Genomic DNA, 72,089 nt, shown 5'->3' on the forward strand with positions numbered 1-72,089 from the left:
TGCAAATAAATTTGCATTAAATCCAATTTTAAAAGTGAAAGCAATTCAATACAATTTCATAGTTAATTACGCGGACAACCCGATATACCATAAATCACATATAGATAATAATCAAACAACACATAGCGGTCAAAACCAATACACATATTTTATTTATTTAATAATTTCCATAATTACACATTTAAGTAATACAAAAATACGCGAGTCGTTATACTCAGGATATTTAAGGTTAAGGTATGAAGACAAGAACACGACACTACTTTTATTACATTCTCAAATTCAAAGTCTTACAAAACTCTCTTTATTATAAACCAACTAAACATGTTTTAGAACTAAGTTCATTTTATTCAAACACACACAACATTTGTCCACACTTAACCTGTTCTGGTAGCTCAAAGCTCTCTTCCTGAATTGGAATTAGCACTCTTGGTGCCAGAGGGTCCCGCCTTTTCACTCGCTTCTTTACTACCCTGGTATGGATAGGCTTCATTCTTAGCTTTTACTAAAAGACAAAGTGAGTAACAAGAAAAAGGTGCGCCATAATTACTCAGCAAATACACAATATGTATATAGTATTATAAGAAAGTCAAGTGAATCCGATATGAATAGATAATCAGATTTTATATGTATCTATGTATTTCTGTAAACGATAAAGAAGGCCGGTATCGGCGATTATCAATAATCTAGACTGGACACAAACTATCACAGTACTGTAATCAGCTAATCAGTCAGTTACAGTACGGATCTATGTCATTCACATAGACCTACATCATAACAAGGTACCCAGACTCATTTCTAGCTTACATAACTAATTAAAGGGTCCAGTTCATCCCTGGCCCTAATCGTAACCATCCAGTCCATTGGATAAGCATCCAGAACAATTGGTAAGCTGCGATGTTATCCCAACATCAAGATATACATCAGGATATAGATATTGTATAATCTATTAGAATATAAATAGAGGATTCAACGTGTCAAGGATAATCGAAAGTAAGATAAAATTATGATTTTAAAAGAACAGTAATTATGTTTCAGTGACTGTGAACAAAAGTTATTAATATTCAGTGTATCAAGAAGTTGAATTAGATTTAGAACTAAGCACAGTAATTCACTATTCTGAATTTAGAATAGGGAAGTAACTTGCCTGGTATGTTATCTATCCCAAATCTACCACTGTTATCTATGCCTGGCTTGTACTACCTTGCTAGATTCGTATCTATCAAGAAAAAATACCAATTCAATTGACTTATACCTCAATCGTATAGCAATCTGAATCCACGTAGCCTTTATTGTCTATCAGTACGATTATAACTAACTCGTATAATAATTAATTAATTAACAATTACGATTATGAATCACACAGCACATAAGTTAGATAGTTACTTTAGGCTTCACAATATTTTTAGAATTGAAATCGAATCATTACTCGCATTATTGAACAATATCTGACTCGTTTCCAATTTTTAGAATTTATTAGACTCGTATTCGTGATTAATCGGGTCTCTAAATAAATAAATATCAAAAGCCGACTCGTCTTCGAAAAAAATTATTAGTTTTCGAAGAAAACGAACTTTGAAAAATAACCGTATTTACGAACCATAGAGGATTACGGGAATCACAATATAATTAGGAATTAAAACCCTACGGATATATATCCAAGAATGACACTTCAAAACATAAAGAATAAATACGAAAGGATTTACACCGCGAACCGTTTACGAGAAATTATTACGAAAACGATTAAGTGACCGAACAAACGTGTAAACGAATAAATAAACGTATCACGCTAACCAACCATGGTAGAAAAGTAAACATGGTTACTTTATCAAATAGTAAGCTAAGCTTATAGGAATGATCATCTAAAGCTAGGAAATGGTGAGCTAAAGTCTAAACCAACTAGCTTAGCTTGTAACTTAGGAAATCTTGTAAGATTTGTCCAAGATATGCCAACATAACACTAGATTAGGTTATATACTAAAAGATATACAAACATATAGCATAAATTCTTATTCAAGAAGCAAGCAAGAAGCTCACAAAATCTCTCTTTCTCTCTCTCTCTCCCAAAACTTCTTCCATTCGGCCCTAACAAAAAAAGAACAAGATATCATTTTTAAAACTCCAAGCTCTAGTCATGGAAAAAATCCCCCATTAATTCTCAAGCTTCATACATCCTAAATTAAGGTAAGATAAAATTGTAAGCTCATTTTATCAAGGTTTGATGGGTGAAATAAATTCAAGAAATATGATAGTGAATAGTATGAATAGTAACTCTTCTTTATTGGTTTCTTGATTTTAATGGTTGATTTAGGTACCAAAAACCCTACCAAGCACTCCCAAGACTTCACCATCATCAAGAACACATATCAAGCTTTCAAGAAAGGTATAAATCTTTGACACATCTTTATTTAAGATTAAAGTTCAACAATCTTTTGGAACATAGTTGTAAACCTAGTTTTGGTGAATGTATTGTTGTAATCTTGATGTTTAATTAAGTAGATTTAAGGTTGATGATTTTTTCCTCAAGAACATGATATTATTGAGAGGAGTTAGTGTGGTGGTGATTATTTGATGATTGTTGGCGGTAGTATAGAGATTAAGGCATAAACGGAACTCGGATCATAATCGTAATCTCGCTAAAACGAACAAACATAATATTAAGTTTCTGCAGAAAGTACTGATTAAATAAACTGTATTTTATTGAAAAGTAAACTTTAGTATGATAGAAAATTTTATAAGGGTCGTTTAGGCACTTGAATCGCTTGGTTCCGATTTACGGATCAAAAGTTATGACCGTTTTACTAAAAGTGATTTACGCGACAAAAACTGCTACGAATTACGAACTTTGGAAATAAAAATGACCGACTTAAAAATATTCATAAATCATGAAATTTTTACAGAGAGTAGTAAATATAGTTCCTTAACTTCTATAAAAATTTCAAGTGAAAATAATGATATTTTGATTTTATAAAAATATCGGAACCAAGACCGCGTGATTAGAAAGCCGTTAGAACTCATAAGCGGAACCGACGATGAATATGTAAAAAGGACGTAAGGAACTTCGAAAAGGAAGCGACCATGACATGAATAAGTACATAAAGGAATAATAAGGGTAAATTAAGTGAGAAAATGAATAGTAAATAGCATACGAGTATGAGTTGCCGTGAATTAGAACGGGACCTAACGAAACGGTTTGTGTTTATGGTTATAGATTTTCGAGCGGAGCCTAGAGCATCCTCCACCTCGAGATACCCAGGAAAGTCTACGAACCTAACTCCATATAATGATGTGTTGTGAAAGGATTGTTTTATTATCACTTGCATAGATTCCATGCTTGCCATGATGCTAAGTAATTGAGTTTTCGCATAATGTAGTAATGTTATACAATGCGTATATGTCGCAAAATGTTTAATGCCGCTACGAGCGTGACGTATAATTATAAGACCGAGAGTCGGTCGGGATTTTAAAATAAAAACCCGAGAATTATTTCGGTGATTTTTAGGACGATTAAAGTCCATAGTAGTTACTTTTCAGGGCACTCGACGTCCACTTACGAAACATTAAATACCTCGAACTTTTATTAAAACGATTTCGAAAGATCGTATTCCCTCAACTATATTTTATTATTCGAATAATGAGTATTATTTAACTATTCATTTATTATAGGAGAAGTATTCTCCAACGATTATTTATTTCAAACCCGATTAAATATTAAAGATTACTTTAAATTACTTAAACATAAATTAGTTGAGGAATATTATTTCAAATATTCTTTTAAAGTTTAATCATTCGAGGTTTAATTATTTAACGATTAATATTTAATTACTAATTATTTATCTAATGATTTATTATGATTTAAAAATCATAAAGCCTAATTTATAATACTTTCTGATTTTCGGAAAATCATTCGAATAATTTCAGATCGTCGGAGAATATTATCTCGACTTATTTTAAATATTTTGAATATAGTTTCAAAAGAAACCCCCTATTTAATTATATGTTGACAACGGTCAACTCACATCCTTAGTATTTCCTCCGAAAATTCTCAGAAGTACATATATATACATACAAATCAAAGTGTACCTATCAACAAGCAATATGCTTGGGGAACAATATAAGTTCTAGATATATGATGGGATTCTTACAAGGATAAGGAGGGGTAGACTCTAGTATTTCGTGGACTGGGGAGACTACCAATTTACTACCATATGAGAAGGTATTTTATATATCGACGAACATGTAGAGTATGCGTACCTGAGAGGGATGGACGCAAAACCGTGTCTTGAGAGGGATAAACACGAAGTGTGTACCTGAGAGGGATGGACACAGAAAAGGCCCGAATGCGGCCAGGGTAATAACCGATAATAAAAAGGGAATCGTCTTTTTACTAGTATAAAATATTACTATTTCCGTAGTACGACTGATCATCGTATGCGGTGGCTCCAGTGAATATCCTATTCTTCCAATTGGAATTGTGATGCAATACCGTAACCCAAGCCTAGGTGCTGGGTTTACCATTAAGGTATTCGTAGGATAATAAATCCACTAAAGAATTGTTTTCAAAAGAAGGTGTGTATCACCAAGGAAAACTATTTTTGAATAAAACATATTTATCATATGTGACGTTTTACTTGAATTTATCATACAGTCATTTCATACTGCACATTATTATGCTGGGCATTATAGCTCACCCTTGTTTTCTTAAATTGACACGACACAACAGTGAATCAAGATACCTATCATGAAACTCACAGCCAGGAAACGGGTAGGAAACAGCCAGCTGTTCTGTAGGATGTTTGATGTTGTACCACAGGTAGACCAAATAAGCTGAATTGGTTTTCAGTAGTTTTTAGTCCGGCTTATTTACATGTTTGACTTAAGTAAGATAATGAATAAGAAGCAAATATTTGGCCGACGGACTAACCTTACTTAAAGATTATTTCCCCGATAAGACTTAATTACTTTTGGGTTGTAATGATTATCACTTTGTGGATTGATTTACTCTAGTAATGAATGGTTCGTTTCCAAGATAATAACCTATAAGTGTGTGTGTGTGTGTGATAAGTATGGGGTCGTAAAAGTTTGAGTATTTATATATCATGATGCGAGATAAGTATTATATAGTATTCAAGATGGCGGGGCCTCCTAGATCCTTGACCCCGGTTTTGGGACGCCACAGGTTTCGATTCAAATCAATCTCCTTAACACTAATCAAGCATCAATTGGGTCTAATAACACCTGTATCAACTTCTCCGATCAAATCAAAATAAAATCCGGCCAACTATCAATGTTTCTTATTCTTACATGAAATTACACGTTTTATATGCCAAATTAAAGCTAAAAACTAATACAGTCAATCCCCTATATCCAAACATACCTCAGATTCATCTATAATAAAAAACGATTAATTAAAAATTCACATAAACCCTAGAACATGAACTATCAATTCAATCTATCGTTTGATGAATTAATTGATAAAATCGATTGTAAATCATCAAATAAAGCTATTCAAACAATCAATTTCATCAAATAACCTAGGATCAAAAACCCCTAATTCAGTCATGAACCCTAGAATTTAAAATTTAAAATCTATGCATCAAATCATGAAATTGATGGCTTAAATATGTAGAACAGATTAAGAGGGCCAGTTTGGATACTCACATGATATGATTTGGATATCAGAAACTCTCAAAATCATTGTTTGATTCTTCAAACCTCAAGAACCCTAATTCCCAATTCGGCAGAGGATTTTTGCTATTTTTCAGATTTTTATTGATTTTTTTATAATTAATTAATAAAAATTAGGCTATTTATAATTATAAAATAATACCTCTAATTAAAATTTAGGCCCTAATTATATTTCTTAATAAAAATAATTGGCCCTTAATTAATAATTTACGGGGAATAAGTTTTAATTTTTAGTTTTCAAATAAATACAATATATGCCAAAAATTTCCAAAAATTGTGAATAATCCAGAAATGCAAAGAAATGAAATATCTGAAAGTCCCATGATTTTATAAAAATAAAAATAAGATTTTTGTGGGGTTTTTATCACCCGTAGGGGCCCAGAAAAGTCATTTTTCCTGTAACGAGAAATCTTCTAAATTAACTGGATGTTTAGAATATCGATATGGTATACGCCTTATTAGGCAAAATAAGGCCAATTATTTTATATGAAATATCAGCTATTAAAACAAAGTCCGGGCCGTATAACTTTTGATATAAAAGCATTTAACTCGCAATAAAATACTCGAAAAATACCCCCAACTATATGGAACACATACAACACATAACAACTAATATTTTACGACTAATCACACCTAATGATATAATAAAACACATAATACACAATTATTATGGTATTAAACAATCATAATTTCTCAATCTTTACAACTCAAACCCAACATGAATATAAAATAAATTCAATATTAGTTTGAATTAGCAAATATCCGAATCCATCCCGGAAATAAATTTTAAAACCAAATCAAAATAGAAAACGGACAAAACCAAATTCAGATAGGAGAATAAAATCCCAAGGGCTTAAAATAAGAAAAACTCTTTCTAGTGAAAGGTAAAAACTTGCAATCAAAATTCTATATAATAATCAAATAACAATTAGCTACTTGTCCAACTTCCTGCATCGATCCTTTATTCCATATTATCCAAGTAAGCTTCATAACTGTTAGGAACTGTCTATGTCAGGAATCAGGATTTATCAAGGCGTCATCATCTGACAGAGGAATCAGGATATGTTAAGCCAATTAGGATCTGTTTGACAGTCACGATATGTCAGTACGTTAGATAAGAAGACTGTCAGGATCTGAGTAGATAAGTCAGAATTGTGAGATAAATCAGGATGTGCTAATTTATAGGACCGTAGTTGATTTAGATTTGTATAGAAAGTGGTAGAATTATATTGTAACATATCTTGTGATTGATAGTGATTGATTGTAGCTGTGTAGTATATAAACACAGAATAGGTTAACACTTTATGTGTGGTGCTTAACTCGAGTATTCATATAACCTAGCATCTCTTAAGAATATTATTCTTAAGAGAGTTTTGTAACTGTTTATCAAAGATCAATAGAAACTGTTATTTGATTCATCTATTCTTACTTTACTTTCATAATACATCAATTTGTTTAATAATTATATCCAAACTCCCTGAAACAATTACTTTACTGGGAAACAAGTGGTATCAGAGCGGTCAAATTAACTGTTAATTTGTAAAGGTCAAGATGTCTGGAAGGAAGTATGAAAGCATGAAAATTCCCATCCTGAAGAAAGCTGATTACTCTACATGGAGAGTAAAAATGTTGATGTTCTTGGAAGCTATTAATGATTCATATGTTGATATCATCAAAATAGGACCTCCATACCCTATGGAAACTGTGGCTATGACCTAGATGTTCCTGAACACTATGTCAGGAAAGAAAGATCAAAGTGGTCAGATCTCGAAAAGGCTTCAATGCTGAAAGATGCAAAAGTCATGAATATTCTGCACAATACTTTGGACAATATGATGTCAAACAGAGTGATTGCTTGAAAGACTGCAAAGGAGATATGAGATGCCTTGGAGATAAAGTGTCAAGGTACAATGGCAATCAAAAAGAATAGAAGAGTTGTTCTTGTGCAAAAATATGAGCAATTTGATGCAAGGATGATGAGTCAATTACTGACATCTATGATAGATTTTTAATACTGTTGAATGACTATCATTAGTTGGAAAAGAATATGAAAGAGAAGACTCAAACACCAAGTTTTTGAGAGCTTTTCCAGAAGATTGGGATACTCAAGCCTCAATAATCAGGCATCAATATGATCTTGATTCACTGACTCTTGATGAAGTGTATGGGATGCTGAAAACTCATGATTTGGAGATCCAGCAAAGGAAGAATAGAAATGGTCAGAGGATAAAAGTTGTGGCTCTCAATGCTGAGACTCATAAAGGAAAGGAAAAGATGAGTGAAAGGTCAAGTAGAAGGAACATGGTGGAAGAGATAGATACTAATAATTCATCAGATCCTGACATATATACTGATGAGGATTCTAAGATTGATCTAGATGATCCTCAATTTGTTGAAATGACATAAATGCTGGTTATAGGCTTTAGAAGGATGAGGTTTACAAAACCATAAAGAAGAGGTGGTTTCAATATAAGATTCTCTGGTGATGGCAAAGGCAAGTTCAGAAAGACTGATGGACTGTACACCAAGGAAAGGAAGTTTGACATGACCAAGGTGACTTGTTATAATTACAATAAAAGGGGACATCTGGCTTCTGAGTGCCCCAAGACAACTGGAAAGGCTTTGGTCACAATAAACTCCAATAAATACTGGATGGACTCATCAAGAAATGACAATGATGATGAATGCTATGCACTCATGACAACTCATAGAGAGGATTCTTCAGGAACTGATAAGGTACCTTCTGTTATATTCCCTGTTGTTACTGATAACATGCCTGAACTAAAAACTTTCTTATACTCTTTGCATGTCACTTTTAAAAGTAAGACTATTGAATGTGACAGTTTAATTGCTTATAATAAGAAGCTTAGAGAAAGAAAGAATTTTTTAGAAGATGAGTTATGTTAGGTCACACACACTGTAGAAGGGGGTTGAATACAGTGTTTACTGCAATCAAATCGAATTAAGAACACAAGTAACTGAACACAAATTTTATTCAACACAATAAACTCTGTTACAATATGGAACTGTCCTCTCTCAGTGATGAACAAATTATCACGAGAGTTGCTAGGGTTACAAAGAATAATAATCTCGATTAAGATAACACATATAATGTAAACCCTATGTCTGTGTTTATATACTACACAGTTACAAGATAATCTTCTAATTGATATTGAATATAATTCTGCTTCCTAAAATATATCAATTAGTTATATTTTCTTCCAAGTATTCTATTCTTCATAGAATTCCTTCTTCATGCATATCTCTTCTTGTATTTGTCTTGATCTTCTTTCCTTTCAATCTGTCGCCTTCCTTATCTGAAAGTCTCCTTAAGTCCTGATATTATCTCCTGATAAATATCTCCTAATAACTTAAGTTCTGATAACTTAAGTTTTGATATCTTAAGGTCTGACTTCAGTATAAGTACTGATTTCCAGATAAGTACTGATTTGTCCTGTTTAAGTAAGATCCGAAAACTAAACACAAATTATATTAAACATGACATCACAAATATATCTAACAAGTTAGTATGCATGTATGAGAAAGAAAAAGCATATAAGAAGGCCCAACATAATGAAACTCATATAAACATCAAGTATTCCGGACTAGAGAAAGTTCTTGAGGAAAAAAAGATGTGTTTAAAACATAGATGACTTCAGGAAAGAAAATTCATAATTTCATTAATGAAAAAATTTGGAAAGTATGTATAGGTTATAATAAATTTACTGATAGGAATATCAATAAGGCTATTAATAACACTACTCAAGTTAAGTTTGTTATAACTAATGAAAATGGAGTGAAGTCTGTCTATGAAGTTGGTTCCACCTCTAAGAATTCTAATGAGAAGAAAACTAAACCTAGAGTCTCTAATAAAAGAAAAGAAGAGCCTAAAATACAAGAAAAGAAAAGCAAAAATATAGGACTTCTTTCTAAAAGTCAGTTATACAAGAAAATTAGTGAGTTAACTGCTAGGATTCCTAAATCTAGGACTAAGAGAGGTAGAAATGGAAAAGAAGGAATAAATAAGGCCATCAACTATAAATACATTCCCGATGCTCCTAGGAAAGCTTGTTTTAACTGTGGTAATACTAATCATATTGCTATTGATTGCAGGAAGCCTAAAAAGAAAATTTTTAAGATTCTTGAGTCTGATATTAGTAGTAGATCAATACTTTACAAACCATAGAACCCCTGTTCTCATTGTGGTAGCAGTTGGCATTCTATTCATACTTGTAAAGATTATCATAGTTTGTATCACAACAATTATGATCTTTTACCAAAATTCAATAAAATTGTTGATTTAAATAGAATTGCATAACTGAATGTGCATAAATCTTATAGAATTAAAGGTGTCAAGATAAATCCTGATGGAGTAATTCCTGATGGATTAAATCCTGACAAGAAATCTTTTAACGCAAAAATACATAAGATGTCTAAAAGGACCCAACAAGTGTGGGTTCTTAAAAATTCTAAATAATTTCCATATTTCTGATTGAGGGAAACAAGAAGAATGTGCTTGTCTTAGACAGTGGATGTTCAACATATATGACTGGAACTAAATCCCTGTGATCGGAATATAAGGAGAAGGCTGGCCCAATGGTTTCTTATGGTGATGGAAATGTAGGAAAAACACTGGGATGTGGCAATATAATCATTGGAAATGTCATCATCTCAAATGTACCTCTAGTAGATGGACTGAAGCACAATCCGTTTAGCATCATTCAAATTACTGGCAGAGGTTTCTATGATGTGTTCAATGATACTCACTGTGAAGTAGTTCATACGATCACAAAGAAGATTGTTTTCAAATCCTATAGACATGGAAACACATATGAAGTGAAATTTTATGCAAATACTGATGGTCCTGAGACTTGTTTGGTAACTAAAGCATCAGTAGATGAAAGTTGGAATTGGCACAAGAAGCTTTCTCACCTCATCTTCAATAATATCAATGAAATGGTGAAGAAAGTCTTAGTAAGAGGTGTACCAAACATGTACTACTCCTCTGATGGTTTGTGTGATGCATGTCAACAAGCCAAACAAAGAAGAACCTTTTTCAAAAGCAAGTCAGAATCATCCATCAAGAAGCCATATCAAATGCTGCATTTAGATCTCTTTGGTCCTGTGAATGTCATGTCAATTAACAAGAAAAGGTATACTCTAGTATTGTTAGGTCCTTAATATAACTGTAGAGGGGGGAGGTGAATACAATTTATGCATATAAATTAAATTAAGCACTCAGTAGTATAAACATTTTTCTATTAATTGATAAAAACTGATTATAAACTAATATCTCAAAGGATGAACAAATATCCTTGAAAGCTGCTAGGTTACACAAAAGATATATCAATACGCGACACTTAAAGTGTTGACCTAATCCGTTCTTATATACTGCACAGCTACACAATCAAATAATGAATCCTATTCTATTACAATAAGAAATCATAAAACATATCCTTAATTTGATTACAAATAGAAGTAAAGTCCTTCACCGACTTGAATTCTATAAACTATTTTCATCTTCAATATCTACTGATCTTTAGCTGTTGTGACCAAATACTGATGTCAGTTCCAGATCAGCAAATACTGATAACAAATGCTGATGATGCCACCTTATGCTAAAGTCTGATATCAAAGTGCTGATAATAATCTCTAATAGCTTATAACCTGATATCATCAATTTCTTCTAAAAATCTCCGCCAACTTGTGCATTATGAAATACAGACAAGTTCTAAATTGATGATATCAAAAACTATATAAATGCAGAAATTCAAACAAATAATCTTTCTCACAGTCAGTGCTTCTATAACTTTATCTTTAGTCTTGAACTTCGATACAGTCTATAGATTTATTAAAGAATTTCTTGAGTAGTTGACCCTCAAGAACATTAGCATACATTTATATTTGCTGTTTGATATCCTTGAGCTATTCTATAAATATAAACAACTACTCTGAGGTCATGTAGATTTGATTCTCCAAGTGCCAAATCATCCAGTTCCAGAAATCCAATCTTCTTTCCATCATGATTGAAAGTAAGAACTTCTCTTCCTAGAGACTTAACCACTTTGGCTCCTCCATTAGGCATATCAATAGTATATCCAGATTCATGAGTATATTTTGGAATATAATTGGACTTGTACGTCATTCCTCTATGCTTCATTTGTACTAAGTTCTTCAAAAATTTAAACCATCTAGTAGTAGTAGAGTTAGTTACTTTGAGTGAAGTAGTGATGCATCCAACTCTTGCCGTGGTTTATTCTTCAAATGCTCTTGAGTGAGCCTCAATCTCCTTCCAGAATCAACAAAATAGATGAGCTTTTCACCAACTAGATCATTTATAATTTAAACTGATTTAATTTTCTTCAAATCTTCAAGCTTTGTGTTATCACCAATCTCTAGCAGATTTTCATGCTTCCTTAGAATCAAAGCTTCAAAAATAAAAGATTCAGTATTTGAATATCCCAAGCCACTTATTCTACCAGCTCTTCTAGACTGAGTATTTCCACTATAGATCTTCTTAATAGTCTCAGAAGAATCTCTTACTGGTGCATGTGTCTTGTTTCCCCATAATAGCTTCTTCTTTTTATTCTAAAGTTAATTCTGGCATATCAGAGTTTAAGTCCTCTGAATGAGGATTTGTGACTTCAGCTTGTATCTTACTTGAAGTGTCAACAACTTGAGTAGTATCAAAGGTTGTGACTGGTTGAGCTTCAACATTTATTTCTTCTTCAACTTGAGCATTGTTAGAGGTTGTTGTTAACTTCAATTTCTCAGCCCAATCAGCTCCAAGAATCATCTTTCTTCTCTTATAATACTGATTGGCTTTTTCTTCTTGAGTCTTTTGATAATCAGCATCATCGTGAGCTACTACTACTGAATAGATTGGATCTATCAGTTTTTGTAATTTTAAACTCTTAGATGCTGATTTCTTCTTGGACTTAGCTTTAGGCTTTGGCTTTGACTTCTCACCAATCTTTTCCTTTCCCTTATAACTCCTGTCAGCACTTAAAATTTCTTGAGATGTTAAAGGCTCTTTCGCTTCAGTTTGACCGACTTCCTTGATTACCACACCCTTCATAGGTCTTCTACCAGGAATATCTGCATAAAGTAAGACAACATCAACATTTACTGATTTCAAAGATTTTTATTCTTCTTCCAAAAGCTTAAGATGTTCCATGTCTGCTAGGAATATGTTGTGAACTTGATGATAAATTAAACAAAACACATTAGTAGATTTAAATTAGTGAATTTTTTAGCACTCGATGGATGATCAAATATAGTCCCGACGGATGATTTAATATAGTCCCGACGGATGACAATTTGACATCCACCGGGTGAGTAGCTTATGTAACAAATAAGTATTGTAACACATTTCTGCAAACAACTTTGTTTAGATTTTGAAGGAGTATATGAGTCATGTTGACTACTAGTGGATATGCAGAATAGGTTGATTAATTGTAAATATGAGATTTCTTGTAATTCTGTATAAGTGAAATGGAGTCAAGTGATAAATAGCTACCCGACGGATGATCAACAAAGCTACCCGACGGATGACAAACATGTACCTGACAGATGATCAAATTCAAATATCTGTTGACAGTGACAACACAGTCACATGTGTTGGGTGTTTGCAAAAGGAATGTGACAGCCTATTAAGCAGGAGTTTGAGAATAAAGAAGTATTACCATTTCCATGCAATTGTGAAGATATTCAAAGATGCTGGAATAGAGTAGTGAAGCAGTATGGAGATAGACTAGATATGTTTTATTTTATTATCTTATCTTATTGTCATGTAAACTTGGTGATATATAAACAAAGTGTAGCTAGTGGAACATTCAACTAAGCAAACACATTTTAAAGAGAGATAGAAAAAGCTGTACTTGAAAGGAGGGTCCATTGCACTGGTTGCTGAGTTAGAGAAAGAGAAAGAGATGAAGGTAGAAGCTGTTGAGTCTACATCAAAGGTCTGTGAAAGCAAGGGTAAAGGGTTGGTAGATGAAAATGAAGATCGGTTGAGCCAAGATGACATGGATGATATTGATAAGAATCTAGCATTCCTATCCATAAGATTTGCCAAGCTCAAGTTCAAAAAGAATTTTGGAGCAGCCAAGCCAAGTAGAAACATGGTGGATAAATCCAAATTCAAATGTTTCAAATGTGGCTTGGCAGGGCATTTTCCAATGAGAGTAGAAAGTCAGATTTTAGCAAGAAGAAGTTTGATCCTGTTGATTATAAACATAAATATTTTGAGTTGCTCAAGCAAAAGGAAAGGGCTTTCATTACACAAGAAAATGACTGGGCAGCTGATCGATTGGATGAAGATGAAGAAACAAGCTATGTCAACCTAGCCCTGATGGCCAAGTCTGATGAAACAGAAACAAGTTCTTCAAGTAATCAGGTAATCACCACTAACCTAGCACATTTATCTAAAGCTGAGTGTAATGATGCAATCAATGACATGTCCACAGAATTATATCACTTGCGTGTTACACTTAAGTCCCTCACCAAGGAAAATGCTAAAATTAAAGAAAATAATTTGTTTTTAAGTGAGAGGAATAATGTGCTAGAGTCTCAGTTTATTGAATTTAAAAAATTGAGAATTGAGTGTAAGATTGCTAAAGATGAATTAACTGAGTCCTTGAAGAAAGAAGAGATTTTAAAGAAGCAGTTTGATCGAGAACAAGAAGTGATTAAGGCATGGAAATCATCTAGAGATGTACATGCTCAAATCACTAAAGTTTAAGGTATTGAGTCCTTTTATGATGCAGCCTGGAAGAAGAGTAAGGAGAAGTTGGAATCCAATTTGGTTGAAGGATTGTTGACAGATGTGGACTCAACGGATGATGAAAATCATCCGTCGGATAATCAGAAGGATTATCCGTCGACTGACAAGGAGCCACATCCGTCGGCTGTGAGTAAACCTATCAGCAAAGCTAAGCTAGCTAAGTTAAATGAGAAATATGGATCAGTTCCAGGATTTTCTAGTCATGTTAAGAAGGAGAGGAAAGTTAATGTTGGTCATCTGTCTATCAAGCCATTGAATGACAGATTAGAAAAGATTGAGGTTAAGATAGAAACTAAAAGGAAAAACAATAGAAACGGGAAAGTAGGAATTAACAAACATAACAACTACACACCTGATAAATATGCACCAAGAAAATCTGTGTTAAGTGTGGTAGTGTTAATCACTTGTCTGTTAACTGCAAACTTGCCATGCCTACTCCTATGTCTGCACCTCCCTCTTTTCCGAACTTGAATGCTATGCCTACCATGCGTATGAATGATATGTCTACTCAGAATATGAATGCACAATTTTCTAATATGCCATTTACACATAATCCTTATTATGCTGCATTTAGTATGCCTCAAATGCCATTTAGCATGCCCTACTGGAATAACATGTTTGCAAATAACATGCCTTTTCCTGTTAATCAAAATGTGCATGATAATTCTGTTCTAATGACTGGTTTCAAAGGTCCAACTCAAATGACTAAGGATGAATCATAAATTCCCAAGTCAAATGAGATCAAACCTAAGAAACCAAAGAAGAAAGCTAACAAGGCAGGACCCAAGGAAACTTGGGTACCAAAATCAACTTGATTTGATTTTGATGTGTGCAGGGAAATAGAAAGAATATTTGGTATCTGGATAGTGGTTGCTCAAGACACATGACTAGAGATTCTACCCTGCTCACTGAGTTCAAGAAAAGAGCTGACCCAAGTATTACTTTTGGAGATGACAGCAAGGGTTATACTGTGGGATATGGCTTGATTTCAAAAGAAAATGTCATCATTGAAGAGGTTGCCCTAGTGGATGGTCTCAAGCACAATTTGTTGAGTATCAGCCAGCTTTGTGATAAGGGCAATTCAGTAACCTTCAATTCAGAAGCTTGTGTTGTGACAAACAAAAAGAACAACAAAGTGGTTCTCACTGGAGTGAGAAAAGGAAATGTGTACCTAGCTGACTTCAACTCATCAAAGGTAGAATATGTTACTTGTCTTCTCAGTAAAGCAATTCAAGATGAAACTTGGCTATGGCACAAGAAGTTGTCCCATCTAAACTTCAAAACCATGAATGAGCTGGTCAAGAAAGAACTGGTTAAAGGCATTCCTCATGTGGAGTTTACTAAGGATGGATTGTGTGATGCCTGTCAGAAACGAAAGCAAATCAAAGCATCATTCAGAAAGAAGCTTGATTCAACAATTGAAGAACCTTTGCAAATGCTACACATGGATTTGTTTGGACCAGTCAATGTCTTGTCCATCTCAAGGAAAAGATTTTTCCTAGTAATTGTGGATGATTTCTCAAAGTTCTCTTGGACATATTTCCTAAAGTCTAAAGATGAAGCTAGTGAAATCATCATCAATCACGTAAGGAAAATTAACAATCATCCTGATTTTAAAGTAAGAAGAATCAGGAATGACAATAGAACCGAGTTCAAGAATTTTGTGATGAGATCATTTTGTGAAGAGAATCGGATTATGCATGTGTTTTCTGCAGCAAGAACTCCATAACAAAATGGAGTAGTGGAAAAAAAGAACAGATCACTTATTGAAGCTGCAAAGACTATGCTTGAAGAATCAAAGTTACCAATATATTTTTGGGCTGAAGCTGTGAATACTGCCTGCTACACTCAGAATATTTCTTAGGTTAATCAAGTTAAGTGTATGACACCCTACCAATTGTTCAAGAATAGGAAGCCAACTCTAAACTTTCTTCATGTCTTTGGCTGCAAATGTTATATCTTAAGAAATCAAACTGATCAACATGTGAAGTTTGATGCTAAAGCAGATGAAGGAATTTTTGTTGGATATGCTGTGGGAAAGGCATATAGAGTCTACAATCTAAGAAGCAACATTGTTATGGAATCAGTACATGTTGTGTTTGATGATAAAAAGATTGAAGGACTACAAGATGGAGATTTCCATGAGAGCCTCAAGTTTGATAATGTGAAGATGGTTAGTGATGACACTGATGATGAAAGTGATCAAGAAATAGTGAATAAGGATAATGCAGAAAAATCTACAACTAATGAAGCACATAACTCAACATCTGTCGAGTTACAAAATGCTTCATCCGTCGGGAGACAATCTGCCTTATCCGTCGGGAGATAATCAGCTTTATCCGTCGGGACACAAAGTGCATCATCCGTTGAAACATTAAGAGAAACTGAAAGTCAAGATAGATCACCTACAGAAAGTTCCCCTTTCTCAAATCAAAGATTCACAAACTCAGAGGAGTTTCTCATAGTCAAAAATCAGTCACACATCAAGAGAACAGTGAGGCCTCTTCATCTAGAGCTAATCTACCTCAACAAAGGAAATGGACTAAAGATCACCCTTCTGAGCTCATCATTGGTGATGCATCTTCTAGAGTTCAAACAAGAAGAGCAACTCAAGAAGAATGTCTATATAGAAGCTTCATATCTAAGGAAGAACCAAAGAAGGTAGAAGAATCTTTGTTGGATCCTGATTGGATTTTAGCTATGCAGGAGGAGCTAAACCAATTTGAAAGGAACAAGGTATGGAAGCTAGTACCCAAACCTAAAGGAAAGAATCCAATTGACACCAAGTGGGTATTCAGAAACAAGATGGATGAAAATGGCATAGTGATCAGGAAAAAAGCTAGATTGGTTGCTAAGGGCTACTGTCAACAAGAAGGAATAGATTTTGATGAAACCTTTGCTCCTGTTGCAAGACTTGAAGCCATCAGAATTTTTTTAGCCTATGCATCCCATGCCAATTTCAAGGTCTATCAAATGGATGTCAAAAGTGCCTTTCTGAATGGAGATTTGGAGGAGGAAGTCTATGTAAGTCAACCTCCTGGTTTTGAAGATCCAAAATTTCCAGGATATGTCTACTATCTTTTGAAAGCACTTTATAGACTGAAGCAAGCACCTAGAGCATGGTATGACACTTTATCAAAGTTTCTTTTGGAAAACCACTTCACAAGAGGTACTGTTGATAAAACTTTATTCTTTAGAAATGTTTATGGCTCTAGTATACTTGTTCAAATTTATGTAGATGATATTATATTTGGTTCTACAGATGAAAAACTTTGTAAAAAGTTTGCCAAATTGATGCAAAGTAAGTATGAAATGAGCATGATGGGAGAACTAACTTACTTTCTTGGTTTACAAGTCAGGCAAGTTAGTGATGGAATATTCATTAGTCAAACTAAATATATTCATGATCTTTTAAAGAAGTTTGATCTAATGGATTGCACATCTACAAAAACTCCCATGGCCACTGCAACTAAGCTTGAATTAAACACTACTGAAAAGTCTGTGGATATTTTAAGCTATAGGGGTATGGTTGGCTCACTTCTGTACTTAACAGCTAGTAGGCTAGATATAATGTTTGCTACTTGTCTTTGTGCTAGATTTCAGGCTGATCCTAGAGAATCTCACTTAGTAGCTATTAAGAGAATTTTCAGATATCTCAAAGGAACACCAAAACTTGGCATTTGGTACCTTAGAGATTCTGGTTTTGATCTAATTGGTTATTCAGATGTAGATTATGCAGGTTTTAAAATAGACAGAAAAAGCACAACAGGAACCTGTCAATTTCTAGGGAACAAGCTTGTGTCCTGGTTCAGTAAAAAGCAAAATTCAGTTTCTACTTCTACAGCTGAAGCTGAATATATTGCTGCTGGAAGTTGCTGTGCACAGATTTTGTGGATGAAAAACCAATTGTTGGACTATGGTCTACAAGTGGATAGAATTCCCATTTTCTGTCATAACACAAGTGCAATTGCCATCACTGAAAATACAGTACAGCATTCAAGAACAAAGCACATAGACATCAAGTACCACTTCATTAGGGAACATGTGATGAATGGTACTGTGGAACTTCATTTTATTCCAAGTGAAAAGTAGCTTGCAGATATCTTCACCAAGCCACTTGATGAATTCACCTTTTCAAGGTTGGTAAGTGAGTTAGGTATGCTTAACTACTCTTGAATTATTTAAGGTATTTTTGCAAGTTTTAATGCAGCCAGAAACTTAACTAATTTTTCTGTTTTAGATGAAATTTTGGCTAAGTCAAAATTTACATCCCGACGGATGTTCATTATCCATTGAGTTTGATCATCCGTCGGAATATTATTTGTTAATAAAAATCAATTACTTTTCTGGATTATTTTATAACCCGATGGATAATTAATTTATCCTCATCCGTCGAATTGTCTCAATCTTAACCGTTAAAACTCTGGAACATTATCCATCGAGTATACTTACAGTCTGTAAGTATAACACGACGGATAAGTGACATAATTTTTACAGTTTATTCATTTTTAAAAGGCTATTTTGGGCTATTTTTATTGGTTACTTTACTTTACTTTATTATTTTTGACAGTTTGTTTCTGAGATAGTATAAAAGCAGAATTCATTTTGTTCTACTCTTTTATCATTCTCAAATCAATTGCTCTAACTTCCTTTCTTCTCCAAAGCAAATATTCTCTCTGCAAATTTCTCATTCTCTAATAATGGCACCAGTAGTCAAAATCATGTCTCAATCTGGATATATCTATGAAAAGAACAACTTTGCAGCACTTGTGAATAAGGAGATTCCTCAGTCTGGAGACTTTCACAAGATGATGGATTTTGTGAAGAGCTATAAATTCAGTTATGCTATGCTGGAATCACCCACAATCTACTGTGAAGTTGTGAAGGAGATATGGACAACTGCCGTGTACAACTCTACTGAAAAGACCATAACTTTCACTCTCAAAGGTAAATAGTTTTATATTAATAGTGACATTGTCAAAGCATGCTTTAGAATTCCAGATAACACTGCTATTGTTCCACACACAGACACTGATATAGTTAACATGCTAAATTATATGGGCTATGCACTTTCTACTTCTAAGTTAAGTGAAATTAGGAGGCTAGGTCTTATAAAGGAATGGAGCTATCTGTGTGATGTGGTAACTAAAGTATTTTCTGGTAAAATTAGCAATTTTGACTTTGTTAACATTTCCATGCTCAACATGCTTTACATGCTAGTTACTGATAAGTACTTTAATTTCAGTGACTTGGTCTTGTTTGAGTTAGGAGAAATTAATAAGAGAGGTGTCAGATATAAATGATAATGTCATGACTAATATGATTTATGTTTAGTTTTCAGATCTTACTTAAACAGGATAAATCAGTACTTAACTGAAATCAACACTTATACTGAAGTCAGAACTTAAGTGATCAGTAATTAAGGTTCTGGAGATAATATCAGAACTTAAAGGAAACTTTCAGATAAGGAAGGCGGCTGATTGAAAGGAAAGAAGATCAAGACAAACGTAAGAAGAGATATGCATGAAGAAGGAATTCTATGAAGAATGGAATACTTGGAAGAAAAGATAACTAATTGATATATTTTAGGAAGCAGAATTATATTCCATATCAATTAGCGATTATCTTGTAACTGTGTGATATATAAACACAGACATAGGGTTTACACTATAAGTGTTATCATTATCGAGAATATTATTCATTGTAACCCTAGCAGCTCTCATGATATTTGTTCATCACTGAGAGAGGACAGTTCCATATTGTAATAGAGTTTATTGCATTGAATAAAGTCTGTTTTCTGTTACTTGTGTTATTTGAATTCGATTTGATTGTGCTATACACTGTATTCAACCCCCTTCTACAGTGTGTGTGACCTAACAAGAGGTAAAAGTGTCTATTATGCTAGATTCTTTATGATACTTGCTAAACATCTTATTGAGAACATTGTTGTTGAGAACCCAACTAACAAGCTAAATTGTTGGGTTCAAGAAAGGAGATTTATTGCTGATCTCAATAGGGCAAGTCACCAAAACGAGGTGCCCCTCCATTACTTTCCAATCATTGAGGGACCTCAGGTAAATGAGGTAAGCACCACTGTCTCCACTCTTTCAACCTCACACATTTCTTTTCCTTCAAGTGCAGCTATGACATCTATGTCAATAACCCAACAGATGCCTACCCAAGCTACCAAAGCAACAATTTCAAAATCCAAATCTAAGAAAGCCCCCTCTGGTTTCTTTCAAAAGAAATCAGTTGCAAAATCTACTAAACACAAAAAAGGGAGTGTAAAGGGAGGGACAGGGTGAAAATCAAAGAAACCCTAAGGATAAGGCTGGTGAGATGAGTGTACCTAAGCCTAGCCACACCACAGTTTCCCAACAAACTATGGTTGTTAATAAGGAAATAAACTCACTTATAATTTCATCCTCCCAAAAGGATGTCACTATTGAAACAACCTCCCAACCAGGAGCACAGATCAAGAGGGTTAGGGACACAAGTTCACCACAAACTTATGCTAGAAAGAAAAGATCTAAAACCCTTGGGGATGCACAGGGAACACACATAGTGCCAACTGAAGCAATAGACTCAGTCACTGCACCATCTCAAATTCAGGTTGATGTGGCTCCAGTAAATGTGGAGTCACAGCCAAAATATTTAGTAATTGAAGCACCTGAAACACCAAATTCACCCACACACTCACTGAATGTTGACATGATTAATACATCACTTCCAAATTCTCCATCTTTAACTCTATTGGAGAAGCCAAAAATCCAAGCAAGTGAGCATCATCTTTTAGATGATTTGTTGGCTCACTTGTCAATTCTTTCTGAGTCTATTGAGACATCTGTGCCCAAATTTTCATCAATCTGCACAGAGTCTACAATAGTCTCCACTCCAAACTGATTCATTTCTTCTATCCCGGTGGATATCATTCATTCGTCGAGTAGTGATTGTATCCCGATGGATGTGCCTAACAACAGTCATCCGTTCGCTAGCCAAAATACTACCCCGATGGATATTCCTCATCCGTCTGGAGTCTCTGCACAACTTCAAATTTGTTCAATTATCACAAGTGCAGAGGAGTTGGTAGTAGTACAATCACTCTTAGGACTGAGGGAAGGGAGTGAACTGAGTGAGAGGCTGGGTTGCTCCCAGGAAAAAGGAGAGAAATGAGTGAACCTATGCTATCCATTTCTTCAGGACTGACAAAAGTGAGTGATGGGAGTCCCAGCTTAGATGGTGAAGGAGAGGGGGTGAGGGTGGGAAGCCAAGGGGAGCCTTTGATGCAAAAATAGAGAGAACATGAGAGAAATGCAGGTACTGGAGAGATAAGGATGGACACCATTTTTAGTGAGTCAATGAATGTCAGTGACGTAAAAAGGGGGAATCTATCTCAGCAAGCACATCAAGCTGTCGTAGAATCTATTCCCCTGGATGCTGAGATAATTACTCATTCTGTTCCAGCATATCAAATTCTTGCTGGACAGGGCAATAAGGAGGCTGAAAGGATGCTTAACTTGGTACACACCACTTAATCTATACAAAGAGCAAAGGATGCCATCACAGCCATGCCATCTAGAGCTGATGATGAGGTTGATTATGGTACTGGTGAATCTGCATATTTCTTTGGAGATGATGGTGATGATAGTGAAGAGCTCATGGACATAGGGGGAGAAGCAGGCACCAGCTCTAGATCTGGCCTGCCATCACGAGAATTCTCCAAGGACTGTGATATTCAATACTTCAAAACCACTATCATCCATCAAATTCAAGACACACATAATGCTCTTCAAGCCACAAAAAATGCTAGCACCAGGAAGCTCTTACAGGCACATCTAAATTCTCTACATTTGTATCAAATCCAAGGCTTTCAACACAATCAGGATGTCACTTCTATCAAGACTGAGATTGATCAAGTGAAGAAGGATATCTCTGAAAGATTGGATGCTAAACTTCCAGAAGCAACAATGCTTGATATTAAGAGACAACTAAGGAAGAACTCTGATCTTGCCACTAAAGTGGATTCCTTGGATAAAAGGATGACTGTTATGAAAGCTTCTCTAACAGCTATTCATCTACATCAAGCACGGTAAACTCAACTGCTGCAAAAGCTGGTGGCTGCACAATCTTCTTCCTCCACTCTACTTGATGATAACAAAAAGGGGATAAATCATTATCTCAAGATAGTCAAACAGAGCCAACTATTGAGGGGGAGCATGTGATAAATGTATAAATCAACCAAGTAATTGTTCCAGAAATTACTCTGCCAAAGTCACCAGTATTGGACAACATTGATCTGATCCAAATAACAGCTGCTAAGCTTGAGTCAAAGTCAATTCCCAAGATGCTTGATGTTGCAGCTGTGGAGAAGGAACTAGATGAGAAATGGAGAAAGATAGATGCAGAAATTCAACAGAAGTTTGGGCCAATTCAGAAACCAGACAAAATCTTCACTCATCACTCTCAAGTCAAGAACATTTCTGTGAATGAAATGAGTATAAATTATCTGGAAAAAGGCCAAACATCTAGCATCAAATCTCCAAAGGCAAAGCTGATCATGAAGCCTAAAAGAAACTACTCAAAGTTTTCATGCAAAAATCCTATGGATATTGTGTATGAAACACCTAGGCCAGATGAGAAGAAGCTATTGGCTAAGTCAAGTGCATTTTTCAAAGATCCAGCTGATTCAGCACTTAAAAGAAGAATTGCCAAAATTTACAGAAATGGTAAAGAAATCTGTGTGGTGGCTGGACACCCTCAGTTTGTAGAAGCTAAAAAGGAAGAGAAGGAAAGAATCAGGAAAGAAAAGATGCAAGCTGCCTTAGATGCTAAGAAGCTCAAATAAAAAAAGGAGCAAGCTGCTATCTTGGCCAAACTTCAAGCTGTAAACACTACAACTGAGATTTCTGCACAACCATCTGTAATTGCTGAACCTCCAGATCAGAAAATGTAACAGAAACCATAACATAAAAGAAGATACAGATACAAGCTCCACTCTAAAAGAAAATTGGACTTCAGTGATGAGGAAATGGAAGATTACATTCCCAAAAAGTCTACAACTTCAACTCAGACATCAAAACCCTCAGTGGTATTTGAAGAATTCAAGGTGGTGGATCCAACTGGGAATATTCATGGTGAGTCCATAATTCCAAAGGATGAGCCACTAGACTGGGATATTTTGCCAATTCCTGAGCTGAATTTTCCTATCTTCAACAATCCAAAGAAGACAAAGACTAGAGCAATCAAGAAAGTGAAGCCCGTGACTCTCAGATCCAAGACCCTAACCAAATCTCAACCCACGGTTAACAAGGAAGATCTCTTATACATCTGTGACATCAAGGAGTTCTCTGAAATAAACCTCTACTTGGAATAATTGGAAGAAGTAAGAGGGATTGATGCTTACAGACATCTTCTTGAAAGGATAATGTTCAAGTACAAGGGAGGGAAAGAGATCACATAGCCACTTCACAGGATTCTTCAAGAAAGCCAATCTGTACTGATAAAGGTCTATTCATCCTTCATGAAGAATTTTGGATTTAATATGACTGCAAGGAGGATAGTCCTAAAGTAAATAGAGGAGCTAAGGAGCAATAGAGCCAAAGATGCACTTCCAAAAACTCTGTCTATTCCCTTTACAGGAAATAGAGTGCATTTGAGGCCTTATTGGCTGATGGAATTCATGGATGATAAGGGAGTTAGAAGATTCTTCACACTGAATGACCAACTGAGTATCTCTAGCAATGAGACTCTTTTGGAAATGCAAGAAATGTTGGATTTATCAGAAGCTGATGAACTTGAATTCCACAGACAACTCCAAAATCAGATAGAAGAGAACAATAGGAGGCTTGGGAAGAAATCCAGACAATCAAGGAAATAGATTTATCTACTCAGACTAGAGGAGCACCTTAAAAATTGATTGTAAGAATTCTTTGTATACTTTGCTTTATTCAATTTTCAGTAAATTATTGCAACACTTATCAGTTTTATCTACTACTTTTCAATCTGTATCATTAGGGTGTTTTGTTATCATCAAGTCTCTCTTAATTTATGGCTACAATTCCAGTAGACATAAATTGGGGGAGATTGTTAGGAATATGTTGTGAACTTGATGATAAATTAAACAAAACACCTTAGTAGATTTAAATTAGTGAATTTTGTACCACTCGACGGATGAAATCTCCGCCAACTTGTGCATTATGAAATACAGACAAGTTCTAAATTGATGATATCAAAAACTATATAAATGCAGAAATTCAAACAAATAATCTTTCTCACAGTCAATGCTTCTATAACTTTATCTTTAGTCTTGAACTTCGATACAGTCTGTAGATTTATTAAAGAATTTCTTGAGTAGTTGACCTTCAAGAACATTAGCATACATTTATATTTGCTGTTTGATATCCTTGAGCTATTCTATAGATATAAACAACTACTCTGAGGTCATGTAGATTTGATTCTCCAAGTGCCAAATCATCCAGTTCCAGAAATCCAATCTTCTTTCCATCATGATTGAAAGTAAGAACTTCTCTTCCTAGAGACTTAACCACTTTCGCTCCTCCATTAGGCATATCAACAGTATATCCAGATTCATGAGTATATTTTGGAATATAATTGGACTTGTACGTCATTCCTCTATGCTTCATTTGTACTAAGTTTTTCAAAAATTCAGACCATCTAATAGTAGTAGAGTTAGTTACTTTGAGTGAAGTAGTGATGCATCCAACTCCTGCCGTGGTTTATTCTTCAAATGCTCTTGAGTGAGCCTCAATCTCCTTCCAGAATCAACAAAATAGATGAGATTTTCACCACTAGATCATTTATAATTTGAACTGATTTAATTTTCTTCAAATCTTCAAGCTTTGTGTTATCACCAATCTCTAGCAGATTTTCATGCTTCCTTAGAATCAATGCTTCAGAAATAAAAGATTCATCATTTGAATATCCCAAGCCACTTATTCTACCAGCTCTTCTAGACTGAGTATTTCCACTGTAGATCTTCTTAATAGTCTCAGAACAATCTCTTACTGGTGCATGTGTCTTGCTTCCCCATAATAGCTTCTTCTTTTTATTCTAAAGTTAATTCTGGCATATCAGAGTTTAAGTCCTCTGAATGAGGATTTGTGACTTCAGCTTGTATCTTATTTGAAGTGTCAACAACTTGAGTAGTATCAAAGGTTGTGACTGGTTGAGCTTCAACATTTATTTCTTCTTCAACTTGAGCATTGTTAGAGGTTGTTGTTAACTTCAATTTCTCAGCCCAATCAGCTCCAAGAATCATCTTTCTTCTCTTATAATACTGATTGGCTTATTCTTCTTGAGTCTTTTGATAATCAGCATCATCGTGAGCTGCTACTACTGAATAGATTGGATCTATCAGTTTTTGTAATTTTAAACTCTTAGATGTTGATTTCTTCTTGGACTTAGCTTTAGGCTTTGGCTTTGACTTCTCACCAATCTTTTCCTTTCCCTTATAACTCCTGTCAGCAGGACTTAAAATTTCTTGAGACGTTAAAGGCCATTCCGCTTCAGTTTGACCTACTTCCTTGATTACCACACCCTTTATAGGTCTTATACCAGGAATATCTGCATAAAGTAAGACAACATCAACATTTACTGATTTAAAAGATTTTTATTCTTCTTCCAAAAGCTTAAGATGTTCCATGTCTGTTAGGAACATGTTGTGAACTTGATGATAAATTAAACAAAACACATTAGTAGATTTAAATTAGTGAATTTTTTAGCACTCGACGGATGATCAAATATAGTCCCGACGGATGATTTAATATTGTCCCGACGAATGACAATTTGAGATCCACCGGGTGAGTAGCTTATGTAACAAATAAGTATTGTAGCACATTTCTGCAAATAACTTTGTGTAGATTCTGTAGGAGTATATGAGTCATGTTGACTACTAGTGGATATGCAGAATAGGTTGATTAATTGTAAATATGAGATGTCTTGTAATTCTGTATAAGTGAAATGGAGTCAAGTGACAAATAGCTACCCGACGGATGATCAACAAAGCTACCCGACGGATGACAAACATGTACCCGACGGATGATCAAATTCAAATATCTGTTGACAGTGACAACACAGTCACATGCATTGGGTGTTTGCAAAAGGAATGTGGCAGTCTGTTAAGCAGGAATTTGAGAACAAAGAAGCATTACCATTTCCATGCAATTGTGAAGATATTCAAAGATGCTGGAATATAGTAGTGAAGCAGCATGGAGATAGACTAGATATGTTTTATTTTATTATCTTGTCTTATTGTCATGTAAACTTGGTGATATATAAACCAAGTGTAGCTAGTGGAACATTCAACTAAGCAAACACATTTTAAATCCATCAGAAAGTTTTAAAAGCTTGTGTTTTTATTACTTTGTGTTTTGATTTATATAACTATTTCATTCCGCAATCTGCAAATCAAACACTTATATATTTATCGAGTTAGAACTATTTTAAAATCTTGAAAAAGTTGCCAGAATTACATTCAACCCCCTTATGTAATTCTTGTTATATTGTTAGGGAATAACAATGTCAACTCCAGGATTTTCTCTTTTAAAAATTCTTCTACTTACCTTAGAATCAAATGCTTGAATCTTTGGATCCTTGTAGAATAGAGTTGTTCTATTTCCTTTTACTTTTAAAGTCTGCAGATACTGATATGCTTCAGCACCAGCTTCTATCTCCAGAATGCCTTGGTCTTCATTAGCATTTGTGACTTTCAAATTTTGATATTTAGCCACAGTCAGTTCTTTATTTTGCACAATCTTTGAAACTTGCCTTCCAGATCTCCTCCTTTCTCCTCCTTGTCTAGATTGACTAGTGGTTTTGGATGTACCACTAGAACCAATTAGATCTCCACCTTGTTTCTTTAAAATAAGCTCCTTCTTTTTATCATCACCACCAGGACCACCAGAATCATCCTTGTCATCGACATCTTTCATTGGAGCTGCTTGCATATAGATTTTAACATTTCACCCTCTTTTGGAATTATCCCTAAATAGGAGGGAAACAATGAGCTCCATAGACTGTTGTACCCCATCGAATTGACTAGACATTTTATCTTGAGTAGCTTCCAATGCAATTTGGTTGGCTTTCAGTTGGTCTTGTCTAGCAAGAATGGGTGCTAACTGCTTCTGGATCTCCTTGGTTGTGGTGAGCTTGATTTCAAGAAAGGATTCCTTGAGTTTATCAATTTGATCATTAGCCTTAGATTAAGTATGCATAATTGATTTAACCAGTAATGTAGAAGCCTTGAGATGTATCAAAATATCATGATGCACAATGCTCTGTTCTGCTCTTTCCAAATGTTGAGAAGCATTAACAACAGAGATAGGATAAGAAGCATCCTTCCAGTTTGAATTCCATTCTGCATCAGAAAAATTCCTGTTGTTCTTTGCATCAAGCTCAGCTAATCTTCTTTGCTTTTCATGTTTAGGCATGTCTTCAGGAAAGAAAAGCTCATCAAGATCATCATCAGGATCTAAAACTACATTAACATCCTCTCCATCATGAGACTCAACATTGAATTCCATATCTTCAAGAATAGTGGCCATAAGAGGTGGAGCTTCAGTATTTATCTCCGGAACCTCAGTACCAGTGGAGTGCTGTGGTGATTCTGTAATGATGGACTGTCCTGCATTTACATTAACAGCAGTGATAGGGAAAATAAAAGATGTTGGAACTATAGAATGAGTGGACTGTCCTTCAACAAGAATAGGGATTGTTGCATTATATGACATAGAGATGTGAGTGGACTAGAGGAAAGTATCAATACTTAGACCTGCAGGGAAAGTATCAGCATTTGGCACAACAGAGATTATCCGAGGGTCTAGAGATTGTTGTTCAGCAGCTGTATCTTTAATACTCTGTGCACCTGCAAAACTTTCAATAAACACACTTAAATCTCTATATTCTTTTAAAGTAGTCTCACTACTTCTCACACCACTCATTTCATGACTTTTAATAGTCAGAGTTTTCTCACAAGGATTAACTAAATCCTGACACTCAACTACCTCTCCTTTTGCCGGGTAAGGATCTTGCCTCTCTTTGATTATGTTTTTCTCTAAATTTTTTTCTCTCATTCTCACATGAAAGGATCAGATAAGTTTATCCTATAGAAATAAGAGGTCGCTGAGAAGAGTAGTCTGTGATCATATGAGTAGAGGTGTTCCTTTGTAAAGGTCTAGTCACAGTCATGTCATCAGGATTCATTGTACATGCTGATAATTCAGAATCAATATTTATAGTAAATGCTGATAAAGATAAAAAAGTATCGATACCTTGTGCTTGTGAAAGATCAATTTCTATGTATACATCCAAGGGTTGAACTGAGAGAAGTTCAGCTGATGTTGGTGTTGGATGTATCATTCCTTCAGGATCAACTGCTAGGACAACTTGATCAGGAGTTATGCCTTCATTACCACTTTGAGGCAATGGCTCTTGTGGGGAAGGAGATTCAGGAGTTGCTGAACGAATTTGACACCCAGGTTCTTGTGTAATCCTCTCCTCAATATTAGAATTTAACTCCTGTATAGTTTCTTGATGAAAGCTAGATGTCTGATTGTAACTCTGAGCATCAATCTTCCGATAACAGTCCTTGATTTGAAAAACTTCTGCATGAATCGTGACAGCTTCAGCTTCATGCCATTCTTGAGTTAGCAATTGAGCAAGAGGCTCTATATCTTCAACGTCTGCTGCACTAATTTAAAGTGCAGGTTCTTGTGTGACAGGATCAGTATTTGTAGTAGATGTTGTATTCCTTTAAAATATAGTTTCTTCTGTGCTTGATCCAGGAAACAATTTATGTTTCTGTAGCCTTTTGATAGATGCCTCCACTTGCTCATGAGTGATATCCCTATAACGACTCGTATATTCGTAATTACTTAAGTGTAATTATCAAATATTTAAATAAATAAAATACTATATGGTTCTGTCAGCTGTGTGATTGTCCTATTGTTAACAATGTGTTTTAGTTGCAATTTATTATATGTGATTCAGTATTCCGTAGTAAGTGATTTTAATTCATGATTATTGTAGCTGTGTATTGATTTGTATACTTAATAATGATTTAATTACAGAATTATTTTTATAAAATTGAGAAATTATTCTAAAATTATTTTTAGTATTTTATAATTTTAATATGTATTTGTAGATATTTCTGGATTTTAGAAAATTATATTTTATGGATTTATTATCCCTGTGTGTTTTTATTAGTGTATTTAATGTTAAATTAGATATTAGATTCAGAAAAATTTCAAAAATCAAGAAATTCATATCATATTAAGTTTGGAATATTTCGAAAATTTTAAAATTATTTCAGAAATTTTTTGGGTTAAATTCATCCGAACGTTTGTTCGTTAAATTTATAAAATGCGGGTCTGACGTGCGTTCCAAAAATGATTTAAAAATTATGAAAATTTTATGTTATGAATTTTTAATTATTCCGAAAATTTTAAAATTATTATGGTAATTTTCGTGTTATTTTACCCGTAAAATTCGCGCGTTAAGTCGTTAATTGTGATGCAAATTCAAGCAATCGGGGAGTAAACCAGATAAATATTATTACTCTTATTTTCACATCTCTTATCCTCCTTCCTCTATCATCTCACGACAGTCTCTCTCTCGCTCCTTAATCTCTCTCTGTACTCTCCTCCCTCTCAATCTCTCTCTCACTCTCTTCTCTCTCTCTTCTCTCCCCTTCTTCTCTATTGTTCTCTCGGCTCAGGTGTGTTTTTGGGGGCCACCATTTCTTTCTTTTCCGGCCAGTGTTTCCATTTTTTGATTCAATTGCTCCGGTCACCTCTGTTTTGGTTATGATTATTCAGTTACTTGTAGATTATATATACACATATATGTGTGTATATGTGATTCAGGGTAGTTATTTGTGGTTGTCTTGCTGCCGCCTCTCGAATTTTTCTGAGAGGAGTGGCGGCGCTTGTATACTAACACTAATAATTAATAATTGAGTTTGTATCGGTGATTGAGAATGTAAAATGATGGATTATTATTTTTGTGATTAGATTGGGTTATGACGTCGATTATGTCTCGACGGGTAGGCTGATAAATAGAGGAGACGCTACTCGATTTTTGAGAAAATTTATTCCTGAAATACGGGAACGTACCCTGTAATTATTCAAAATTTCGAACGAGTATATATAAGAACTTTATACGAAATATGATTACGTATCGTGGTAAAGTATTTTACGAAAGTATTCAATAACCCAAATTTCCGAAAACGATGGGTATATATATTTTCCGAAAATGAATACCGAACCGAATTTCGAGGCGTGAACCCTAATTGTTACGTGTAATGCTATAATGCGTATAAGTACGAGTCTGGTTTTGATAATGTGACGTCCTCCAAACCCGGGGTCTAGATTTGGGGGTCACTAACCGATAAACAACAATATAATAAGAACAACGGAATAATATAATAAATATGACCCCTTGCAAGCAACTAGATCGATCACAGGTTATAGTATGAAACAAACACTAAAACAAACCAAATGTTATTACAACTTATAAGTCTATTTAGTTTTACAAACTATTCAAATTTTATTACAAACCTTTAGACTATTCAAGCGTCCCAAAACAGTCTACCTGGAAAACACATCAAACTATTTACAAGCACTCAACTCTTTGACAATCTGGAACTCAGGCCTGCTCTGGCCTAGCTGAAAGAATCAGAATAATAAACAAGTATGAGTGAAAGAAATGCTCAGCAAACAGTGTATAGCTTATGATTTAAGACAACAACAACTATATATCTGAAGAACAAAACCACATAACAATACTTGAGCATTATCAAAAACTGATATAAGTTTTGATAATTAAACAACACTTTTATATATCTTTTTGTTTTGAATTAGAATCCTCGAATGACGGTGTGTTGCCGCCGGTGATCTGCCACGGAGCAACACCGGTATGCCAAAGCATATCCAACTAAACAAAGGGTACCCAAGGCACATATTAGTCTAGCAAGGTATTATATCTTGTATAATACATAGCTCACACTGGACCGCCGCCATGGCCTCTTACGCAACCATCCAATCCATTATTTTTTTTAATCAAAGGGGTCAAATCAAATGACATCCTTAACAACATAACTCCCCATTTCTCATGGTCCAGAGTTATCTCAACAACTGATGGCGAAATAACTAGAACAATTAGTTATTCGCTAATCTCATCTCAAAGTTTCACTGTATAGAGTAATTTGTAGCTAAATGTAAAAATGATTAACTTTTTTGAACTTAGAATAGGGAAATAGTACTTGCAATATAACACAAGGAGGTTCGAGAATATTTGCATGATATAATTAACAATATGATAAGTAGAATGATAAACTATTCTGAAATTAGAATAGCGTAGAAAACTTGCCTGGTATGCTTGATAACCTTTCACTATAACTCTGGCTTATAACTGCTGGCTACTGACTCCGTCTAATACTGGACTGCACTCCTTGCAACTCGATTATATAAACAAAAGGACTATCTTAATTGACAGAACCAAACTCAATTCACGTAATTATACGTCTTGACGTCTACCCGATCGTTTATAAATAATCATGGCATTTTAAAACTGTAAACAGATAGCATGCATATCACATAGCACGTAATCATGTTATTCATATGACACGTAATCATATATTTCATTTAACACATAAATCAGATAGTCAAAAGATAGGTCTCAGTACGTTCAGAACTGAAATCAGGTCAATAATTGCATTTATCGATCAGATACTGACTCGGAATGATTTATAATCAAATGACCTTTCAATACAAAAGAAATTAGGACTCGGAAGTATTTTTATTAGAAGCGTAATATTTTCCTAAGTCTATATGCGTTCGTTTCGTATTAAACGGACGAACGGTTTAATTATTATGAATAAAATAAGGATAAAATAGAAATAAATAAAATAATAATAATATTAATTGATATTTAAATATCGAAATATAAATTTTAAAAGCTTAAAACTAATTTTTAGGAATTATTTGAATTAATTATAAATAATTTATAATTTATTTAATTATTTGTAAATAAAATTAATTGATTAATTGAATTAATCAATTAATTAAATTCATAAACAATTAACTAAAATAAATTAGAAATAATTAAATCAAACTTGTATTTTTGACAATAATAAAAGAAAATATTTTTGGAATTTACACTAATTAAGTATATAATTTTTTTAGAAGTTAAAATAATAATAAAATGATTTTTAAAAGTAAATAAATAGTTTTTGAAAATAAGAAAAAGAATTTTGAATAAATTTTAAAATAGAAAATACCAAAAACAGATTTTACCAATCTGTTGTCTTCAACCTCAGATCAAAGAGAGGCACATGGGGGAGTCTCGGCCGGAGCTCGGACGAACTCTGCCGGAAACTGGGAACACGCCCAGAAATCGGCGAGTTTCGCCGACTTCCGGCGACTCCAAAACGGCTAAAAACTCTGTTTTCTCAATCCTAATCAGTTCTGATTCCGATCAGGATTATGAACATCAACCCAAAAGTCCCATTCGAAGCTGGAAATGATTTTTCCGGCTAAAATAAACAAAAATCCGGCCAAACAAACAGGCGAAACCCGAACTTCCTTAATTCTTAACCACAATCAACGATTCCGGTACCAATTCAAATCTAACATCATTCCTAGACATTAACAACAATCAAGAACACCAATTCAAACCGAAAAATCAATTTAAAAAAACTAAAACTTCAAGAACTCGTTTTTACTAACTACTAAACCAAATCTAACAAGCTATATATCAAAATTATCCTTGGGATGCCAAAAACAATAATCAACTATCAACAACATCCAAAAATTACTCCAGAATCAAAACGAACTTAAAGAAAAATCTTGAAAAAATTGAAATTAATACACAACCCACCTCTGTTGATGATTGTTATACCAAAAGAACGGGCTCATCAAGAGCTTTAAATCGGATATTGAAGTTTCAAGAACGGATTAGAATCACTCTCACAATCACAAGATTTGTACCAAGAACAAAATCACACCCCCAATTTTTGTTTTCTATTTTCTGAATTTTTATAAAAAAATGAATAAGAAATCAGTTTTCAGCTATTTATATTTTTAGAAAATAAATACCCCAAAATAAATTAAGGGCATTTTTAACCCATAATTAAAATAATTAAGCCCCAAAATAATAATTATGGGGAGAAATTTTAAAAGCAATAAAATATAAAATTTATATCAAAATTCCCCAAAAATTGTGAATAATTCAAAAATACAAAAATATGGGGTATTTGAAATACGAATAATTTTATAAAAATAAAATATGAATTTTGCGGGCTTTGACGTCCCGGTGGGGTCCCGGTCCGTTTATTTTTGAAAAACCAAAATGATTCCTAAATTAACAGAAAACACCTAAAATACATTCAAACGCATATAAAACGAGATATAACGAGTATCTTGATAAAAACGCAAATAAATACGAGTCCAGATTGCAGATCAATTCATATAAATACAGTTTAAACACATATTAATTAATTAAAAAAAATTCTGGGCCTCGCGGGAACATAAATAGTAATTACTGCATGTCATATCATGGCAAATGAACATTTTAAACTCATAAAACATATTATTTATTTATTTAACATAAAATATTCACATAATTTTCCCGGATATTACATCCTTCCCCCTTAACAGGATCCTGTCCTCAGAATCAGCCTAGGAAAATAAGTGAGGATACTTGGTTCGCATTTCGCTTTCCAACTCCCAAGCTGACTCTTCAACCTTGGGATTCCTCCACAAGACTCGCACTAGGGGCACCGACTTATTCCTAAGCACTCTTTCTTTGTTATCTAAAATCTGTACTGGTCGTTCTACAAAAGACAAGTCTGGTTGAATCTCAATTGGCTTGTATTCTATCACATAATTCGAATCAGGAAAATAACGCTTCAACATTGACACGTGGAACACATTGTGGATATGTTGCATGTATGGTGGTAAGGCTAGTTCGTAAGAGACCTTTCCCACACGCCTCAAATTCTCATTAGGGCCAACATAACGCAGACTCAGCTTTCCTTTCTTCCCAAATCTTGATAAACCTTTCCAAGGTGAAATCTTCAGTAACACTGCTTCACCAACTTCAAATTCCATATCTTTTCTGGAAGGATCAGCATATCTGCGTTGACGATCTTGAGCTGTCACTAATCTTTTCCAAATAAGTTCTACTTTCTCTTTTATCTGCTGGATCAATTCTGGACCCAAAATCTTTCTCTCACCAACTTATTCCCAACATATTGGAGATCTGCATCTTCTTCCGTACAAGGCTTCATATGGCGGCATTCCAATACTATCATGATAGTTGTTGTTGTAGGAGAATTCAACTAATGGCAAATGTTCGTCCCAACTTCCTTCAAAATCTAGAGCATATACTCTTAGCATGTCTTCAATAATCTGAATTATCCTTTCACTTTGACCATTTGTCTACGGATGATACGCGGTACTCATATTCAGCTTTGTTCTGAGACAATCTTGAAAACTTCTCCAAAATCTTGAATTAAATCGAGGATCTCTATCTGAAACTATGGATACTGGAACTCTATGTCGAACCACAATTTCCTTCAGGTATAACCGAACCAATTTATCCAATGAGAATCTCTCATTGATAGGAAGAAAATGCACTGACTTCGTCAATCTGTCAATAATAACCCAAATAGCATCATGATTTACCTTGGTCCTCGGTAATCCAACTATAAAATCCATCACAATATGTTCCCACTTCCATTCTGGAATGTCCAATGGCTATAATAGTCCACTGGGTCTTTGATGTTCTGCTTTGACTCGCTGACAAGTGTAATACTTACTCACCCTCTCAGCATTTCTTTCTTCTTATTTGGCCACCAAAAGTTTTCTCTTAAGTCTCTGTACATCTTCGTACTCCCGGGATGAATTGAATATCTAGAGTTGTGAGCATCTCGAAGAATTTCATCTTTTAGCTCGGCTATATTGGGTATCCATATTCTAGAAGAAAATCTTATGATTCCTTTATCATCCTTTTGACTCCCTTTCTCTTCTCATGTCAACTCTTCTTGCTCATGGCTCATTACATCTTCCTGAAATCTTCTTATCTTCTCCAACAATTCTGGTTGAAAAGATATAGCACACAACATATCTGTAGACATGCTTGAACTACTAACCTCTATTTCAAGCTTCTCAAATTCCTTGATCAATTCCTCAGATGAAGTGATCATATTTAGCCTTTCTTTTCTGCTCAAAGCATTTGCCACCATATTTTCTTTGTCTGGATGGTAGTTAATGGTACAGTCATAATCCTTGATCAATTTGAGCCATATTCTCTGCCTCATGTTCAATTCCTTCTGGGTAAAGATATACTTTAAACTCTTGTGGTCTGTGTAGATCTCGCACTTTTCCCCATACAGATAATGCCTCCATATCTTCAATGCAAAAACTATAGCTGCCAATTCCAGATCATGAGTTGGATATTTTTTTTCATGTCGTTTCAGTTGTTCTGAAGCGTAGGCTATCACTTTGTCATGCTGCATCAAAACACATCCCAATCCTTTGTATGACACGTCGCTGTAGATCACAAATTCACCTTGATTATCCGGTAAGAAATCGTACTTCTTTTAACCAAAATTATGTGTTAATTATGGTAAGAAATCATACTTCTTTTAACCAAAATTAACACTTGGAAAACTTTGCCTATAATTTCTCTTGTCGCAGTGTCTCCAAAACTATTTTTAAATGCTCTGCATACTCTTCTTCCATCTTGGAATAAATCAAAATATCGTCTATGAACACAATCATGAATTTATCCAACTACCTCTTGAATACTCGATTCATTAGATCCATGAAAGCTGCTGGTGCGTTGGTTAATCCAAATGCCATTAGCAAAAACTCATAATGCCCATATCTGGTTCTGAATGCTGTCTTTGGAATGTCTTCTGGATTGATCTTCAGTTGATGGTATTCGGATCTTAAATCAATCTTAGAAAACCATATAGCACCTTTCAGTTGGTCAAATAAATTATCGATCCTTGGCAACGGATACTTGTTCTTAATGGTTAGCTTATTCAATTCTCGATAATCAATACATAGCCGCATACTTCCGTCTTTCTTCTTGACAAACAACACTGGTGCGCCCCACGGGGATATACTGGGTCTTATAACACCTTTCTCCAAAAGATCTTGCAACTGAGTTGCTAACTCTTTCATCTCCACTGGTGCCATTCGATACGGAGCTTTAGAAACTGGTTCTATTCCGGGTGCTAGATCAATCGCAAACTCAATCTCTCTATCGGGAGGTAATCCTGGAAGATCGTTTGGAAAGACATCTGGAAATTTATTGACAACTGGAATTGATTCTGGTGTTGGAACTTCTTTGCTGGTATCTATCACATGGGCCAAATATGCCTCATAATTCCGACGTAGTAACTTCTTTGCCTGAGTTATCATTAAGAACTTCTTTTCCTGCTTACTTCCTCGAAATATTACCCTCTTCTTATTATCCAATGTCTGAAGTCCTACTTTCCTATTCTTACAATCAATCTGAGCGTTATTCTCTGACAACCTGTAATATCTGGGATAATGTGTACTTATTTTTTCTAATAAATGTATATTCTGTATTCATTCTGTATTTTTTCCGTGAATTATTTGTTAAGTGGTATATATGTTTGGATATTTAAATATGATATAATTTGAGTATTTTAATTTTTATATGTCCAAAATAAAGTATGGATATTTGTCATATATTTTTATTAATTTTTATGTTGTTTAATGATTTTATAAAAAGACTTATGAATTTAATAAATTTATTTTCCGAGTAATTAAAAAAAACTATTTTGTACAATTGGGAACCAACCGACTTCAACCGTTCTTACGTTTTTACAACCCGAAACTCTTCCGAAAACTCCTTCCTAACCTAATTGCAATATTCTGAGCATTTTCCATGTTTTGACTTTGTACGGTTTTCCCCGTGCGGGTCCCGGCATAATATTTTCGATACAAAATTCGTTTTGATAAATCAATAAAACCCGTATTTTCGAGAAACGTGATTATTTCATTAAACTATTATATTATCATCTCGTAATACGTGTAACCAAAGCGCTGAGACCAAGATCGCAGTTGCAAAATGTACATATTTGGATAATTATCCTAAACCGGTAACGTTTTGGATCTGTTTTATAAAATAAACATATTGTTTTATATCCGATATGATCCAAAGGGGTACCAATATTCCGTAAATATTAATAGCCTTTACCGTATTTTATTTTGTACAGAAAGTTATTTGCTAACAGTAAATTATATATTTTTCTAAAGAAAACCCTAAATTCCTATAAGTTTCTGAGAATCAAACAAGCTTTTGGAGGTGTTATCGAACTCTGTTTGGAAAGCTCGAGTACTCAAAACGAAGGTCTTGAGGTGTACTATCAAAATCAATAAGCTTCATAACTGCAGAATCAAAGGTTTATTTTTTTATTTAATTTTGAATATTTTGAATTAAAATATGAATTCTTGTTCGAGAGGTTGTTTGTATGATTTGATGATTGCATGTTGTAGAGCTTTTCTTCATGATGATTTTGGTATATTATATGATTGATTTGGAGTTCAATAACATGTTCAAAATTGAGTTTTAATTTTGAATTTTAAAATTAGGGTTTGTAACCCGTATGAATGTTTTCAATTGAATTTGGGTGTTTTTACCCTGACGGTTATTAGATTATTTGGTTGGTATGGATTTGTAGAGCTTGAAAAGAGAAATCGATTGGTGGTGGTCTCGTCAACAGACGATACCAGAATCGAGATGGCCGGAGAAAAGAAGAACTCGCCGTCCGACGAGTTTTTTTCGAGATATTCCGGCCAACTCAGGGGTTATTGATGTGATTTGATTACATGGTTATGTTCCTGGTGATTAGTAGAAGTGATCTGGAGCTCCTAGTGGTGTGATGATTCCGGGAACGCCATCTCCGGCGAACCCCGATCGTTTTCCGGCGAGCCCCTCCGAAATTGCAGTTTAGTACCTATAGTTCTGTAGATGATGAAATTAGGTCCCTGAACTTTCCAGAATTTGTATATTTAGGATTCCTATTTTAAAAATATTTAAAAATCATATTCTCTATTTATTTTAATTACAGAAATTCGTTTTTAATTATTAAAAATTTTAAAAATTATTATTTTAATTTCAAAAATTATTTTTAATTTAAAAATAAATCTTAATTAATTAGTTAATTAATTTTAGTTAATAATTAATTAGTTAATTGGTCAATTAATTTGAAAATTAATTGATTAATTAATTTAATTAATTAATTATTTATTATTAATTAACTATTTAATTATCTTTAATTATTTATTTTAATTTAAAAATTCTAAAAAATAGTTTCGAGCTCTAAAATATTATTTAAATTATTTTCAGGGCTCGATAATTATTATAAAATAATTTCAAGCCAGATTCGGGCAATCGAACTCTGTTTATTGTTTTAAAATGATTCAACAATCCATTTTTAATTCCAAAAAATGTTTAAAAATTCATATTAAATATCCGAAAAATCATTTTAACATCAAATCTTCTTTGGAAAAGTATTTTCATCGAGTAGCTTACGTGTTACGTGTTATATTTGAACTTATTGATGTGTTATATGCGTATATGTGCATTGTTTGACTGTATTACTTGTAACTTTCAATCCGTAAATCGGATTTGGGTAGAACGAATGGTAGATAGAAGTTCATACTGAATAGAATCAAGTAAGATAAGTATTGATAGATACTTGTGATATCTGAGTAGAAGAAGCGAGGCGTAGTAAAGGGAAGCAGATAGTTGGTGAATAAGAGATAGTGATTGAAAGCCAGTGAAGTGTTACCGAGTAAAGACAAGGCAAGTGTTCTGAACCTTCTCAAGATTTATTGTGAATAATTGATAGTTCTGTTTTATATTGTAAGTGCTTTGAAGCACTGAACCCTAAACCTTGATTTCAGTTCTTTCTGAACCATTTATTGTTGAATACCCAGATAATAACCACATATATACAATACTACTCCATAAATATATACAAACTAAATACCAATCACTGAACCAAAATTGTTAAACACTAAACCTTTATACCTTATCCATAGAAAGACTAGCTCATATAAGCACGAGACTTTGATTCTTTTGTTATCTAATTCTTGTACCGGCTGATAGGCAATCTTTGTATTTTCCATGTTGTTCCCTTGTGATGATTGCGAACCATGTTATGCTTGAAACCCAATGTTGTTTATGATTTTGTTTATTGTTTTACATTTTTTATCCTGTTATTATAATAGAATTGGATTGTTTTATAAAATATGGGCCAAATTCATGGTCAGACCAGATTGGTGGTCAAGTTAGGCCAATGTGTGCCTTGGATCCAGTAGTTGGAGCAGAGCTGTGTGCATTGCTCGGGGTTAGTGCGTGACTGATCAGCAACCTAACCTTGGTTTTTAAAATGAAAATTAAATATCCAATTCTAAATCATTGCTTAACCATAAACTTGATACCTTAAATCATTTCACTTAATCATTATTTAATCTCGGTATTGTCAATGTGACTTGTTGAGCTAGTTAGCTCATTTGTGCGATTATATTTATGTTCTTTTCCAGTTAAGAAAGAACCTGTTGGTAGCGAGGATCCCCAATCAAGTATGCGAGCTAGGATTCCAGGTTGAGCGGGATAAACTAGATGAAGACTTTTATGATAGTTTAAGTTTGAGAAGTTGTACAAATATTTAATATTCAGTTGTAAGTTTGAATAGTTGGGATTTGGACGTTTATAATATAAGTGTGTGTGCGTGGCTTGTGTGCATACTTTAACCTGTTACGATCCGTGGATGTTGGTAAGTAGGGTCATTGCATATCTTTATTACCTTTATTATTATAAGAAGGTTTATATATATGGTGTGTGTGTGTTGTGGACCCCAAACTTTTGACCCGGGTTTGGAGGGCGCCACAGTTTTGGTATCAGAGCCACAGGTTATAAGTCACTGCCACAAGCCTCGGTTGTCGGGAATGGGTAGAGGGTTAGGATTAGAAGTAATGAATAGAAAGATAGAACGTCGAGAGGTTGAGTGCAACTGTATAATAGGTGTTAGTATGATTCGCGTTATGGTTCGGGATTCTTATCTTGCGATATGATTTTCAGATAGCAGCGATGGCAGATTCCTTTATTCCAGTACCAGCTGATCATTCTGAGCCTTCAGTCAGAGTACCGTCATCTGATCCATGTCCTGTTCTTCCACCGGTGTTGTCTATACTACCTCCTGTTGTGACAGAGGCTGTACCACTACGGGCTCTTCTACCTCCTGGTATGAGGCCACCTATCCGAGGAACCCCGCCTGCTGGTTCGAATTCTACTGGGAATTCAGTTACAGGTGTACCTTTTCAGTTTTCTCCATACCCTATTCCGTACCATCAGTTTGAGGCTTCTCTTATGGAGCAGCGGCATCTACATGGGCAGATCTAGGAGTTATTACATATTATGCGTACCAGGGATATCGGGAGTGGTGAGAGGCGACTCAGAGAGAGGATTCGGGTATTTCAGAGAGCAGCTGTTATGAGGATAGTTGAGGCTACTCATGAGGATATTACACCTAACTTTCTTGTGGAGTGGGCTAATGGGTTTTAGAGGAACTTGAGGAGATTGAAGGTCCAGATTTGCCATGAGTTAGAGACAGAGATGCAGAGACAGAGATGTCGAGCCAGAGTTGTGGTTGTTTTATTATGTACATTAGTGTGTAGTGTATATCAATAGACTTTTGACTTGTATTTATAGACTAGACTTGCTGAGTATTGTGTAGGCCTGTTGTACCCCTTTTGCTTTTGAAGCATTTTCACGCTTGTATTACCAAAACTTTGATCTATATATCAGTACCTTTTCTCTTCCAGCATTGTCATTTACATTACTGCACCTGCTTTATCTTCTTGTATTTATTGCACCGATTATAACTCTTGTGATACCATATACCCTATCCCCTTAACTGTTTACATTCTGTAAAGAAGCATGCAATTTACTTAGTTCAACTGTTAAAAATGTTTTCAAAGAGAGATATTTCTGTTTTACAAAAAAAAATCATAAAAAGGATTTGATTTAAAGTCTAAATAAGTTGTTTGATTCTTTACATAAAATGCCTCCTAGAAGAAATACCTATTATACTAACCAGAATGAAGAAACCAACAACAACAACCAAGACAACAACCAGAATGCCAATCCAGGTCCCATATTAAAGCTCAACTTAAAGTCACAGCTCTCAGTACTAAAAGCCTTCAAGGTCAACACTCCATTACTCATGCTAAGGTTGATAAGCTACAGGAAAATACTGATAAGCTGGACCTGATGATCAAGCTGGATAAGAACAGGTTTATCAGACCTATTCATGAGAAAGTAGAAGCTATTGAGAAGGTTCAAGAAAAGCAACAGGCCCAACTGACTGAGGTCCTGCAAAATCAAGCCTCACAACTAGCTCAACTGAATGAAATTCAATCTTCAGTAGAACTTCTTCTATCTTTACTCCTACTAGATGATGCCAAAAAGGGGGAGAAGGTAATGAAGTCCAAATACTCAACTAGTCAATTACTGAAGAAGAAGGATGACAAAGAAGATGACCAGGGAAACCCAAGAAAGGGTCAATATCAAGGGCAAAGCAGTAAAAATTCTTCAAGGAAACTAATTTCTGATTCTAGCAAATCTTCTACACGGAAGAAGACATGTTCTGAAGCTGTAGATGCTCAAGCTCTGATAGCAAGTTCTGATAATCAAAATCTGATATCAAGTTCTGATGTTCTGATTCAAGCTAAAAGTCAATACTCTCATAAGTTCTTGCAAACTCTGAAGCTCAAGGGAAGAGAGACTACAGTCTATTATAAAGATCCCAAGATTCAGACACTTGATTAAGAAATTTCTAGAAGACTATTTCTCAAACATAATCCTGGAATGGATTTAGAGACATTAAAGGAGGAAGAAGCCAGATTTGCAGCTGAGAAGACAAATCTTAAGTCTAAAGCTTCTGATGTAAAAAAACCTCCAAGGCCTAAGGCAAAAGGCATTGTGATCAAGGAAAAGTCTGAAGCTTCAAAGCCCAAGACAAGATCACAAGTTGAAATTGATCCTGAGGATAAGGGGAAAGGAAGGATTGATGAACCAACAAAGCCACAGGAGATGAAGATTCCTCAAATCCTGAGGAAACTAGTGTGCAAAATGGTTCAGGTTTATGATGATACAGATGCTGAAGATGAAACTGTTGAAACTCTGAAAATAAGGAAGATAACTGAAGAATCCAAGACAACCTCTGACACAGCTCAAGTTGTTCAGATTGAAGAATAGCAAGCTACAGAAGAAATAACAAATTATGATCAAGTCATCAAGACACCAACCTCTGACAGTGCTCAAGTTGATTTGAACAAATTGACAGTTATTGATAAGAGAAAACTCTAATGGAAGAATGTTAATCCATCAGATCCTATGAAAAGCCAGCTGCTATCTGATTTCATGACTGTTGGATTGAAAGCCAGAGAAGCAAGAGACAGAGCTGGATTAGGTTCTGAAGAATCCAAGATCAAGACTGGAGTTGAAGTACTTACAAGAGATCCATTCTTATTGACTGACAAACCTCTTGAAGAAGTTACACAGAAACACCTTGATAAGGTTTATATCTATTCAAGTGGTACTGGATGCTCATGATAAAAGTAATATCAAAGAAAAGCTGATTCTGTTTCTTGAAGATGGAAGAACATTCAGAATGTCAGAATCAGATGTGCTGAACAAATCTCTGAAAGAACTTCAATTCTTTCATTATCTTTTGGAGATAAAGTCTGAGATTACTAGGAGATGGTCAAATTTCATAATGAAGACCATAAGGGATAAAGCAAGAATTTCTGGATTAAGGGTTACATAATTCATTCCAAATATAGTTGAAGATGATGAAAGTGAGATTCCAATGAAGAAGGATTCTGCTAAACTTGAAGTCATTCTGAAAGAGAAATGTATGTGCTATAATGAAGACTCGTCTCACCCAAGGGTAATCAGACTTGGTGATGGATTGGAAAGAAATTATATCTCAGCACTTAGGACTGCAATCTATCAGATTGTAAGTTAGGATGAAGAAATGAAGCAAGTCAAAGCTACACTAGCTCAAGTCCTGAGGAATGCAGAAGAAAAGCTGATATCAAACATTGTCAAGAATCACTTTGGATTCAGATTGACTCAGTAAGATTGGTAAAAGCTACAAGGACTGTAAGTTGTAGTTATTTGTCTAAATAAACTCTTATTGCATTTGTACTTAAATGTTTTTGACATCATCAAACCTATTAACTTGTATATTTTTCATAATTTACAAGTTGGGGGAGATTGTTAGATATATTTGAGATGTCATGTCTAATCTGTTGTGTTTAGTTTCAGAACTTAATATCAGGACTTAATGAAAATCAGAACTTACTGAAGTCAGAACTTATAAAAGAACTTAAGGTCGTCGAGATTTATATCAGGACTTAAGTGCGAATACTTCAAATAAGGAAAGCAGCTGATTTACAGGAAAGGATCATGACTAAAATAATATAAGATATGCATGGAGAGTTAGAAGACTAGAAGACTTGTAGAAGATAATATCTGATTGATATATTTTAGGAGACAGAATTATATTCCATATCAATTAGAAGATATCTTGTAATTGTGTACTATATAAACACAGCTTAGGGTTTACACTATAAGTGTTATCATTCACGAGAAAGATTATACATTGTAACCTAGCAGCTCTTAGTGATATTGTTCATCACTGAGAGAGAACAACTGTTCTATTATAACAGAGTTTATTGAATATACTTGATTAATGTTACATACTTGTGTTTGAAATCGATTTGATTGTATAAACACTATATTTAACCCCCTTCTATAGTGTTGTGTGACCTAATAAACATGTGTTTACAAGAACATTAGTGGAAGCCATGTGACATTCCTAGTATTATATGTAGATGACATATAACAAATAGGAAATGGCATACCTTCTCTACAGGCTATTAAGACTTGGTTGAGAAATAGTTTCTCGATGACAGACTTAGGCGATGCTACCTATATATTAGGGATTAGTATCTATAGAGATAAATTGAGGAGATCAATCGATCTAGTCGCAGTACATACATTGATAAAGTATTGCATCATTTTAGGATGCAGGAGGCAAAGAGAGGATATGTCCCGATATCTCATGGGATAGTGATCTCATAGGATAACAGCCCTATATCATTAGATAATAAGGGTTGTCTTAGAAAAGCTCCATATGCTTAGCAATTGGATCTATAATCTATGTAATGATATGTACTTTACTTGATGTTTTGTATGCTTTGAGCATGATCAGATACCAGTCTAATCCAGGTGAGGGTCACCAGATAGTTTTCAAGAATATTCTTAAGTACTTAAAGAGGACTAAAGATTTATTTTTGGTGTATGGAGAAGATAGGGAATTGGTAGTAAAGGGTTACACTGATACTAGTTTTTAAACCTAATTTCTGGATAGACAAGGATAATTATGTGTCTATATCTGGTTTGTGTTTTGTCAAAATATAATTGATGTTAGCTTGAATAGTTCACAGCAAGAAAATTAATGATTCTATGGAAGCCGAATATATTGATGCTTTCGAAACAGCCAAAGAGACTGTTTAGGCATGTCCTTCAGCGATATCACCTTATTAATGAGATTAATGATCAAGGAAATATAAATGTAAAATGCATAGTAATGATATTGTTGCAGACCTACTGACTAAGGCTTTGTCACAGTAGAAGGACGATGGTCATACTAGTCCCATGAGTATTAGATACATGAGTGATTGGCTATAGTGCAAGTGGGAGATTGTTAGTGTTTGTGCCCTAACGACAACATTATGATGTTTTAGTTTAAGACATTTGGATTATTAATGTTTATGTTCTATCAATTATTCCTTTTATAATTTATTAATTCTTAATTTACTGCGATATAAATGTTAGATTAATAAATATCCTTGGAATATTATATGCAATTTTTATATCTCTAAGTATGTGACTTAGAAATGAGATTATGAGAATAGTATCAATATTCCTAAAGGTCCCTAGTCAGGTATTATTATTAAGGGACAATAATAATGCATTAAGACTGGTGTGTTTGTTGACTGATGATCACATCTCATTGATCATAGGTATAGTGATATTAAATTCAAAAACACGGGCATATGTAAATGTACATGGTGCTGGACATGCCCGATGTGAGATTATACATGTCTGTTATGTCATAAGTAATTCTCACAATGATAATGATGTAATGGTCCTTAGACCTGAAGTCATTATATTTCTATACGAGAATTAATATACATTGATTCCATTAAAAGTTATCCTTAACCGGGCAATGATAAAAGTGGACATTGGGTATATTATGAATCGTATGAGAAATATGAATGATCTAGATGGGATTTAACCCTCCTATTTTAAAAGTGATATTATTGGACTCTTGTGTGAGCTAGACTATGAAATGCGTGGCCACGCTCAAATGTTGATTTGATATGATAGTCTAATCATTGATCAAGGAAACCTGGATTAAACATTGATGAGGATGACACATTACATGCCTCTATTTTAATTTATAATATGTGGTTAAAGGGATTATATTACATTGTACATTATTCAAGAAAGGTTTAATCGATCACCAATTCAATTATTATTACTTGGGTAGCAATGATGTATTATCATATGCCGCTCATTGTTTACGATTTTATATTAGATTTAAAAGTCGTTGTCAATGTAATAATAACCTATAGGGTCACACACAAATAATGCTTGAAGGATTATTTAATTTAGATTGGATTTAAATTAAATTAAAGTAGTTCGAATTATTTATAATATTAATTAAGTATGACTTAATTAATTAGGTAAATAATGATATTCGAATTTACTAATATCAATTATGAAATTCAGTTGTTAAGTAATCTAGTGTGACTTAATTATTATACAAATAGGAATTTTGAATTAATAATAACTCCTAATTAGTTAAGAGTTATAATTCTTTTTCTACTCTCTATATAATATCTCTTGTGTGGCTGATTTTGTGGGAAAGACTTTTAAAAATAACCTTAGCCACTAAGAGAGAAGATGGAGAGAGAGTAAGAAGAAACAATTTTATGCCAGTACACATTTAATCCTTGCGTTCAAGCATTCGTGTGAATACCGATAGAGCGTAGATCGTGAGAGCGGGATGCATGGTGATTGAACAAGCTTTGGATCTCCATTAGTCAACCAATTTATAAAGCTTCTTAAGGTAAACAATTAAATATCTATTTTTCGCATGGATCCTACGGTGGGTTTTGAAGATTCTGATTTTTCACAATTTTAATTACTGTTTCCGTTGCGTTTATGTGCTCGAAACCCTACAAATGAGGCCCTGGTGGTAACTTTGGATAATGTTTATAATGAAATTAGGAGGATGAATATTATGTTTAAGTATATTGTGGATCGTATGCAACTGGGGAGTGTTCCCTCAAATGAATACAGGGAGGATCACCTCTATGGGTTCGAGAAGAACTTAATCCTAATTCATGGAACCCTATATTTACATGTCCTATTCGGATATACACCCAACCAAGTTACTCATTTCACCAAATTCTATCTAATCAATACTCCTTCCTCATACAACTCAATAATTGGTCATTCGGCTCTAACCAGGATGTAAGCAACAACTTCTATTTCCTATCTAAAGATCCAGTTCCCAACCCCAACTGGAGTTGGTAAAATAAAAGGCGATTATGAGGTCGTGGAGAAATGTTACAGCCATGCCTTGGTCATGGCCGAAACTCACCAGGATAACAAGAAAAAAGCCACAGTCCTATGAAAACAATAAAGCTACAAATATATACAAACTAAATATCAAACACTGAACCAGATTGCTTACACACTCAAACCATTTTATCTTATACTTTGAAAGACCAAATCCTTGAAACCTTGAAAGATTGATTCCTTTGTTATCCAATTCTTTCATTACCCAACAACCAAGCTTTGAAAATGCCATATTGATCCTTATAAAGATTGAAACCATTTCATTATCGAACACCCAGTGTTGTTTATGATTCTGTTTATTGCTTTACATTATTTATTCTGTTATTATGTTAGAATTGGATTGTTTTTTATAAAATTGTGGACCAGATTCGTGGTCAGACCATATAATGGTCAAGTTAGGCCAATGTGTGCCTTGGATCCAGTAGTTAGAGCAGTGTTGTGTGCTTTGCTCGGGATTAGTACGTGACTGATCAGCAGCCTAACCTTGGTTTTTAAAATGAAAATATAATATCCAATTCTAAATCATAATCCATTGTTCACTTGATATCATAACCATTTTCATCTGATGATCATTATTCTCAGTTTTGTCATTATGACTTGCTGAGCTAGTTAGCTCATTTGTGCGATGTTGTTTATGTTCTTTTCCAGTTAAGAAGGAACCAGTTGGTACCGAGGATCCCCAGTCCAGTGCAAGAGCTAGGGGTTCAGGTTGATCGAGTTAAGCTAGTAGGCTTCTTTTGGGATAGTTTGAGTTGGTAAAAGTTTGTAATAATGTTTAATACTCAGTTCTGAGTTTGAATAGTCGGGATTTGAATGATTTGTAATATAAGTGTGTTTGGCTTGTATGCATACTTTAACCTGTTGCGGTCCGTGGTAGTTGGTAAGTAGGGTCATTGCATATTATTATTTTATTATTTTTATAAGCAGGTTATAAATAAGGTGTGTGTGTGTATGGACCCCAAACTTCTGACCCGGGTTTGGAGGGCACCACACTGTTAATGTCTCTTATTGTAGTGTCAGGAAGATTAGATTTATCTTTTCAGTGATGTCCTTCTTGACTTGTGTTATGTCTGTCATGATTTCATTCACATTTTGACTCTGTTTTAGAGATTGATTCTTGTGTATTTGTAGAGACTCAAGATGTGCTTGGAGAAGACTTTTAGTGTTGACATCTGTAGTGGCTTGAAGAGCTACTTCAGTCTGATGGATAATGTGGAATAGAGTTGATTTGAAATGATGTTCACTGCAGTCTTTGCTAAACATCCATGCTGGAGTGCTTGTGCTTGAGCTAGAACCTACATCTACCCTATATGCGTGACATCCTCTTCATCATTAGAAGCATCTCCAAATGCACCACTAGAATCTAACTCAAAATCATCACCAGCTGTAGGTGAAAGAGAATTAATTGCATCCTTGGCCCTTAGCATTGAAGTTGTTGTGTGCACCAAGTTCAGTGTCCTCTCAGCAGCCTCATTCTATTTAGCTAAAATTTGATAAGCTGGAACAGGATGAGTAAATGCCTCAGCTTCAAAAGAAACAAAGTCTAAAACAGCTTGATATTCTTGCCGAAATAGCTGTTTCTTTTTAGCCTCGTTGACATCCATTAACTCACTAACAATGGGCTTTTCCCATTCTTCACTTGTATCTGTATTTCTCTCATTTTCTCTTTTTTGTTGCATCAAGGGCTCCCCTTATTTTCCCACCCTCACCTTCACCATCAAAGGTGGGACTCCTCTCACTCACTCTTACCATGCTGGAAGAAATAGCATGCATTTTGTCACTCATTTCCTCTCCTTTTTCCTGAGAGCAACTCAGCCTCTCACTTAGTTCACTCCCTTTCCTCAATCCTAGCAGTGATCGAACTACTACTAAGTCATCTGCACTTGTAACGATTATGAAAATTTTAAGTGGTGCAGTGACATTCAACGGATGATGGACATCCGTCGAAATAGTAGTTAAGAAATTCAACGGATAATTGCTGTTAAGCACATCCGTCGAGAGACAATCACTGGTCGACGGATGAAGAATATTCGTCGAGAGAGTAGAAATGATACAGTTTGGAGTTCAAACTACTGTAGAATCTGTGGTTATTGATTTGAGATTATGCACAGATTTCTCAATAGAATCAGAAAGAAATGGCAAGTGAGCCAACAAATCATCCAAAAGATGTTGCTCACTTGCTTGAGATTTTGGCTTCTCCATGAGAGTTAAAGATGGAGAATCATGAATTGATGTGTTTATCATATCCACATCCAGTGAGTTTGTGGGAGAATTTTGTGTTTGAGGTGTTTCAATTAAGAGAGATTTTGGCAGTGACTCCACATTTATTGGAGCCACATCAATCTGACTTTGGGATGGTGCAGTAACTGAGTTTTTGACTGCAATTGGCACTGTGTGTGCACCCTGTGTATCCAAATTGTTTTATATTTCTTCTTTCTAATGTAAGTTTGTGGTTGGTTTGTGTCCCTAATGTTAGGAGCAAACACACACACATATATTCGAGATTCAATTTTACCAATACGGAGTACACACACAATAATATGTTTCACGTGGAAAACCCACGTCCCAACTTGTATTATTAATCAAAACAATTATCAATAATATATCAATACATAACACCTCAATGATGTCCCAAACTGATACTTGAGCCAACCAATGCTCAAACATCTCTCACACGATACCTAAGATGACTACATCTCTTAAGTATATATCAAAATAATAACATGACTATGTATATATAGCCATCACAAACTTAGCCAACAAGAGATACCTAATCTGATTACAAAAATAATTGTCTGCCCATACAATTATTTATCTATTCCTATTATGATAATAATTGTCAACACATACAATTATTACTCAATCCCATTATGATAATAATTGTCAACAAATACAATTATTACCCATTCCAATTATGTCTTGTATCACCACGCCTATATCACATATTGGGTTTAACCCCAACAATCCTCCTTTTCAACCCAATACTCCAGATCAGGTTAAATGGTAACCATCAAAAAATCAACGTCCATTCGCCGATGCCTCCGCTCGAACAAGAATCCATTCATCTCGTTCTTCCAACTTTTGAAAATCACTAAGGCCCGTATAGTGACCTCCAATAACTCCAAACTACCGTTATTCATCCTAACGGAATATACATCCATAAAATCATGTGCATCAACCATGAGTGCCTTCTTTCAGCATTGAGTCACCCGATCCTTACTTTCACAATCATTCGGCCTCTTTTGAAGAACATCACGAGTATCATCCAAAAATTTTCACCTGGTCGATCAAACATCAAACCATTGAAACTATTGCAATGATCTCTTCCATCTTCCACCTCGATTCCGAACGAATTGATCCACGGTGCAAGTCATCCTCCATACCGCACGTAACTTTGTCAGCAAATCCATCAACGTACTCCACCATACCAATTGAACCTCGAATATTCCTCCAACCCAATTCATCACGAACCTCGAACCTCGGCTCTCATACCACTTGTTAGTAGGAAACACACACATATATTCGAGATTCAATTTTACCAATACGGAGTACACACACAATAATATGTTTGACGTAGAAAACCCATACCACAAATTATATTATTAATCAAAACAATTATCAATAATACATCAATACATATCACCTCAATGGTGTCCCAAACTGATACTTGAGCCAACCAATGCTCAAGCATCTCTCACGTGTTACCTAAGATGACTACATCTCTTAAGTATATATTAAAACAATAACATGACTATGTATATATAGCCATCACAAACTTAGCCAACAAGACATACCTAATCTGATTACAATAATAATTGTCTGCCCATACAATTATTCCATTCCAATTATGATAGTAATTGTCAACACATGCAATTATTACTCAATCCCATTATGATAATAATTGTCAACAAATACAATTATTACCCAATCCAATTATGTATTGTATCACCAAACCCATATTACATATTGGGTTTAACCCCAATACCTAACCCTTTTGGCATGTGCTCTTGGTTGAGAACTTGTTTCAATAGTCACATCCTTTTGGGAGGATGTAACTAGCAATGAGCCTAAATTCTTATTAAGCATTACAGTCTATTGGGAGACTGCAATGTGGCTAGTTTGGGTTTCACTTACCTCACTCTCCTTATCCTTAGGGTTTTTTTAATTATTACCATGTCCTTCACCTAGCTCACCACCATGTACACTCCCCTCTTAGTGTTTGATAAATTTTAAAACTAATTTCTTTTGAGAGGAACTAGAGTGGGTTATCTTTGACTTGGATTTAGAAATTCTGGATTTTGTGGCTTAGGTAGGCACCTGTTTGGCCACTGTCACATATGCCATAGCCACAGTTGTTTACAAAGAAGTTTGTGGTTGGGTAGAAACTGGAGCAGAAAAAATTACCTCGTTTACCTGTTGTGCCTCAAAGATTGGAAGATAGTTGAGAGGCACTCGATTATTGAGATTATTCCTGCTTAAATATGCAATAACTCTCTTTTCTTGAACCCAGCAATCAAGCTTGTTAGTTGGGTTCTCAATTACAAGATTCTCAGAAATAAAATTAGCTAGCAACATAAAGAATCCAGCATAATAAATGTTCTTAGACCTTTTCTTAATGTCTCCTAGTTTGCATCCTAGCTCATACATTACAGAATTACTGAAATTAAAATACTTATCACTCAGAAACATGTAAAGCATGTTGACAATAGAATAGCTAACAACATCAAAATTACTAATTTTTCCAGAAAATGCCTTAACAAAAGAATCACAGAGAAAGCTCCACTCTTTTCCAACGCCCATTCTCCCAACCTCACCTAATTTGGCGGGATTGAGAGAATAACCCATAGAAGTAAGCATGTTGTTCACCTCTGTGTATGTGTATGGAACAAGAGTGTTATTTTTAGGCAGTTTAAAGCATGCTTGTAGTGTATCACAGTTAATGCAGTGGTCCTTACCTTTGAGAGAGAATGTAATGGTCTTATCTTTTGAATTGAACACGGCAGTGGTCCAAATCTCCTCAACATCTTCACAATAGATGATCGGAGATTCAAGCATAGCATAACTCAGTTTACAGCCTCGAATGAAGTATCATTTTGTGATAGTCCCCAGAAGCAGCAATCTCCTTGTTCACCAATGCTACAAAGTTGTTCTTTTCATATACAAACCCATTTTGATACATGATTTTGACTACTGGTTCCATTGTTATGATTAAAAGTAGTTGCATAAAGAGGGATTTTTGCTTTGGAGATGAAGAAAGTTAGTAGAAATTGCTTTGAGAAAGATAAAAGTAAAATAGAGATGGGACTTTTATACTATCTCAGAAATAAACAAGTAAAAATTAAAAAGTAGAATAAAGTACCTAATGAAATTTGCCCAAAATAGCCGTTTAAAAATAAAATAAACTGTAGAAATTCTAAAGGTTATCCATCGAGATATCTTTACAGATTGTAAGTAAATTTGATGAATAAGAAATAGAATTAACGGCTATGATTACAGTAATTCGACGGATGAAGATTAAACAGATATCCATCGAGACAAAAAGTATCCAGAATAATCTTTGATTTTTCAACAGATAATAAAATTCAACGGATATTCATTTTTGACGAATAATGAACATCCGTCAAGATGTAAACTCTGACTTAGCCAAAATTTCATCTTTGACAAGAAACATCAAATTTTATTATGGTTGCATTTCAAATTGCCTAGACATCAAAATAATTTAGGAATAATTAAGCATACCTAACACACTTACCAACCTAGTAAAGGTGGACTCATCAAGTGGCTTGGTAAAGATGTCTGCAAGTTGCTTCGCACTTGGAACAAAATGAAGTTCCACAGTACCATTCATGACATGTTCTCTAATAAAATGATACTTGATGTCAATGTGCTTTGTCCTTGAATGCTGCACAGGATTTTCAGTTATGGTAATGGCACTTGTATTGTCACAGAAGATTGGGATCTTGTCCACTTGTAGACCATAATCCAATAATTGATTTTTCATCCATTAAATATGTGCACAACAACTGCCAGGAGCAATATATTCAGCCTCAGTTGTATAGGTAGAGACTGAATTTTGTTTCTTACTGAACCAGGACACTAGCTTGTTTCCTAAAGATTGACAAGTTTCTGTTGTACTTTTTCTATCAATTTTACAACCTGCATAATATGCATCTGAATAACCAATTAAATCAAAATTAGAATCTCTAGGATACCAAATGCCAAGTTTTGGTGTTTCTTTGAGAAATTTGAAAATTCTCTTGATAGCTACTAAATGAGATTCTCTAGGATCAGCTTGAAATCTAGAACAAAGACAAGTAGCAAACATTATATCTGGCCTACTAGTTGTTAAATACAAAAGATAGCCAACCATGCCTCTATAACTTGAAATATCCATAGAGTTTTCAGTATTGTTCAATTCAAGTTTAGTGGAAGTGGTCATGGGAGTTTTTGCAGATGTGCAATCCATTAAGTCAAATTCTTTTAAAGATCATAAATATATTTGGTTTGACTAATGAATATTCAAACACTAACTTGCTTAACTTGTAAACCAAGAAAGTAAGTTAGTTCTCCTATCATGCTTATTTCATATTTACTTTGCATCAATTTGACAAACGTTTTGCAAAGTTTCTCATCTATAGAACAAAATATAATATCATCTACATAAATCTGAACAAGTATGGTAGAGCCATTAACATTTCTAAAGAAAATAGTTTTATCAATAGTACCTCTTGTGAAGTGATTTTCTAAAAGGAACTTTGACAAGGTATCATACCAGGCTCTAGGTGCTTGCTTCAAGCCATCAAGTGCTTTCAAGAGATAGTAGACATATTCTGGAAAGTTGGGGTCTTCAAACCAGGAGGTTGACTGACATACACTTCCTCCTCCAAATCTCCATTCAGAAATGCACTTTTGACAACCATTTGATAGACTTTGAAATTGGCATGAGCTGCATAGGCTAGAAAATTCTGATGGCTGCAAGTCTTGCAACAGGAGCAAATATTTCATCAAAATTTATTCCTTCTTGTTGACAATAGCCCTTAGAAACAAATATGGCTTTGTTCCTAACTACTATGTCATTTTCATCCATCTTGTTTCTAAATACCCATTTGGTGTCAATATAATTTTTGCCTTTAGGTTTAGGTACCAGCTTCCAGACTTTATTCCTTTCAAATTGGTTTAGCTCCTCATGCATAGCTAAAACCCAATCAGGATCCAACAAAGCTTCTTCTACCCTTTTAGGTTCTTCCTGAGACAGAAAGTTGTTGTATAGACATTCTTTTTGATTTGCTTTCCTTGTTTGCACTCTAGAAGATGCATCACCAATAATAAGTTCAAATGGGTGATCTCTAGTCCATTTCTCTATTGTGGTAGATTAGCTCAAGATGAATAGGCCTCATAGTTGTCTTAATGTGTGACTGAGTTTTGATTAGAAGAAACTCCCCTTAAGTTTGTGGATCTTTGACTTGAAGTTGGGGTCCTTTCTGATTGTGATCTGTATTGACATTAAACTCCTATTGATGGCTCAACGGATGTTGATCTTTGCCTTTCGACGGATCATGCAGATTGTCTCTCAATGAATATTGAATTATGTGCTTCATTTATTGCTGACTTTTCTGCATTGTCCTTAGAGATTATTTCTTGATCACTTTCATCTTCACTATCATCACAAATCATCTCAACATTTTCAAATTTGAGGCTTTCATGGAAACCTTCATCTTGCATTCCTTCAATCTTCTTATCATCAAACACAACTTGTACATATTCCATAAGAATGTTGGTTCTGAGATTGTAGACTCTGTATGCTTTTCCAACTGCATACCCAACAAAAATACCTCCATCTGCTTTGGCATCAAACTTCCTATATTGCTCAGTTTGATTCCTTAAAATATAACATTTGCATCCAAAAACATGAAGAAAGTTTAGTTTTGGCTTCCTGTTCTTAAAAAATTGATAGGGAGTCATGCATCTTGCTTGATTGACCAAAGAAATATTCTGAGTGTAGCATGCAGTATTTACAGCTTCAACCCAAAAGTAAGTTGGTAACTTTGATTCTTCTAGCATTGTCCTTGCAGCTTCAATAAGAGACATGTTCTTTCTTTTCACCACACTATTTTGTTGTGGAGTTCTAGCTTTTGAAAATTCATGCATGATTCTATTTTCTTCACAAAACAACTTTATAACAGAATTCTTGAACTCAGTTCCATTGTCACTCTTGACTCTTCTAACTTTGAGATCAGGATGATTGATGACTTGTCTTATGTGATTGATAATGATTTCACTAGCTTCATCTTTATATTTGAGAAAATATGTCCAGGTGAACTTTGAGAAATCATCAACAATCACTAGGAAGTATCATTTTTTTGAGATTGACAACATATTGACTGGTCCAAACAAATCCATATGCAGTAGTTGTAGAGGTTCTTCAATTGTAGATTTAAGTTTCCTTTTGAATGATGCCTTGATCTATTTTCCTTTCTGACGGGCATCATATAGTCCATCCTTTGAGAACTCAACTTGAGGAATGCCTCTTACAAGATCTTTCCTGACTAGTTCATTCATAGTCTTGAAGTTCAGATTGGACAGCTTCTTGTACCATAGTCAACTTTCATCTTCACTTGCTTTGCTGAAAAGACAAGTAATAGTATTTGCACGTGATGAGTTGAAGTCAACTAAATACACATTTCCTTTTCTCACTCCCGTGAGAAGCACTTTTTTAGTCTTCTTGTCTGTAACAACACAGGCTTCAGAATTGAATGTTACTGAGTTGCCCTTATCACAAAGCTGGTTGACACTCAAAAGATTATGTTTGAGTCCATCCACTAGAGCAACTTCTTCAATGATGACATTATATTTAGAAATCAATCCATATCCTACAGTATACCTATTGATGTCATATCCAAAAGTAATACTTGGTCCAGCTCTCTCCTTGAACTCAGTGAGCAAGGTAGAATCTCCAGTCATGTGCCTTGAGCAACCACTATCCAGATACCAAAGATTCTTTCTATTTCCCTGCACATATCAAAACCAATCAAGTCGATTTTGTTACCCAAGTTTCCTTGTGTCCTGCCTTGTTAGCCTTCTTATTAGGTTTCTTAGGCTTTTCCTCATTTCACTTGGGTGACTGAGATCCAACCTTAGTCAATAGAGTAGGGCTTTGAAAACCATTCAGAATTACAGAATTATCATGCACAAGTTGGTTAACATGAAATGGCATATTATGTGCAAACATGTTATTCCAGTATGGCATGCTAAATGACATTTGAGGCATACTAAATGTAGCATAGTAAGGATTTTGTGTAAATGGCATATTAGCAAAATGTGCATTCATATTTTGTGCAGGCATAACATTCATAGGCATTGTGGGCATGCTAGGAAATGAGGAAGGTGCAGACATAGGTGTAAGCATAGCATATTTGCAATTAACAGACAAATGATTAACACTACCACACTTAACACAGATTTTTCTAGGAGCATATTTGTCAGGTGTGTAGCTTTTATGTTTGTTGATACCTACTTTTCCATTTCTATTATTTTTCCTTTTTGAGTCTGCTTTAACCTCAATTTTCTCCAATCTTTCATCAATTGCTTGATTGACAGATGTCCTACATTAGCTCTCTTGTTATCCTTGACTTGACTAGTTTCTCCTGTAAAAAAGTTCTTGGAAACGGATCCATATTTTTCATTTAACTTAGCTAGATTGACTTTTCCAACTAGCTTTCTATCACTCGACGGATGTGGTTCTTTGTCTTTCGACGGATGAATTTTTTTATCATTCGACGGATAATCTTCATTATCCGTTGAATCCACATCCGTTGAAAGTCCTTCTAAGAAACTAGGATCCAGTTTCTCTTTACTCTTTTTCCAGGCTTCCTCATAGAAAGACCCTATACCTTGAATGTAACGCCCCCAAATCCGGGGTCAGAAAATTTGGTCGTCACTATAAAAACTCAATCCATAATTAACCTGTTTAATCCATAAACAAATCCCAGCAGAAGATATTTAGCATAATGACCTCAAACTATTCCAAGATCTTTTAAGGTTACAGTTCTAGAAATAAGAATTCCAAATTCCACAAATAAATTTTTCACTTTCTTCTAAAACTCTTTTCAAACAATTCCAATTCAATACTAACCCGCTAGTATAACTTCGAAAAGAAGTATACTAGGCCCAACTATAAAATAACACAATTATAATATAATATAATATAAACAACTTCACATAACAGAACTTACACTAGCCCGCAAACCCTGGACCAGCCACCTTCCAAGAGCTTCTTCTTTGCTTCCTCGAAATATGCGGCTAAACAGCGCAAGCTAATCCTCGCTGGAGGTTAAATTTAAAAACAGGCAAGTTTGAGCGAAAGAAATGCTCGGCAAGATCATTATAGCGAATATAGGATCGTTTTGATATAAAACTGACATCTGCAATAGTGCAGATCATTTTAAAATCATAATTGTTGGAACAGAAAATTTATTAAAGAATCGGATAATTGTTTCTCACTGTATTCAAAACTCTTTTCGATATTTTCGAGCAAAAGGCTTCAGCAATACTTTAAATCTTGACGAAAATAAAACTCGTAAAACAGTGTTTACGGAAATATCGTAAACAACACTAACATGAAACAATGATTATGGAGTGAATCATAAACTTTATTCAAAACCGAACTCTTGATATTAATACTCATTTTGTTGTGATATCAAATTAGATATCAATATGAGCTTTGATACTCGCAACATCCCATACTGAAGTCAACATCAATCATCTATACTAATATCACCTTTGATATTTAACAACAAAGTAAATATCAGCCCAAATCAGAAACTGAATCAAAACTGCATTTTACCATTAATCTAAAATAGAAATAGTTGATAAATCATTGATTCTATGATTATCAAAAACAATATAATAATTTAGATTGGAATTCTCAAATGACGGTGTGTTTCCGCCGGTGTTCAGCCGCGGAGCAACACCAGTATGTCGAAGCATATCCAACTAAACAAATGGGGAACCCAAGGGAAATATCGGCATAAAGGTATTATATCCTGTATAATACCTAAATCTCCGTTGGACCGCCGCCATGGCCTCTTACGCAATTTTATGATCATCCAATCTTAAAATGTTTTATTGAGAGGGGTCATAATACTCGACACCCTTATAAATTTTATTCGCCCATTTACTTGGGCAGAAAACCCAAAACAATGTCATCTTTCTCAAAAGTCCAAAAAATTTATAAATCCGATAGTTGGGTAAGTAAAACACTTGACTATTCTGAATATAGAATAACAGATAAGTACTTCTATAAATGGAATCATTTATTTCAACGATATGTAAAACATTTATCTATTCTGAACTGAGAATAGGGAAAATAATACTTGCATAATAAGATTCAAAATAAATATCACTTGAACAATAAGTGATGATAGGGATACTTACCTTTGGGTTTTTAGCAGTTAGTCACACTCGTAAAAATGCAATTATCTTAGTTGGCATCTCAAGGTATCATCGTCTTTTACTTCGCTAAATCTCTGATCTGCTGCTCATACAGTGCTACAACCCAATATTCCATACTATTCAAATTTATTCTTCATTCATTCCATCTGGTCCTGATCGTCTTGAAAGACCCGTATCCATAATTAAATTATACAACTTTAATCGTCTAAACGATAATTACTTGACGAATTGCGCGTCAAAACCCTATCGTCTACCCATACGATAGCCCGCACATAAATACCATAGTCAACACAAGAATTTTGACCCATGTACATACGTAATTTCTATAGAACATAAGCACATAACTCACATATAACATAATTCATATAACACAGGACTCGGTTTGTTAAAAGGTTCAACTCAATACACTTGAAATTGAAATCGGGTTAAAATATGATTTATCGCTCAAAAATTGACTCAGAATTACTCGCAAATCACATGGCATTGTTATATAAAAGAAATTAGGTTTTAAAAGTATTTTTAATGAAAGCGGAATATTTTTCTGAGTCTAGAGGCGTTCTTTTCGTATTAAACGGACGAACGGTTTATTTATTGCGAATAAAACAAGAATAAATGGGAATAAATCAATTAATAATAATATTAATTGATATTTTTTAAATATCAAGATATAATTTTTAAAAGCTTAAAAATATTTTTTAAGAATTATTTGAATTAATTATAAATAATTGTATTTTATTTAACTATTTATAAATAAAATTAATTGATTAAATGAATTAATCAACTAATTAAATCTATAGATAATCAATTAAAATAAATTATAAATAACTAAAACAAATATGGATTTTTGAAAATAATAAAATAAATAATTTTTGGAAATTTAAAATAATTATGAAAATAATTTTTATAATTTAAAATAATAAATAAATGATTTTTGGAAATAAAATAAATGATTTTTGGAAAAAACAAAATGAATTTTGAATTATTTTTAAACAAAAAATCCCTAGAAACGGAATTTTAGAAACTAGATTGGGTCAAGGGGGATTAAAACCGGATTGGCTTATTCAGAAACGGGTCGGGTCGAGGATTCAACCGAGTTGCCAAGAACAAGAAGAACTGGCCGGACCAAACGTAGAATCCGGCGAGCTTCATCGTTTCCGGCGAACCGTGGTGAAGTCCAGGCGAAGCTCAGACAACCTCCAATCCTCTCCGATTCCTTCGGTTTTTCAGTGCAACATATCCCAAATCGCTTTTTAACCAAGAATCAAACAACAACAACCTCAAACGATCACCAAACACTCGATTCCGGCGAGTGTAATACCAAAAACCGGCGATACAGTCGGAAAATTGCAATACGCGTAATTGACAACCAAATTCAACAAATAATATCTCAAAACAACGCTGAGAATCACACAAACACATTCATATATTCAAAATCAACAGCAAATACACGAATCATTGGGAGAATTAAATTTTAAAATCGGCTAAATTGAAAAACTCGACTATATCATTTCGGGAATCAAACAACACAAATTTATAATCAATTCGACTGGAAATCATCATCTAAAGCTATTTGTAATATCAGAATCATCAAACAACCCTTCCATAATCAAAAACGAATTCAAGCAATATACTTAAAAATCGACTTTAATCAATAATCAATCTTACTTAGTGAAATTGGTACCAAAATGACGGGCTCGTTGAGAGGATTGTTTTGGTATGTAGAGCGTCAACAGAGGATCAACCAATCTCCTGGAATCATTGGATTTGTGTTCATGAATGAATTTTTACCCCCAAATATGTTCTTGGTGATTGTTTTTAATGAAAATAAAAAATGAAATAAAAGAATTAATGGGCTATTTATATTTTCTGAAAAATAGATACCCCAAAATCAATTTAGGGTGTTTTTATCTCCTAATGAAAATAATTAAGCCCAAAAATAATAAATTTCGGGGAATAATTTTAAAATAATAAAATGTAAATTTTATATAAAAATTCCCTTAAAATTGCGAATAATTCAAAAATTCAAAAATAATGGGTATTTGAAATACGAATGATTTTATAAAAATAAAAATACAGATTTTGTGGACTTTGACGTTCCGGTCAGGTCCCGGTCCGTTAATTTTTTTGAAAAATGGAGACGAATCCTAAATAAACAGAAAATCTCGAAAACACATATAATACATTCAACACACATAAAACGAGATAAAACGAGTAACTCGATAAAGATGCAAATAAACACGTGTCCAAATTACGGATCGATTCCTATAAATGCATTTTAAACACGTAACAAGTATCCCATTGGATCATATCGGATCCGAAAATAGATTACTTAGTCGCTACGTAACTATAAAACGATACAATTTAATATCAGATTTGGATAATTATCAAAATCGGACTTCTTATAAAACACTTTATGAGAAAATAATGTAAAATATCCCGTCTCTCGAGAATACGGGTTTTGTTGATTTAACAAAACACTTATCATATCGAAAATTGTACGTCGGGACACGTACGGGTCAAACCGTAATCCGGATCGAAAAAGTCAAAACACGGAAAATGTTCGGAATTATCAGATTAGGTTAGAAAGGAGTTTTCCGAAGAGTTTCGGGATGTAAAAATGCAAAAAACGGTTGAGGTTGGACGATTCCTGGGTTTATAAAATAGTTTTATAATTATGCGGAAAATAATTATTAAATTTGTACATCATTATAAAATCGTATAACGATCCAAAATTTAAAAGAAAAATACCATAACTATCTATACTTTATTCTGAACATATAAAAATTAAAATACTCAAATAATATCATATGTAAATATCCAAAGCATCAACTCCAATTACTAGATAATTCCCTAAAATTTACATAAAATCACATAAATAATTCCAAATAATAATAATAATAATATTTGAAAATATGGGATATTACAATTGTAACACCCCCAGATCCGGGGTCGGGGATCCGGGTTGTCACGGTCTTTCTTTCCACAATATCACTTCACTTAATTATTAATAAATAACCTCATACTGTGACCCCACACTAACACACACCACAACCCGTTATAGTCTCAGAGATGAAATTGAAATAAGTACAAGTCTTTGAATCCACAATTTAAAATTATTACAACCCAAAATGATTACTTGATAATTTACAGTTAATTGCCATTATCTGCCACAAGTTATAATTATACATAATTTGATTCTCAAAAGTAGATGGTCTAAACTACAATGGATCTACCTCTGCAGCTATAGCAGCTACAACATCAGCGGGAAGACGCGGGACGCTTCCCACGCGCTTGCGCTGGGTCTGCTGGAGTCTGGCCATCTCTCCTAACTGTTGTTGTGTGATGAAGAAATAAAGCAAGAGTGAGCCTTACAGCTCGCAAGATAATATGTATAGTGATAACAATAATATAAGTATCTAAATGGATACTTAATAGCATCTCTATCATATGCAAGATAATTACTTGCTAGATATAAGTAAAAACAAGGAATGAAGTTACCAATACTTCACCACACTTATATCATATAAAGTTACTTGAACTGCCACCGTTCAAAGTATTATAAGTTTTAAGAAAAACATCCCATAGATGAGACCACAAGTTAAGACTTGAATAGATTCAATCTTTGAAATATTATTGAATGAAAAAGTTATGAGATACTTTATTTAGTCCCGATATATATATATATATATATATATCCACATATATATATATCCCGAAAACATTTCCTGGAACCTCTGTTATGTGAAGTATGAACAGAGTTCGAAACATCCAATGAATTTTGGAAAGGAAAAGAATTTTGGCATAAACCCGATATCTCGCTGATCAGGCAAAGATACCAATAAGTAACCTTTTCTACTAGTAGATGGATGAATTCCTCACCGGTCATCACCCTGGCCGCATTAGGACCTCGCGCTAGACCGTACCCCGGCCCCTCACGCGTTGATGGACTGCCACCCAGCCACTTACACAATAATAGACCGTACCCCGGCCTGTCGCTTATGCCGACTCAATGAGATGGGCTTACTTCCCGAACATTGGGCAAGTAATCAATTCATTTACCAAAACTGCAACCTCGTTGCGAATATAAAATACACCACAGAGCCGGATTCCCCAGGTTTTGAGCGAGTATTTAAATCCCCTTAAAAAGGAAGATCTTAAATATAAAAATGAGTTTTGGGATCCGCTCTGACTTTTAAAAATCATTTTGAAGACTCGAAAACACTTTAAAGAGTGTTTGGAGTAAAGCTGATTTAATGAAGTAAATCAGTCCCCAGAATATTAGAAAATATCTGAATATTATTAATTTAATAATATTCCCATAAAGAATAATCTTTATAAAAATAATTGAAGTAGAAGTATTAAAATTTATACTTGAAACGAGTATTAAATAACCAAAGATATACTTATATGAAAGTATTATCTTTATTTGAATAATCGAAAATAAGTTTGATTATTGACATCTTATTCTTTAATAAAATAAAGAATATATTTCAGCAAATAATCGGAGTCATAGATCCTCAAATGAATATTCAAATAATATTCAATAAATAAAATAAGCTGAGTCATAATACCTCGAATGAATATTATAAATAATATTCATTAAATAAAATAAAGGAGTCATACATCCTCAAATGAATATTCAAATAATATTCAATAAATAATATAAAAGAGTCATAAGCCCTCGAATAATATTCGAAATAATCATCAATAATAAAATAAAGTTAAAGTTATCGAATAAATCTTATTCGATTAATAGTTTTGAAAACTATGACCATATATATATATATAAATATATATATATATATATATCCATATCCATATATACAAAATCTACTCGGGATCCTCGACTCCCGGTTTTAGAAAACATTTTCACCTTTGAGTCCCTATACTAAGGGTATATGCAAGATACAACTATCCTCTAGCATAGGTATTATCAAATAAACCAACAGATATATATCTCAAGAATATAAAACAGGCATGCATATATACCATATCACATGCTACAATATATCGCAACATTTGCTAAATAACAATCATGCAATATCACAAGATAATGCATAAACATACATTTACATCACAACAACAGTGTATCGGATAGAATACTTGCCTGAGCGACTTGGGGGTGAGAAAGGCTCGGGACGAGTCTGATAACCTATAAACAACAAGTAAGTTGGAATTAAACCAAAATCACTTGTAAATCTATGATTTAACTAACTTAGACTCTAATGCTAGTTTTGCGCTCACCGATTCGCTTAAATCACTCGGGTACCCTCGGCTCCACCATTTTTAATAATTTAACCTTTACGAGTTTTAAAGCGGTTCCTTCGCGAATGACTTACCAACTGCCTAACACACTTACCATAAATGTTTCATACATTAATTAACCCTTTTTGGTCTTTAACCTATGTTTCAAAGTAAGGCGAGGGAAAAAGTTTCGTTCGCGAAACGCCGTTACTTGAAACGGTCGTTTCTCTTAAACCGTAAATCGGAATCGAACGAACTACATATCAAAACGAAGCTCGTAACATGAGCTATCTAAACATGGCAGTGGTCACAATTTAGCAGGGGGTTCTCGGGTCCTAATGCTATGCACAAAAACAGTCCAAAGAAAATCGGACGTTACGACGGCTATGTTTACGTGATTTCCAAATTTTAACCCATTCACAAACAACCCAAATCAACCTCAAATCCAACATACAACCATCCTCCATCCTTATCACATCATAACAACCCCAACCAATTCAATTTAATCTTTCATACTTATGCTTAAACCTAACTTTAATCATACTTAAGTTTCTTTAAATCAAAACCACAAAATTACCATTTCATTTCACTACCATTCCAAATCTCAAACTCTAATCATAACAACAACTACAATAACATCCTACTCATCAAAATCACCTTATAATATATATGAACCTAGGGTTTGAAAATGGTATACCTTCCTTGGATTGGTGGGTGGAGCTAGGAAGCCTTAAGAAGCTTGGAGAAGCCTTAGGAAAGCTTGGATCTTCAAGAAAAACAAGAAAAAGTTCAAGTTAAAAACTTGAAAACACTATTCATTGTCTTCTTCATTGATTAAATGAAGAAGCTAGAGAAAGAATTAATGGCTTAAACTCATGATATAGCCATAACTAAGCATAAAGATGGTTAGGGAATTTTCTTACCAATTAAGGATGCTTGGATCTTGATTTTGAAAATTTTAGCCTTGAAAAAGTGTAAAAAGCCGAGAGCTAGGTGATGAACAAATGCCTTGGTTGATTTTTTGATGAAATGATTTGCTAGCTTGGTTGGCTTGGTTTTGTTTTTGATTTAGCAAATTACTACCTTGCCCTTGAATTTGTGTGGTCCTTAATCAACCACACCTCCCTTCTTCCCATGTCATGCTTACCTCATCCCCATGATGTCATCCTTCCTTCCTTGTCTTCTTTCTATTGGTTGGATGACATCACTCCCATTAATCCCTTTGATTAACTTCCTAATCGTTTGCCTAATGACCGCTGATCTGTTATACGGTTCGCTTAACTTTCGTTCTCGTTTATCGTTTGAAGGATCATACCCGGGATCTTATTACTTAGGTTCCCTTAACCTTTCTCAATACATTATATTCCTTTTTATGATCCTCTATTATAATCCTTTAATTTAAATCCTTTTTATCCTGTTACCTTATACTCAATTCTCTCCGTATCTTATGGATTTCCGGGAAAAACCAAAGTGTTCGGAATTGGGTTCTGACGATATTTACATACACTTATATACTTCATAGAGTACTAATAAAATCCCAGAATATCCATAACAGAACCCCTACATAGTGTGGCGTGAAAAGTTTTCTCATTCAGCTAAAACACTATTCACAAGGGTTACAAAAAGTTGAAAATTTTTGGGGTTATTACAGTCTCCCCTCCTTAAAAGGATTCCGTCCCGGAATCAAACAGAAAACAAATGGGGGTACTTTTCTAGCATTGTGCTCTCTAGTTCCCAAGTTGATTCTTCCACATTATGATTCTGCCATAGTACTCTGACTAGCTTGATCACTTTGTTCTGAAGCACCTGCTCCTTCTTATCCATAATCCTTACTGGCTTCTCCACGTAAGTTAGATCTGGCTGCATATCCACCTGCTCGTACTCCACTATGTGCCTGGCATCCCGATGATACCTCCTTAGCATTGACACATGGAACACATTATGAACTTGTTGCAAATTAGGGGGTAGGGCTAGCTCGTAAGCTAACTTTCCAATCCGTCTTAATATCTCGAAAGGTCCAATGTATCTTGGGCTTAGTTTTCCTTTCTTTCCGAACCTCATTAATCCCTTCCAAGGGGATACTTTCAACAGTACTAAGTCCCCTACTTCATATTCCTTGTCCTTTCGGGCTAGGTCTGCATATTTCTTCTGTCTGTCTTGGGCTGCTACAAGTCGCCCTCTGATAAGATCCACTATATCTTTGGTCCTTTGGACCACTTCGGGTCCGAGCATCTTCCGCTCTCCTACTTCATCCCAGTATAAGGGAGATCGACACCTTCTTCCGTACAAGGCCTCATAAGGCGGCATCCCGATGCTAGCATGAAAGCTATTGTTATAAGAAAACTCGATCAACGGCAGGTGATCATCCCAACTTCCTTTAAGGTCTATTGCACAGACTCTCAACATATCCTCTAGTGTCTGGATGGTCCTTTCACTCTGTCCATCCGTCTGGGGATGGTACGCGGTGCTCATATTTAACTTGGTCCCCGCACATTCCTGAAAGCTCCTCCAAAATCTGGAGTTGAACCTTGGGTCTCGGTCTGAGACAATGGACGCTGGGACTCCATGTCGCGTCACTATTTCCTTAAGGTAAATGTCCACCAGTCTATCGACTGTGTATCTCTCATTGATAGGAATGAAATGAGCTGACTTTGTCAATCGGTCTATAATTACCCAAATGGCGTCGTGATTGGCTTTCGTCCTTGGCAAGCCTACAACAAAATCCATCGCTATCTGTTCCCATTTCCATTCGGGAATCTCCAGGGGTCGCAAAAGTCCACTGGGTCTCTGGTGCTCTGCCTTTACTCTTTGGCAAGTCAAACACTTGTTCACCCATTCTGCTACGTCCCTCTTCATGTTGGGCCACCAGTAATATTCCTTCAAATCCCTATACATCTTGGTACTTCCCGGGTGAATGGAATACCTTGAACTATGGCTTTCATCCAAAATCTCATCTTTAAGTTCTTGAACATTCGGAACCCAAATTCGGTAGGAGTACCTCAATATCCCTTTATCATCTTTCTCAGTATGGATCTCTTCTCCAGTCATTGACTCTCTGTCTTCATTCATTGTTTTCTCCTGGCACAATCTGATCTTTTCCAATAATTCTGGCTGCATTGAGATCTCGAAAAGCTTTTCAGTTCCGGTTCCGGTTACCTTTACCTCTATTTCCATTTTCTCAAAATCCCTTATCAATTCTTCCGAAGTCGTTATCATTCTGAGTCTTTCCTTTCTACTAAGGGCATCAGCCACCACATTGGCTTTCCCTGGATGATAGAGAATCTCACAATCGTAGTCCTTGATTAGTTCTAACCATCTCCTCTGGCGCATGTTGAGCTCTTTCTGCGTAAATATGTACTTGAGGCTCTTATGGTCTGTGAAAATCTCGCACTTCTCTCCATACAAGTAGTGCCTCCAAATTTTTAAAGCAAATACTATTGCCGCGAGCTCAAGGTCATGAGTAGGATATCTAACCTCGTATTCCTTCAGTTGTCTCGACGCATACGCAATGACTTTACCGTGCTGCATAAGCACACATCCTAATCCTTTGTGCGATGCGTCACTATATATCACAAAATCTCCTTTTCCATCCGGCAATGCCAATACCGGAGCCGTTATCAACCTTTTCTTTAATTCCTGAAAACTGTTCTCGCATTTCTCCGTCCATTCAAACTTCTCTGTCTTACGAGTAAGTCGTGTCAAAGGGGCTGCGATCTTCGCAAAGTCCCGCACAAATCTACGATAGTAGCCGGCCAATCCTATGAAACTCCTTACCTCTGTGGGTGTGGTTGGCCTTTCCCAATTTGAGACCGCCTCTATCTTGGAGGGGTCGACCAATACTCCTTCTTTATTGATCACATGTCCTAAAAACTGTACTTCATTCCGCCAGAATTCACACTTCGAGAATTTGGCATATAACTGCTCCTCTCTGAGTATTCCTAGAGCTATCCTCAAATGCTCTGCATGTTCTGCCTCAGTCCTTGAGTAGATCAAAATATCATCGATAAAAACTATCACACACTTGTCCAAGTACTTCTTAAATACTCTATTCATTAAATCCATGAAAGCTGCTGGGGCGTTGGTTAATCCAAAGGACATTACCAAGAACTCATAATGCCCATACCTGGTACGGAACGCTGTCTTGGAAATATCTTCGGGTTTAATCTTTAGTTGGTGATATCCAGTTCTCAGGTCAATCTTGGAAAAATAAACAGCATCCTTTAGCTGGTCGAACAGATCGTCTATTCTAGGTAATGGGTACCTGTTCTTTATGGTTAGCTTGTTCAACTCTCGATAGTCTATGCACAACCTCATGCTCCCATCTTTCTTCTTAACAAATAAAACTGGTGCTCCCCACGGGGACACACTGGGTCTTATCATACCCTTATCCAAGAGTTCCTGCAATTGGATAGCTAATTCCTTCATTTCTAATGGGGCTAACCGGTAAGGTGCTTTTGAAACTGGCGCCGTCCCTGGGGCCAACTCAATAGCAAATTCAATCACTCTATCGGGTGGTAATCCCGGAAGGTCTTGGGGGAATACATCCTCAAATTCGTTGACTACTGGAATATCTTGTAAGTTGGGCACCTCCTTCTGCGTGTCCACCACATAGGCTAGGTAGGCCTCACTTCCTTTTCGTAGCATCCTTTTGGCCTGAGCCATGGTCAAAAATTTCTGCGTCTGCCTTTTTCCTCTAAATATAATTTCTTTCTTCCCGGGGATATTTAACTTAACTTTCTTCCCTTTACAGTCTATCTGAGCATCGTTGCTAGATAGCCAGTCCATTCCCAAAATTACATCAAACTCCCCTAATTTAAAAGGAATCAGATCAACACTGAAAGATTGCTCCCCTATGCCTATCTCGCAGGCGGGGTGAATCTGGTTAACAGGAATAATTTCATGATTGGCTATTTCTACTTGTAAGGGTTCTATCAAAGGTTTAGCCTTAAGTCTTAACCTACGCGCAAAGTCCTTTGATATAAAAGATTTAGTTGCTCCCGAATCAAATAAAACATTTGCACTGACTGAATTTAGAGAAAGGGTACCTGCTATCACATCTGAATCTTTCATAGCATCCTGGACTGTCATGTTGAAAGTCCTCGCAGTAGGTGGCTTATTGGAAGCAGCCCTGCTTGCTCCCGAAGCTGCTGGTTTGTTCATTGGGCATTCCTTCTTCCAATGACCCGAGCGTCCACACTGATGACAATTGGTGGTTGGAACGACAGCAGGGGTTAATGATGGGCACTTATTTGAATAGTGGCCCTCCCGACCGCACTTAAAACAGGTTACTGGCCTTTCCTTACACTCCCCAGTGTGATTCCTTCCACATCTGTTACAGGCTGGCAATGGGGGTCGAGACTGGTTGGAATAGGACATTCTTGACTTCTGGCCGCCCTGGCTCACACTCACACTCATTGGTCGCTTAAACCCAGTGTTCCTTCCTGGCAGGGACACTGCTCCTCGATTAAATCTAGTTGGGAAGCTCCTTCCTGTGGAACCTCCACCCATGCTCATATTTTTCCTCTTTATTCCTTTCTTCTCTCTTTCCTTCTGCATCTGTTCACTTCCGACTTCTACAATCGTTGCCTTTTGCACCAGAGTGGCATAGTCCGTAAGCTCAAGGATTGCCACCCTATTCTGAATCCATGGTTTCAGTCCCTGCTGAAACCTCCTAGCTTTCTTTTCCTCAGTGCTCACAAACTCCGGCACAAACCTTGATAATTCAGTAAATTTCGCTTCGTACTCTGCTACAGACAAGTCATTCTGCTTTAGCTCCAAGAACTTGAGCTCCATCTGGTTTTCCATAAACCTCGGGAAATACTTTCCCAGAAACAACTGACTAAATCTCTCCCAGGTTATAATAGCATCTGTCTCCATGTTTTTCTTGGCCTCCCACCAGTAGTTAGCTTCTCCTTTCAGAAGGTAGGTAGCAAATACAGTTTTCAGTGCCTCATCGATACTCAAAATCTCAAAAGATTTCTCCATTTCCTTTAACCATGCCCTTGCCTCAACTGGGTCGGCTGATCCGTGGAACTCAGGGGGCTTAAGGGACTTAAAAGCCCTGAAAGAGTTTGCCACTGCATTGTTACTTCCTTGAGGGGGTGGGTTGGGTTGACGTTCCAAATTCTGTCTTAGGAGTTGCATGAACTGGCTCATGGGATCCATGCCTGGGTTTGGTACTGGTTGCTCAACCTCGGTTTCTCCTTCTTCAGCCTCTATCTCAAATCCCTCAACATCATATGTTTCCTCTTCTTCTTCATACAGGGAGTCATCCTGTTCCACATAATCCTCATCTTCCTCTTCACTGTGTTCTTGGTTTCTATTGTCCTGATTATGGCTTCCCTGGTCCTCAGACCCAGGGTTCGCCCTAGTTCCAATCTTTCTTGGCGGCATGATTCTGATAATAATAAAAACAATTATTGGGAAAAATTCAACGTTAGGTCACAATCATATACAACATTGTGCCTTGCACAGCTCTTATAATGGGGAGAACGTATATCGCAATTCTATTATTTTAAGAAAGTTCTAATACGAAGTGCAGTAATAATAATAATAAAACAGTGATCCCGTCACTATGGAACTGAACTGAAAGGAAACAAATATATACATAATGCGAGAATACATAGTTTGATCTGGTCAAAAGTACAACAGTGCTACAGTCATCTGTCCCAAAAGTGATACACAAGAGTCTATCTGTCTAGTCAGAAAAAGGGATGCTATATACAAGTCAACTATCCCGGAAAATTGGCTCTTACTAAGGCCTCGGCTAACTAGACAACTAGACTATTCCATCATCAATCCTGAATCACACACCGGAACGGGTCAGCTCCCAAACCCTTTCCATCGCGCGACGGAAGATATAGTCGGCCTGCCGCCTGGAGATCCTACCATGCCTGTCCCCCTGGAGAGATCTGAGTCTCGCTCGGGACGTGAGCTCTATCCCCGTAAGCTCCCTCCTCAAGGATCGGGGTATAGAAGCCCTGGTCTCATAAGCTCGGGTACGCCTACCCGCCCTCTCTGCATCCAACTCCCTCCTGGCCTCATCCAGTCGGGCCTCGGCAACAGCCACTCGGGTCCTCAAAACATCCTGAACATATCCATGAGCTAACGAAGACTGTCTCTGGGCAGGGTCAAGAGGTGGTGAATCCGGAGCCGCTGAGGGTGCCTCCTCGGTCTGCCTAGGCTCGGAAGTATGGGTCTCTGAGCTGTCATCATCAGGAATCCAAGATAGTGGTGGAGGGGTAGGGGCTCTGACCACCGGAAGTGTGGGTAAAGGGATACCATCATACACTACCATAGGTCCAACACACTCCTCAGCTACTGGGACCTCATCCGGGTCCTCCTCATCTGAAATAGCAATGACCTCCGTCTCTGACTCCTCTGAGGGGTCCTCCTCATCCTCCTCCATCTCAGGCTCCTCCTGATCCTCAACATCTAGCAGTGCCTCATCATGCTCACGCTCGTACATCTCAGGGTCCTCCATCTCAGGCGCCTACACATTAAACGAGCTAAGTTACTATCATGATACTTATAAGGGTTCCCGTAAGGGTTTTAGCTGTCAGTACTACTTTAAGTAGTCCGACCATGAACTTGGCAAGAGTTCTTATTATCTTTGTGAGTTTATTATTTTATCGTCGCATCATCTCTGAGGTTTATAACGCTTAGCTCTGATACCATTTCTGTAACACCCCCAGATCCGGGGTCGGGGATCCGGGTTGTCACGGTCTTTCTTTCCACAATATCACTTCACTTAATTATTAATAAATAACCTCATACTGTGACCCCACACTAACACACACCACAACCCGTTATAGTCTCAGAGATGAAATTGAAATAAGTACAAGTCTTTGAATCCACAATTTAAAATTATTACAACCCAAAATGATTACTTGATAATTTACAGTTAATTGCCATTATCTGCCACAAGTTATAATTATACATAATTTGATTCTCAAAAGTAGATGGTCTAAACTACAATGGATCTACCTCTGCAGCTATAGCAGCTACAACATCAGCGGGAAGACGCGGGACGCTTCCCACGCGCTTGCGCTGGGTCTGCTGGAGTCTGGCCATCTCTCCTAACTGTTGTTGTGTGATGAAGAAATAAAGCAAGAGTGAGCCTTACAGCTCGCAAGAT

This window comes from Apium graveolens, chromosome 7, assembly GCF_009905375.1.
Source record: "Apium graveolens cultivar Ventura chromosome 7, ASM990537v1, whole genome shotgun sequence".
In the NCBI taxonomy this organism is placed as follows: Eukaryota; Viridiplantae; Streptophyta; class Magnoliopsida; order Apiales; family Apiaceae; genus Apium; species Apium graveolens.